At 39.5% G+C, this 71,359-nt stretch overlaps 3 protein-coding genes across 10 annotated transcripts in view; 2 read left to right on the forward strand and 1 right to left on the reverse strand.

Moving 5' to 3' along the window:
• Positions 1 to 4,341, forward strand: part of LOC133864910 (DNA-repair protein XRCC1) — a 10,352-nt gene extending 6,011 nt beyond the window's left edge. The window contains exons 5-8 of the mRNA XM_062301351.1: positions 1,185 to 1,270; positions 1,454 to 1,564; positions 2,075 to 2,161; positions 3,708 to 4,341. Coding sequence (XP_062157335.1) covers positions 1,185 to 1,270; positions 1,454 to 1,564; positions 2,075 to 2,161; positions 3,708 to 4,046 — 623 coding nt within the window. The 3' untranslated portion in view covers positions 4,047 to 4,341. The remainder of the gene's footprint in view (positions 1 to 1,184; positions 1,271 to 1,453; positions 1,565 to 2,074; positions 2,162 to 3,707) is intronic.
• Positions 4,342 to 10,277: 5,936 nt separating this feature from the next.
• On the forward strand, positions 10,278 to 57,632 carry LOC133864792 (N-terminal acetyltransferase A complex auxiliary subunit NAA15). The gene is made up of 26 exons (XM_062301205.1): positions 10,278 to 10,492; positions 11,605 to 11,683; positions 12,691 to 12,773; positions 12,881 to 13,030; positions 13,675 to 13,790; positions 16,384 to 16,489; positions 25,914 to 25,985; positions 26,092 to 26,207; positions 33,264 to 33,396; positions 50,958 to 51,035; positions 51,119 to 51,172; positions 51,297 to 51,367; positions 51,783 to 51,837; positions 51,922 to 52,017; positions 52,931 to 53,059; positions 53,187 to 53,269; positions 53,365 to 53,595; positions 54,060 to 54,192; positions 54,273 to 54,380; positions 54,554 to 54,685; positions 55,040 to 55,096; positions 55,275 to 55,372; positions 55,503 to 55,561; positions 55,653 to 55,764; positions 55,881 to 55,981; positions 56,920 to 57,632. The coding sequence occupies exons 1-26, from the start codon at positions 10,442 to 10,444 to the stop codon at positions 57,117 to 57,119; spliced, it is 2,703 nt and encodes a 900-aa protein (XP_062157189.1). The 5' UTR covers positions 10,278 to 10,441; the 3' UTR covers positions 57,120 to 57,632.
• A 5,993-nt stretch (positions 57,633 to 63,625) lies between these two features.
• On the reverse strand, positions 63,626 to 69,695 carry LOC133863730 (E3 ubiquitin-protein ligase At1g63170). 8 transcript variants are annotated; one of them, XM_062299801.1, is made up of 7 exons: positions 69,550 to 69,694; positions 68,745 to 68,847; positions 68,061 to 68,619; positions 67,744 to 67,910; positions 65,164 to 65,289; positions 64,783 to 65,074; positions 63,626 to 64,219 (listed from the first exon to the last, which is right to left on the reverse strand). In XM_062299801.1, exons 3-7 carry the CDS (start codon positions 68,412 to 68,414, stop codon positions 64,031 to 64,033), a joined length of 1,128 nt encoding a protein of 375 aa, XP_062155785.1. In that variant the 5' UTR covers positions 68,415 to 68,619; positions 68,745 to 68,847; positions 69,550 to 69,694; the 3' UTR covers positions 63,626 to 64,030. The 8 variants fall into 8 exon arrangements, 7 of the variants coding, with proteins under 7 accessions (XP_062155785.1, XP_062155782.1, XP_062155779.1 ...); XM_062299798.1 differs by having other exon boundaries at positions 67,744 to 68,603; XM_062299795.1 differs by having other exon boundaries at positions 67,744 to 68,619.
• Between the last annotated feature and the right edge of the window lie 1,664 nt (positions 69,696 to 71,359).

The following is a 71,359-nucleotide window of genomic DNA, read 5'->3' on the forward strand; positions in this document are numbered from 1 at the left end:
GCGAGTGTGGCATAACTGTCGGAGATGGTGGAGGCTTTGATTCGCAATCTTAGAGGGCTGGCAACTCTGTTTACATTGCACAAAGACGCTCAAACCACCATGCGCGTTATCTAGCATTGGTAGAATATGGCAGTGGTGGGCGGTGTGGTTCCATCATCATACTGGAGGGTCGAGAATGATGGAAAAGTTGGGCCTTTGAGATGCAAAAGGTTGCAGCTTTGTTTGGGGTGTCTTGCGGTGGTGGGCGAAGAGGTCATTCTAGTGCCTCTCTCCAACCTACGACGGTTGTACTGGAACAACTCACTCGAGGAAAGCTGTTTGTGGGCATGTGCCAACTAACTTGGTGACGTGACCGCCGATGTCCATGAAGCATGCACCGGGTGATGTGGTGAGTAAGACCTCGTACAAGGCAGCTCTAGTGGGGCTGATGAAGAGCTTTTCATCCTTCTGCAAGAGTCCGGTGGCCTACCCTCTAAGAGAGGGTTGTTTGATGTTAAATTTTTCTACAATGTCCTTTGTTTCCCATGATAACACTCCTTTCTCTTAGAGGAGTATTTGGCAAAATAAGACTCCTTTGAGAGTATTGTTCTTTTCTTGGTCGGCTGCATTGGGAAAAATCCTAACCACGAATAATCTTAAAAAGTGGCATCTCATTGTGGTTGATTGGTGTTGTATGGGTAAGAAGAGTGAGGAGTCAATGGACCACATTTTACTCCATTGTGAGATGGCTAGTGCCCTTTGGAATACCTCATTATGCCTTGCAGGGTTGGTTTGGGTTATGCCTAGTTGAGTAATAGACCTTTTCGCTTGTTGGAAAAGGCAATGTGATAGGCTTCGGAATGCTACTATGTGGAAGATGGTCCCTTCGTGCCTTATGTGGTGTTTTTGGAGGAAAAGAAATGATCGATGTTTTTAAGACCGTGAACGGACAATAGGAGAACTAAAAGATATTGTTATGCACCCTAGGTTTATTTAACATAGATGGATCATTTAAATTGAGACCCTTGAAATTGAACAGATGCTTTTAAGCAAATCTTATGCTTTATTTGCCAAGCAACAATAAATGTAAGCATAGCTCCATAGCATTTGATTTCTTGGAGGTCTTTTTGGTTTCCAGTTTTTTATTTTTTGCCTTTTTGGGCTGCATAATAAGTTTGTGTTCTGAATTTATAGAGCTTTTGCAGATAAAAAAGCATCCCCGCTTGGAAAATCTGAGAAGCTGGTCGAAAGAGGATTGCATTCAAAGCTGATTGCCCCTGCATCCTCAGAGGTTAATTCTTATTCAATGTTCACTTGCGTAAATTGTTGTTTCCTTTTCCTTTTCATCGTAGTGGCATTCTATAGATGCTACCATTCAAGTGTTCAAATACTAGTATTGGATAAAACAATGCTTTATATTGATTCTATTGCTTATCATTTTATATTCACCAACGTGTTGCTGTATATTAAGCAGCACCAAGCTTCTAATACTGCCAAAGAGTGTTTTTCTCCTTCTAAAGTCAAAAGGTGGGCTGTTGATGATTTGAGTAGAACCATCACATGGCTAGAGAGTCAAGATGAAAAGGTATGCGGCATTTTGTTGCTGTTGTCATTGTCTTTGACATTAAATCCATTCACGTGTATTTGCATATTGGTATAATTTGGACGCTCCTTTGAAGTAAATGATTAAGTTTGATTTGGTAATTTTCATTCTTGGTTTAATAATCTGAACCCTAATTTATGTTTGCAAATGTTGGCTTACTTTCCAGTTTGTGTTGAGTTTCTTACTTATTTCTTCAACTTCCATTTTTTACACATGTTATAGTTGTAGTTTATATTTCATTATTATAGTAAAGCATATCATAAAATGCTGTAGATCTTAAAAATAAAATAAAAAAAAAAAAAACTCTTTTCCATGATGCAAAATAAGTATTTGACTTTGTTGTAATTAGCAGTACTATTTGAATTGGAAAATCATTTCTATGCTCATCGGTAGGCTGGAAGGTGTGCCATCCCATATCTTGCTAATTGTGTACTTAACTTGCAATATGTTTTCTGTAAATTGTAAATTGATCCGAGTTTTCCCTTTTAACAGCCAGAGCCAAGCGAGATAAGGAAAATAGCTGCTGAAGGGATCTTAACTTGTATACAAGATGCCATAGATTCTCTTGAACAAAATCAGGTATTTGTTCTCATAGAAATGCATTTTGGTCTTAACAATGTGTTGGCAGTTCTGTTTGATTTGTTTTAGACATCTTCCTGGGGAAAATTCTTGGCACACAACCAAGTAGCAGTTAACCGCAGTAAACCTAGTTTATTGATTAGTATTGCTGATTTTGCTTTCTCCAACATATGGTCTCTTAGTTTACCGCTCTTCTAATCTTGACAATTATTGTTATTGTAAGTGCTCACGACATGGCAAGTGAACAGAGGTATTGCAATTGCTACGCGTGGTTGAATTTTTTATGTTAACGGATTTATATATATTGATGGCATTTATCCATCAAAGAAATAGTATAAACAGAATAAACAAATTCATTACTAAACTAAAAGATAAGGCAGTTAAATGTATGAAGTGAACAACCCATTTTAGCCTGTTATGAGCATTATTTGCAACTTACACAAAAAAACGAAACCTTTTTTTTTTATTTTTCTGACCTCTCATTCAATCTCCTTACCTAAGTCATCAGCATCTTCATTCCGTTATACATGTGCAAGTACTGTCTCCCTTCAGATGGTAGACACCATAGTAGCCAAAGCCATTCTCTTACAATTGCCGCTAGAAATCTTTCCTTTGTCCTTGAGAACCCTGGTCTGCTATCTCAATGCCCCACCATCCTTCTCATGAAACATTTCCGCAAAGAACAATTCTATTTAGTAGACTTTTGTATAATTGTCATACAACTGAATAATGTGACAGTAAAAGTCAACCTTTGAATCAGTATTCTTTTTTTTTTTTTTTAAGTCACATCATCCAGTTGTATGGCAGTTATACAAGAGTCTATTATATAGCATTACTCTTCTGCAAAATTACCCCAAATCCCATTTGTAAACCGGAAGTCAGAAGAATAAACTCCTTGGCTTTTTAGCAGAAGCGTTGCATAAACTTAACATATCTCACTCGTAATCTTATATGAGAAATGCTATACACTCTCCACTCTCACACGCCCAAGTGCACGTTCCCTGACGTGACATCTCATCACCATTGGATCCAAAATTCATAGTGATCCATTCAAAATCTAATGGTGATGAGAAATGATACGTCAGAGAGTGTGCACTTTAGAGTTTAAGAGTAAGAGTGTGAGTAGCATTTTGTATGTCGAGCAGCTTTTCTATCACATCATTGGCTTCATTTAAGCTGTCACATATATATGGGATGGTTTGCCTAGAATCCTTTTTTAAATATTTTCAGAGGTTACTTTTGAGTTTAATACAAGATAATCAGTAGTCATCCAGTACCATGAGAAGTGAAAGATTCCAGAATCACTGCTGATTGCTGATGATGTGCAACTCAGATGCGTAGCTCGCAGTCCTCTTAGAACACAAGGATCCCCTAAAGAAAGAGAAAATTACAAGAATCTCCCATTGTAATAAATATGTGCATTGCCATAGTTTAAGCCACACTGGAAGTTCTTGGACAATAACTTCTTACTGTAATTGTTAGTTAAAAGATAGGCTAATTGCATTAACATTATTATTGAAATTTTACTTTGTTGTCTGATTTCCAGGATATCCAGCACATAACTGAGCAGTGGAACTTTGTCCCTCACGTGGTTGAGGAGCTGGCAAAGCTTGAGGGCGCTGGAAATGATTTAGTCTCAATCTCAAAGGGGGATCTTTGCAGACAGGCCAAGGCCTGTAAAGGAGTATATGAGAAGGAACTTAGCAATTTGGATGATAATTCTTCGACCAAGAAGAAAAAGCCCAAGACTGATGAAAAGAATGGCAGACCCAAAGCCAACACCAAGAGTGCAGCAGAATATGACAGTGATGAAACACTTGAGATGACAGAAGAGGAAATAGAGCTTGCCTACAAAACTGTGGGGTCCAACATCTGTCAACGATGACTTAATTCCCTTTTTTGTAATGCCCTTTTTTGTTTTTTGTTTTTTTTCTTGTTTTCTGGTTTTTTTTTTTCATAGATCGAATAAACAGTCTAGATTGAGTCATGTGGGAAAAAAACACAAAATTATTAAGGAATGGTTGGACTACCTTAAGGTGGTGGCTAACCACCGTTCTACAATTTGAGGGGCATTTAGCCACTCCATGGGAATGGTTGGGGTGGTTCGATATATATATTTTTAAGGCCTATGTGGCTCAATTCAGACTGTTCATTTTGAATAAACGGCATAGATCTGGATCTTTGGAATTGTAGGTAGCCTCAATCCCCAAAACTAGTCTGTCAAAGTAGGCAAATTGTTGGAGGGAGAGAGGGAAGGATTGTTGAGAAGAGAGTATAAAATTTTGCTTTTGTTTCCCTTTTAAACCATAGTGGGAGAGGTTTTTAAGAGAAAAAGTATGAAATTTCATGTTGAGGATTCATTGGCCCTTAAAGGGCTCGAAATAGATTGATGAAATTTGAATTTTTGAATTTAATTTTGGAAGTTGAGGTTTATTATGTAATTACCTTTAAATTTATTCACATTTCGTAATTGGTAAACCGATGACATTTTTAAGAGTAATTTTAGACGTCATATTTATGTCTTTTTCTTGTGTCTTTTTAATAGTAATGTGACTTTTTAGAATCAGAATTTGATTAAAATTCAATAATGATTAATCACAATTCTAATAGTGATTTTAAAAGTCATATCATTATTAAAGAGGTACAAGAGAAATATGAGTATGACGTTTAAAATTACTCAATTTTTAAGGGCACAACATATGTAAAGTACTATACATCATTAAAATTTGCCTATGTTATGTCAGCATGACTTAGTAGATATTTGTTCCTTTCAATAAAATATAAACAAATTTATAAACAAAAAAAAAAAAAAAAAGAAGAAGAAGAAGAAAGAAATAGAAAAAAGCCAGACCCTTTTTTCTTTTTTTATCTTTATACTTGATAATATTTTATTTTTTATTAAATATGATGTGTCGCTTTTTGATTGTGTGTGATATACCATTAAAAATTTAAGAGAAAGAAGATGAAAATGATTTATTTGATAACAATTAAACCCTTGGAGAACTATTTGATAAAAATCATACTTCAGGACTTTTAGAGCATTTTTCTCAATTCTTTTTTAGGATATTGTTATCTTTATAAGATGTGTTGGTTACACGTACATATAATAGGGTCATTGAAAAATAGTTTATATATATATATTGTGAAAATTGAAGAAAGGTATTGACACACACCAATAGAAGGGTATTGACACACACCTTAAAGAAAATAAATAGTAGAATAAAAAATCTATTAGAATATGTATAAAAAATAAATAATTAAAGTAAAAAATTATACTTTTTTAGTAGCTATTTTAGCTACCCGGCGGAAAATGCTCTCAAAGCAAACATTTAATATGTTGTATTAATGTAATATTTTAGCTACCCGGGACACGGTTTTGAAGATTTAGGAAGAGCAATATGTTGTCTTAATGTAATATTTAATAGCGTGTATAATTTTTACTTCATAATTTTATGGAAGAATATCAACCTAGTCAATATACTTTGGGTTTTCATTAAGGATACAAATTTCCTACAAACCGGTTTGTAGGAAATTTTATACAACCCATATATAAGATTAACATGTGTCCCTTAGCATGTAAGAAGCAAATGTTATTTTTTAATAGCATATACTTCTCCATGCTTTTTTAATATCATTTACAAAAAAATACGTGTTTCTCACATGTTTAAAGGATACATGTCACTCTTATATGTGGGTTGTATGAAATTTCCTATAAACCGGTTTGTAGAAAATTTCTGTCATTTTATTAATTAGCTCACTGGATTCCTAATTTTATCAAATAATTCTTATACTCTAGGACAGTATTAAATAGATCATTCTCATATTCTATTAATTTTTTTAATATATTGTATGTGAAATTCCATGCCAAAACAATAAAACAATAACAGAGAAAAGGCAAAAAAATAAAGAAAAATTGACCACTCTTTTTCTTTGCCTTTTTTGAGCAGTTTTTTTTTGTTGTTGTTGTTGGTATAATTAGAACCAAAGAAATATATGTGACACCATCTTGAAGTATGAGGGGCTATTTAATCAAATTAAAAAATAAAGTAATTTAATTGATATTTGTAACGCCGCCGACGGTTAATTAACTAATAATTAACTTTGGGTGTCACCTGTTGCATCCCCAAATTAATTAACTGGTAATTACTTGAAGTGCCAACTCTATTACCATAATATTAGAATAAATGCAGCAGAAATGTAATATTGATCTGAAAACGTTATTTATTTTGGTATCTTCTTTTTTTCCTTTTTCTCAACATCAATACAAATCAGAGCCTCCAAAAATACAATACATCTAAAATACAATACTCTATCACATCACAATAGTTTATAAGAATACACAATAAGGTTGTCTCTAGAAGACTTCCCACATCAACTTCAAATCCCAACAAATACCTCAAATCTTCACCCTTGGGAAGTATCACCTACTAGTCTGTAAAACAATACTATTTTAAAGGAGAAAAAATAATCACGTAAGTCCATAACTTAATAAGTAAATCGTTAATGAAACTTAGGTCATGCAATGAACCTGGTTTAAGTTCTAAATAAACGTGTGTATAAATGTTTTGAGAGACTGTAACATGTTTAGGACGAATGATGCCCAATAGCAAATATCAAAGTAATTATGTTAATTTGGAAAACCGTACATTTAGCACATAGTTCAAGGCATATACTTAAAAAATCATCTAGCAGTCTTAATACATAAAGTCATGCTGATGAAGCATATAATATAAGAGTAATAATTATATCATAGTTCATAAACACATCCTCCACATAACCTATTTGTACTCATAACCTTCTTACGGTAAGATTTTGGCGTCTCGTGAGACATATGGTGCAATACCAACAATATAACAACATTACCAAACTCCACTTGTTCAAGCTCCCATTATTACCAAACTCCACTTGTTTCTAGTTGTCCTAAGGTCTTAAAGGCAATAATTTTACATATCTATAAAACATTTGAGCCTTAAAGATCCCATCTTTAACACAAATCCCTTAAAATGTGTCACATTTTTCATCCACGTAGACTCCTAAGCCACATCAACCCATGAAAATAGAGTTGTCTATACGTGGTGAAGCATTGGTTTAGACCTAATATTTGATTATCAAGCAATGAAATTTCATATATCACATAAAGTCTCATTCTTTTTCCAAAAACAACTCATTATTTCTAACTAAATCTACACATTAACAAGCTAAACATCGTATAAACGAAATGTAAACTTAATAAACAGGAAATGAAGGCTAGGGTTTTGAATTTACCTCTAGATGATTTTGATTTATCATCCTTAGCCTCAGGAAACCATAAAATGTCTCATTTCCCTAATTCACTTTCTCTCTCTTGATTGTTGAATGGTTGAGCAAATGAGCCTCTGTAGGGTTTTTACTTTTGGGCTTTTTATAAGGAAAATCCCATATTTTTCCGTGTTTTGGACACATTGAATTCACATGTTGGTTTGACACCGACCAATCATTGATCAAAACTGATTGATCAGTGATTGATTGCGCCTTCAGAATTTTGATATTATTCATTATTCAATTGATGAAATTTTTATTAATAAGATATTTGATTATTCTAGGGTTTTCCATTGTTTGTTTTACTCATTTTATAACACTATTTTCTTTAATAAAAATAAATTACAAATTTTATTCTCATAATTTTACAACTTTCCCTTTGATTGTTAAGGCTGCGTGTGCTTAATAAAAACTATTTTGTTGGGATATTACAGTAATATGATATTTTTCCTAATTTAGAAGACCATAATTTAGAGGTGACTTATTTCTTAATATTTTTTTCCTTGAGATCTAGATGATGGTAACTCATTGAAAGTAATTTCTCACTCTTTTTTTTTTTTTTTGACAAAATAGTTTCTCATGCATTGCTCAAAGAGAATAGCCATATTCGGCTGTTACAATATGTTGGATATAAGAGGGAGTCTCCTCCATCCAAACACGATTAACTGATAACTTAAGAGAAGACTTAGCCAACAAATGTGCAGCTTGGTTAGCCTCTCTACCTGTGTAACGCATCACAGCTTAAGGAAAAGCCTGCAGACGATTTCGAATCACTTCGAAGATATGACCATAGCTGCTGAAGCAAGGGGAAGTCTCATTAATAGCCAAAACTACGGTCTTGGAATCACCTTCCATCACAAAACGAGTAAAACCCAAATCCTAGCATAGCATGACTGCTCTCCACGCTGCTAATGCCTTTGTTGTAGTGGGATCAGTGATGTGTGGTATAACCGTCGCCAAAGCTACATAGTGACCATCTACATCCCAAACCACCACACCCACCCCCATCTGATTCGATACCTTAGCAAGAGCTGCATCCCAATTCACCTTAAGCAAACCCAAGGGTGATTTCTGCTGGGTAAGGTTGGACTTCTCCCTTGTGACTTTCATAGGGGTGTTCAGACTATGAGCTGGTTATACTCCTCTAACAATTGGGTAGCCTTGGAAACTAGTAATACATCATCAAACACCAAGGAGTTCCTATGGAGCCAAATGAGCCTGGTTATACTCCTCGCTCTATTGAAATCATATTTAAAAGCACATCAATTAACATAATGGAACAATAATGTAACATACTAAAACAATCACAAAATTAACAACCCAAATGTTTATTGTTTTAAGAACTAATATACATACTAGTAATATGTGAGTTTTATTTTTACCATATTAATGCTCCGTTTGTTTCGGTGTAAAATAATTTATGGAAAATGATTTCGGTATTTCCGGTGTTTGGTAGGGGCGAAAATAATGGTCAACTGGAAAATAATTTCCGTTTGACAAAAAATGTTTAATAAATTTTGGAAAATGATTTACGTTTTTTAAAAGCGTAAATCATTTTCCGTAGATGGTAGATGTAGTCGACTATTTTTTAAACAACACAGTCGACCTTTACATTCAAGCAGTTGAATATTGTCGGACTTCGACAAGTCAGATTCCGACTCCAGTCGGTGCCGGAATCCAACAAATTAGGCCGGAATTCGGCGAAATCCGGCAGACATCGCCGGATTTCGGAGATACCGTGCCAGATTCTTGCCAGACTGGCGGGAATCTGGTTGGAGCGGCCAGGTCTCTGGCAATCTGGCTGGATCCGGCTAGATAACCGGATCATCGTCCATTTGGTCGGGATCCTGGACGAATCCGGCCGGACCACCCGCATCTGGCCGAATCCGGTTGTTCTGGCCGAATCTCCGGCTAGTCCGGCCGGGATCCTCCTAGAACGGCGGGATCCCGGCCAGCTAGCCTGAAACTGGCCGTTTTCCAGCAAAGATTGCCGGAATCCGGCAAAAATGGCCAGATCCCGGCAACTTTGCCAGAATTTGTATCTGCCAAATATTAAAAAAATATTTTTATATTATTTTATATTAACATTTTTTATTTTGTGAATAAAATTTATTTTTTTAATTAATATGATTAAATTAAAATATAAAAAATATTTGTAATTTTCCGTACGCGCCAAACACCGAAAAATGATTTCGACGGAAAATATTTTTTTGAAAAATGACTTTCCTGAAACTAGTTTATGACGGAAACCATTTTACACTGAAACAAACGGAACATAAGTAAGATGTAAAACGTATTAACTTAAATTGTTAGCTCTATACATCACATCAATTACTCTTTTACCTATGTGATACTCAAGTGAAATTCCTAAAAATGGTGCTATATGGTTTCAGTTCATTTCTCTTTAAGAACAAAAAATACAATTTCAAATAACAATAATTAAAAAAAAGATAAAAAAAAAGTTTATAATAGTCTATGTGTTCTACTATGATATATAGGTGAAAATTGTTTTTTATATTTGTAAAGTCTATTTATTTATTTTGTTTTATAAAGAGAAAACAAAAAATAAAATAAAAGTTTTAACTAAATTATAAACAAAAACTCCAACTTTTCTTTCTATACAATTATTTGATACATGCCCAGGCCAAAAAAAAAAAAAAAAAAAAAAAATTCAAACTCCCACTTGGGATTTGTTTGGTTGATGGTATAAGCAATGTTTGGTAGGAGGAAAAAAACAACATTACGTCATCGACCACGGCAAAAGAAAAAAGAAAAAAAGAAAAAAGAAAAAACATAAAAGAAAAGAACACCAAGTTCCAACCTCAGAAGTTTTTCATATTGTGCGCAGTAGGGTTGAACTTGCAGCAGATAAACGCCACCTCTCTCTCTATCTCTCCCTCATCGCAGCCCTTAATATAAAGACAGGCCCCAAATCCTCGAGGCCCTCTCTTTCTCTCTTGCTACACTCTCTGTGTGGAAACAATGGGTGCCTCGCTACCTCCCAAGGAGGCCAACCTCTTCAAGCTCATTGTTGTAAGTTCCGATTCTCAACGCCGTCTATCTCTTCCTATCTTTTGCTAAATCTTCTTCGCTGTTAATCATCACAACACGATTGAAGTTCATTCACTTTCTCTTGCTTTTTTTTTTTTTACCTGAAACCCTAGATTCTGTTATAGACCGCGTAGCCTTGTTTCTAGCTTTCTGGTTTATAATGCTCTGAATTTGAAGGGAAAAAAAAAAGATAACAATTTTGGGACTCAGTTTTTTTTTTTTTTTTTTGGAGAAAATGAATGATTGAGTTAACTGGGTCTTGCATAGATGGTTGGATTGAGTACAATTCGTGCTTTTATGTAGTAAGTTAGTAGTGGAAAGACAGAGTAGGAAGATTTGGACTTTGCTGTTTCATTGCTTTGCTTTTTCTGGGGATTGAGTGATTAAGTCAACTCAGTCTTGTGCAATTGTGGGAATTGCTTTAAGGCTGGGTTTTGCCGTGGGATTAGACAGTTTGAAAAGAATAACAAGGTACACGAGCTTGGGTTTCGCTATTTTTTTTTTCCTTAAATATTTTGTTTTAGATTTTCTAAGAAATTGAAGGAAATGGTAAAGATGGATTTTTTTTTTTTTTTTTGAATTTTTGCAATTGCGTGCATTGCTACTTGATTCTTACTGGCTCAGTTATGCAAAGCTGAGTTTCTGACTAATATAAAATATATTGAAAATGCCATTGAACATGAGGTAGGGAATCTGGATAATTTTTGTTTTGCTAATGCTCTCATAAGGAATGAGATAAAGAAAATCAAGCAATTTGAAGGGAATGGGATAAAGAAAGAAAGTGAAAGTAGCTTCTTCTCTTTAACAATTTAAAGGACTTTAAAGTTGGATGGAAGGTTAATGCTAATCGGCTGTTAAAGCTACACAACTATGGTACTGCATTCTCTGTTCTAATGTGATATATGCTAGGCTTGGTAATGACCTTGTTCGAGACAATGTGGTAAGATATGGATATGTATGTCCATGCGTATGTCTTTGCTTACGCAACAGTCCTCTTCCAGACTATAGTTACTATATTAGCTAGCAAATCCATCTAGAGAATTAAAACACTGGCGCTTTTAAAATTGTTAACCGAACTTCACTTTGCTATGCAGAAATCGTATGAAACTAAACAGTACAAGAAGGGGCTGAAGGCAGCAGATGCCATATTGAAGAAGTTTCCAGACCATGGAGGTAATTTTTATTGCATACAATGTCTGCTTAGATTTGTTTAATTTCTGAGATAATGATAATGATGTACTCTTGGTTTCAGTTTCTTTATTCTTTTGACATATTGATTGTACATGGCCTTTCTGTCTGCATTCACACATTTTATCTGCAATATTTTATGTGTGAAAAGTTCACCGAATGGAACAATCAGATCCTGTGTTGCTGTTTGGGAATCATATTTCCTTAACCGCAACTTTGTTGGTAAATAAATTGCATGAGGGTGCTAAGTAAAAAAAAGGCACCAAAAAGCGAATATTGTAACTAAAGAGCCTGCAAAAGTTATACGGTTTATTTAGTGGTCATTTAATAAATTTCACGAGTGGGAAGTCGGGCATAAAGCCCATTTGGCAAGTTGTAAGTGAGAAAGAACACAACTTTTTTTATTTTTTTTTTAAAACTTTTATTTTAGAGTTTGATGATCTACATGGGGGAGCATGAAAGTACCTGAACTGCTGTAAGGGGAAGTGTTTTAGCAACAGAGTCCTTTACTTATCTAACTGCAAGAAGCTAATTTCTTGGGCTACTAATAGTCCCATAAATTTGTTCTATGCTTGTTTCTAAATCGAAAGAAAAAGTATGAATTCAATTTGGCAAGAAAAGAAGCTCAAGATAAGAGATGAAGAAGACCATTCCTTGGGTAAATGGGTATCATTGCTCTTCTTTATGGATGATGATAACAAGTAGCATAAATCTATGTCATTTTAGTGCTAAATGTTTTTGCAAAATGATTTAGTTGCTGATTTGCAGACATTGTTTCCAAATGTTTATTTGCTATGTCTTTCATTATTATTATTATTTTTTTCCTTTTTTATCCCTTACGTTTTCCTTAGTTTTCAGTGGAATATGACAAGTAAATAAGAATTCTTGAGTTGATATCCCTCTCCTCCCTCATGTTTTTCATTTATTAAACTTATTTGATTTGTAATTTTATGTGCAAGTATTTATGGATTTCTGTTCTTCCTGCTTACCAGAAACTTTAGCAATGAAGGGTCTAACATTAAATTGCATGGACCGTAAATCCGAAGCATATGAGCTTGTTAGGCAAGGATTAAAGGTTGTGATGTTAGCTCCAACTTTTTATTTTTTTGCAATAAATCACCATTCATTTTCTGATTTCATTGCATAGTATAATGTCAGACTTAAATTCTTATCTCGATGCAGAATGACCTCAAAAGTCATGTTTGTTGGCATGTTTATGGTCTCCTTTATCGCTCAGACAGAGAATATAGGGAGGCAATCAAATGCTACCGAAATGCGCTGAGGATAGATCCAGACAACATTGAGATACTACGGGATCTTTCACTCTTACAGGTATGTGCTAAATGCTGATCTCTTCTTTGATGATTACTTACTGCCAAGAGACTAAGAAAACCTCTCTATACTGGTTTTTACTATCATTTTTGTACCAATGATTGGCATGGTTATTAGTGTTTGAAACTGGTGTAAGGCTTGCTTTCTCCAGACTATATTAAACAGTCATGTGCAGCTTATCCTCTTGATTAGTGTCTGGTTTGGAAGAGAATTCGATATTAGTAATGTGTTTCTTTCGACTCTTGTTGACAATGTTGATATTTGTGTTATGCTTATTTCATATTGTTATTCCCTACTTTTTTCGTTGTTGGGATGTATCAGCAAAGCACTAGGAGATGTTCTGTCAGCATGTCTGTACAGCTCATGGTCATTTCATATTCAACATTATCGTCATTTATTGCAACACTCCTATTTACCTGATAGCACCCCTATTCTATACAAATTGATGTATATGGAGGGAGGGAAATGGCCTTTGGATGTATGTGTGAGTTAGATGGTTTGTTATGTTCGTTCTTGTCACTGCTTGGCCTTTAGATTTTGTGTCACGTTTTTGTCATTCTTCTCTAGTATATTGTTGTGATTTTTATAGATTTTTCATTTGGCTTTGTTTCAGCTAATGTTTACATTTCCCTTTCATGTACCAGGCACAAATGCGTGATTTGACAGGTTTTGTTGAGACAAGACAACAACTTCTGTCTCTGAAACCAAATCATCGCATGAATTGGATTGGCTTTGCCGTTGCCCATCACTTAAACTCAAAGTACGGTTGGATCCTTGGATAGAATTTTTTAAAAATTAGTGGACAATATTCTATTTTGTATGCCTATTTTAGTATTTGGTTATGAGCACTTACTTTTTACCTTTATTTTTATCTGTTGTTCCACAATAAAGGCTGGTTACCATTGCTTCATGGCAACTACTTAATATTAGTTTATTTTATAATCATGGAATTATTAAATTGTAATCAGCTCCCCTTCTTCACTATGGGTAAAGGCTATGTCATGGTATATATCATCATCTATATACAGTTTAGTCCATATTTTTTCAAGTTGATTAATATCTTGAATTGGGATTTTGTAGGAAATAGTGACCAGATATTTATCTTCAGCTACTTAATCACGTTTTACCTTGTATAAAATACTTTATCCGCTTGGTGTATGATAACGATGTGATATATATCATTAATGAATCTTGTTTGATGAGAGTGACACATTGAACTTATCTTTCTCTTATTTGAGGCTGTTTCGGGTTTAAAGGTCAACTTGGCCAAATCCAGTCTTATTCCAGTGGGGAATGTCGTTCAAGTGGGAAGGTTAGCCGACATTTTAGGGTGTGCCAGTGAAGTATCTGAGTCTTCCTTTGGGGGCTTCCTACAAGTCCACTCGTATTTGGGATGGAGTTATCGAGAAGGTTGAAAATCGGTTGGCTAGTTGGAAAAGGTTATATCTCTCCAAGGGAGGGAGGGTGACCCTTATCAAGAGTACTCTCTCCAACTTACCTACTTACTACATGTCTCTGTTCCCTATTCCGGTGTGTGTTGCTTCGCGCATTGAGAAGCTACAATGAGATTTTCTTTGGGGTGGAATGGGAGAAGAATTTAAATACCATTTGGTGAGTTGGGCGAAGGTTTGTACCCCAATTTCAAAAGGGGGGCTTGGCATTAGGAATTTGGTGTTGTTCAACTGCGCATTGTTAGGAAAATGGTTATGGCGCTTTGGCATGGAAAGAGATGCTTGGTGGAGAGTTGCGGTGGACTCCAAGTATGGTAGTTTGTGGGGTGGGTGGTGCTCCTGTGAGATTGCAGGGGCATTTGGAGTAGGTTTGTGGAAGTTCATAAGGAAAGGATGGGAGACTTTTTTCAAATTTCTTAGATATGAGGTGGGGGATGGGAGTAGGACTAGATTTTGGCATGACTTGTGGTGTGGAGATACGGTTTTGAAAGAAGTGTTTCCTGATCTCTTTGGCATTGCTCGGGTGAAGGATGCGTCAGTGGCTGACAATATGGAGATTTTGGGCGGGTCCATTTAGTGGATCGTGAGCTTTGTTAGAGATGTGCATGATTGGGAAGTAGATGTTTTTACCTCTTTCTTCCAGGTTTTGAACTCTACCAGGGTGAATAGAGATCGGGCAGATTGCCTTAGCTGGGTCTCTTCCAAGAAAGGTGTGTTCGGGGTTAAGTCTTATTTTGTTTCCTTGACGTGTTCTGGAGGAACTCGGTTCCCTTGGAAGAGTGTGTGGCGGTCTCAGGCACCCCCGATGGCAGCTTTCTTCACTTGGTCTGCAGCTCTAGGTAGAATCCTTACTTTGGACAATCTTAGGAAGAGGCACACAATCATTGTAGATAGATGCTGCCTATGCAAGCGAGATGGGGAATCAGTGGACCATATTCTTCTGCATTGTAATGTGGCCTCTGCTCTGTAGAACAACATTTTCTCTCGCTTTGGTATTTCTTGGGTCATGCCTAGGAGTGTGCTAGACCTAGTTGCTTGTTGGTGGAAGTCTGGGAGATCAAGGAGCGCTACATCATGGAAGAAGGTGCCTATATGCTTATTTTGGTGTATTTGGAGAGAAAGAAACCTTAGGTGTTTTGAGAACCTAGAGAGCTCCCTAGAGGAGGTGTTAGAGTTGTTTCTCCATACGCTGTATCTCTGGTCGATGACTTTTTTGTACCTTTTATCCATCAGCTTTGCTGATTTTCTTGCTTCTTTTTCCTTTTCTAGTTAGGTGTTTCCTGTTGTAAACTTCCAGTGTACGTAGGGGCGCCTTACGCTTTCAATAAAACTAAATGTACTTATCAAAAAAAAGAATACAGTTAAAGGGATTTACAAATTTAACTCTGAAAAGAAGACTGCGCAAATTTGCCATATTCAGTTGCCTGGATGTTCTTGCTGAACGTGGCATATCTCTTCTTTTGATGGGACGCTCGTATATCTGGCACAAGAATCTGAAGGAGAATTCTATTTGAAGGGATGCTATTCTCTCTTTCTTCTACATTCTTTGATTATATTGAGGATTTCTTGTAAGCTTTCTTTTGATAGGTAAATGCAACTTAGACGTCATAGGGGGGGGGGGGGGATTGAACTGGGGACTTTTTTTTTTTCTTAATGGGGATGGTTTCTCATGATAGTTGTGATAATTGCATACCCAGTTGGCTTGTTTTAGTGTTGGTAGCTAATTTGTCTTTACTTTTTAAGCCTTTGATTGAACAAGTTGGATCAAGTTATTTCTCCATAGTAACCATTAGATTCTCACATTGACATCAACCAAAAGGTTTTATTCGAATTTGATGAAGTGATATTTTGAGTCCTTGATTGATTTCTTACTCTAAACAATTTCTTTTGTTTATGTATCAGCGCATCAAAAGCGGTTGAAATTCTTGAAGCATATGAAGGGACGCTAGAAGATGATTATCCTCCAGACAATGAACGTTGTGAGCATGGGGAGATGCTCTTGTACAAGGTATGGTCATTGATGACATACATATGCAGCTCTCATCTATTCGGATACCATTTTCATTTGTTTGATGCTTGACGTAGACTTGTATATATTGGTAATTTATTGTTATTTATGCACACATGTAAGAGAAAACATGGTTGATCTCACATTTAGGGATATATCTGAATTCACGTACTTGAAAAGTTTTTGTTGATAGGTAAATCAACAAATGTATAAAAAATGTAACGCGCCCCTAAGTACATATGAAGTGTACAAAAGAAACACCAAGAAGGAAAAAACAAAAACAACAAAGAAAGCCCAACCAAGGACACCCGCAAAAACCCAAAATAAAGGACTACAGAAAGACCCTTAAGTCCCACCAAAACTACAACAAGACACCCACAAGAGCCATGGGCTTCATCAGAACATTTTTTTTTTTGATAAGTAATTGCAATTATATAAAAAGCGCAGAGGGGCGCAACCCTTATACACGGGAAGTATACAAGAGAACCCCTCATCAGAACATTGAAAGAACTCTCTTGCCTTTACCCCGATTAGAAAGTTAAGAGCTTAGCGCAACTAATTAATACTTGGAAATATTGTTTTTTTGTTAAGTAATTAAATTATCATTAAAAGCGAAAGGTGCTACCCGAGTACACAAGAAGTATATAAGAGAAACACATTGCTAGAAAAAGAATTAATACTTACTAATCTGGAGTAGCATTAAGACTCATCAGAATCCAAGTATGGGATTGATATGATGTCTTTTATAGAGCTCAATACAATCTATGTTTGAACTAGATGTGCATCGTACATGGAGCACTTGTTATCTCACAATGGAGGAAAAGGTGGCCCGCTGACTCCCCATTGTTCTTACACACACAACACCAATCAACTACAATGGCATGGTACTTTCTTAAATTATAAATGTTATCTTCTCCTACCTAAGGCAGTCGTCCAAGCAAAGAACACCATTCTCAAGAGACTTAAGGGAAATGAGTGCTATCATGGAGAACAAGTTCATTGCAGTATGATCTAACATCGAGCAACTCTCTCTTGAAAGATACCCAACAAAGTTTGTCTTCACAACCTTGTCTCAATTTGAAGGAGCACAAAAATTTAAAGAAGACGTAAATACATCCACCTTCCAGTCATGAGCCGCTTTGACAGAGTTAACATTCCACTTATGAGAGTCACTAGAAAAGTCCAAATGATCTGTCACAGAAGCATACTTACAACTGGCCAGATTGAAGAATTTGGGAAAAGCTGCCTTTGAGGGCTTGATCCCCACATTGCACGTCATGCCAGAATCTAATTTTGGAGCCATCAATGACTTCTAATTTAGTATGACTAGAAACTATAACCTCTGTCCCTCATTGGGAAGTTGGGGAGTAGCCCACATAGAGTGAGCGATTTGTAAAAATAGTCATGAGTACTATAAAGTGGAAGAGTGTATTGGTAGTTACACTGTTGCTTGTTCTTTGCGTAACACTGGAGATAATGTTGTTTGGGCTTTTGGGGGTGTATATGGTCCGAACGATGACAGGGAGAGAAGGGATCTGTGGGCTGAGTTAGCGGGATTGATGAGTTGGTGGGAGATGCCTTGGTGTATTGGGGGAGACTTTAATGTGGTACGTTTTCCTAGTGAGAGATCTAGTGGTGCTGGCTCTTCTGCAGCTATGGAAGAATTTTTTGACTTCATTTTCATGCATAATTTGGTGGACCTTCCCCTTGAAGATGGCCACTTTACTTGGTCTAATGGTCAGGAAGATCAAATTTGGTCAAGGATAGATAGGTTCTTAATTTCTCCGGAGTGGGAGGATCGTTTTCCTGAAGTATCTCAGAGGAGGTTGACAAGACTGTTCTCCGATCATTTTCCTTTAATGTTGGATTGTGAGAAGAATAGAGGAGGAAACAGGTCTTTTAAGTTTGAAAACACGTGGCTGAAACATGAGGGTTTTGTTGAGATGGTGAAAAAGTGGTGGATGTCTTATGACTTTTCTGGTTTGCCAAGCTTCGTTTTGGCCAAAAAACTGAAGGCCTTGAAGGCTGATTTGAAGAAATGGAATGAAGAAGTGTTTGGTGATTTAGGGAAAAAGAAGAAAGAATTATTGGAGGGTATTTGAGAGCTGGAGGTAATCGAAGAAAACCGTTGCCTAGAGGAGGAGGAAAAAGTTCGAAGGGCAGATATGGCGAGAGAGATGGAGAAGACCCTCCTTTTTGAGGAAACAAGCTGGAGGCAAAAGTCTAGAGCTTTGTGGTTAAAGGAGGGGGATAAGAACACAAAATTCTTTCATAGGGTTGCCAACTCACACCGTAAATTCAACCAAGTGGACTCTTTGATGATTAACGGTTTTATTTCCAGAAATCATGCGGAGATTAAGGAGCACTTAGTCCATTTCTATAGTAATTTGTACTTGGAGAATTACCGGTGGCGGCCAAGGGTGGAGGGCCTATCTTTTTCATCCATTGATGCGGAGGAGAGCAGTGGGTTAGAAAGAGCCTTTGAGGGGAAGGAGGTGTGGGATGTAATCAGGGATTTGAATGGAGACAAGGCGCCGGGTCCTGACGGATTCACTGCGGCTTTCTTCCATAAGTGCTGGGTTTTTTTAAAAACTGATATTATGGATGTTTTTGCAGAGTTTCACGAGAGAGGCAAGTTTGAAAAGAGCTTGAATGCTACCTTTGTCTCTTTGATTCCTAAGAAGAATGGAGCCATGGATGTCAGAGATTTTCGCCCTATTTGTTTGGTAGGGGGGATTTATAAGATTATATCAAAGGTTCTTGCCAACAGATTTAAATCCGTTGTGGGCAAGATTATCTCCAACACTCAGAATGCTTTTATTGGAGGTCGACAAATATTAGATTCTGTGCTCATTGCAAGTGAATGTGTGGATAGTCAAATTCGATCGGGGGAACCCGGACTCTTGTGTAAGCTAGATCTGGAGAAGGCGTATGATCATGTGAACTGAGATTTCTTGCTCTATTTGCTACAAAGATGTGGTTTGGGGGAAAAATGGAGGAATTGGATTCGTTTCTGTATTTCCACGGTGAGATTCTCTATTCTTGTAAATGGGACCCCTTCGGGTTTCTTTAGTAGCTCTCGTGGTTTGCGACAAGGAGACCCTCTTTCTCTATTGTTGTTTGTGGTGGTTATGGAGGCTCTGAGTAGAATGTTGAATGCCGCTTTGGTTCAGGGTAATTGGACAGGGTTTTCAGTGGGTTCCAGAGATACAGAGGCCTTTGTAGTGAATCATCTGATGTTCGCTGATGATACATTGATTTTTTGTGGTGCTCAAGAAGAACAGATTCGTCACCTGAGATGTATCTTATTATGCTTTGAGGCGGCTTCTGGATTGAAAATTAATTTGGAAAAATCAGAAATTGTTCCAATTGGTGGAGTAGAGGAGGTCGATAGGTTGGCCAATCTTCTTGGTTGTAGGGTTGCCTCTTTGCCTATGACTTACTTGGGTTTGCCGTTGGGTTCTTCTTATAAGTCCAAATCTATTTGGAATGGTGTTATTGAAAAAATGGAAAGGAGGTTGGCGGGGTGGAAGCGGATGTACTTGTCGAAGGGTGCCCGGTTGACTCTTATTAACAGTACGCTCTCCAACATGCCCACTTATTACTTATCTTTGTTTCCTATTCCAGTGAGTGTAGCTAATCGCCTTGATAAAATTCAAAAGGATTTTCTTTGGGGAGGCATTGGTGAGGAGAAAAAATTCCATCTAGTGAGTTGGAACAAGATTTGTACACCTTTGTATGCAGGTGGGTTGGGAGTACACAACCTCATCCAGTTCAATAGAGCGCTCTTGGGTAAATGGTTATGGAGTATGGTAGGGAGAGGGAGGCTCTATGGCGTTTGGTGATTGATACCAAATTTCAGAGTCTAAAGGGCGGGTGGTGCTCGACAGAGGTTTCGGGTTCTTTTGGAGTGGGGGTATGGAAACATATAAGGAGAGGGTGGGAGAAATTTCGCAATTTTGTTCGTTTTGAAGTGGGGAGTGGATCTAATATTAGTTTTTGGCAAGATTGGTGGTGTGGGGAAAGTTCCTTGAAGCAATGTTTTCCAGCTCTTTTTTGTTTAGCAAGGAACAAAGATGCATTGATGGCGGATAACTTGGTGGTCCATAATGGTGTAACTCAGTGGAATGTTCTTTTCACACGACAAATCCAGGATTGGGAAATGGATATGGTCCTTTCTTTCTTCGACCGATTATATTCCATTTCGATTCGTCATGGAGAGGGTGACAAATTAGTGTGGAATCCCTCTAAAAAAGGTTTATTTGAGGTGAGATCATTCTACGAAGAACTCTTTAGGAAAGATGGTCCATTTCTTTCATTCTTTCCTTGGAAGAATATTTGGCGAGTTAAGGCTCCAACAAGGGTGGCTTTCTTCGTATGGTCAGCAGCTTTGGGCAAAATCTTGACGCATGATAATTTGCGTAAGAGGAATGTAATAGTAATGGAGTGGTGTTGTCTATGTAAGAAGAGTGGGGAGACTATTGATCACTTGTTGCTTCATTGTGAGGTCGCCCAGGCTCTTTGGAGCTACGTTCTTATTTTATTTGGGGTGGAGTGGGTTATGACTCGAACGGTGTTGGAGCTAATGAATAGTTGGGGGCGGCGATTTGGAATGGTCAACTCAAAGAGGCTTGGCGGTTAGCTCCTCTATACTTGTTGTGGTGTATTTGGAGGGAGCGGAATGCTCGTCTGTTTGAAGATGTAGAGACGACTATGGTGGAGCTACGGAAGGGGTGGCTAACTACTTTATATTCTTGGATAGCGCCACATCATAGTTTGAGTGTCTTTACTTTTGTAGAGTTTCTAAATGTATTTCCTGTCCGACCCTTTTAGGGGCTCTCTTGTATACTTCCCGTGTATAAGGGTAGGGTTGCGCCCCTTTGTGCTTTTTAATATAATTGCCATTACTTATTAAAAAAAAAAAAAAAAAAATTAAATTTTCAGTCTTTTAGTTTCTCTTTCTTATAAAAAAAATAGTTATGAGTACTAAGTCCCACATTGCTTATTAACTAAGTGAAACTGGATTTTATAAGGAATTTTAGGGAAGTTCCAAATTGACTAGTCATTTTGAAGTGATATCGTAGATGTAGCTTGCGCTTTTATTTGGGTCGGTACAAAAATTCTCCCTTGCCCCTCTTGATATTCTTCCATAGCCCCACCCATACGACACATGTACCTGATTTGGACACCACCCACCCCACTTTAAGAGCATCCCACAGGCTTGGAAGAACGCCATAGTAAAACCGTCAAGGCCTGAGGCCTTATCACTATTTAGGGCTTTCACCACCTCAAAGACCTCATCTTCCTTGAAAGTTTTTCCAACCAAATGGCCTCATCTTCCCCAATGGAATTAAAAGTAAGGCCATCCAACCTAGGTCGCCAACTGAACTGCTCGATAAACATGCTATCGTAGAACTGCACAATGTGTCCTCTAATATCAAATTGATATGATGAGACTGTACCATTAACCACCAATTGCTCAATGGAGTTATTTCTCCTATTCGAATTGGCTACTCAATGGAAGAACTTTGTGCACTTGTTACCCTCTCTTAACCACAACACCCTCAATTTTTGCCTCCAACTCACCTCCTCTAAAAGAGCTGTCCTCTCCAAATCATTAATCACCGTAGCCTGCCTTAATTTTTCCTCCTCCCTTAAGTCTCACTTTCAAACCCTCAAGAATCTATAAATCCTTAAAAAGAAGGTTTTTTCGCCCCTCTCTACATTGCCAAAAACTTCCTCGTCCCAGAGTCTTTAATCAACATTCAAAGTCGTAAGTTTGCAAGCCAAATGTAACTCAGAGAACCCTAAAAGTAATAAGAATTCCTCTATTGTTTCACCCTATCTACAAAAACCTTTGACTTTAACATGTTCTCGAACTTAAAATACCTTTTACCTCCATGAAGGCCTCTGCAATCGAGAAGGATAGAGAAATGATTCGAGCACACTCTAGGCAACCTCTTCTAGGTCAAGTTAGGAAACTGGGGTTCTCATTCAGGGGAAACAAAAAATCTATCAATTCTAGACTAGGAGGGAGGGTCTCAATTGTTTGTCCAAGGAAATAACCTTCTAGAAGAGGAATAACCATAATCCCCTACTTGTAGGGAGATTGCAAGTGCTTTTTGGAATACTATCTTCAACAATGTACAACTGGCTTGGGTTATGCCTAATCGGGTGGTGGACCTCTTCGCTTGCTGGAGAGTGCAAGGTGGTAGGATTCAATTTGATGTAGTATGGGAGATGATACCGTCGTGCCTTAAGTGGTGTCTTTGGAGGGAAAGAAACGATTGGAGCTTTGAGGATTGTAAGAGGACATTGGTGGAATTAATGGCTTTATTCTTTAAGACATTTTACCATTGGGTTGTTGCCTTTGATTTTAATATTTGTAGCTTATATTCTGTGTATTTGGGTTGCACCTTTATGTGCGTGCATGTTTTATTTTTTTATCTCTTGAATTTCATTACTCTCCTATCAAATGAGCAAATACCTTTGGAGGCCCTCCTTGAATCTAAACAACACCAATCTACATGATTGCATCCCCATAAGCTATGCACATTTTTTTTTTTTTTAATGAATATAAGCTGCGCATAATACTTTTTTTGATGAATAATACTTTTATTGAAAGCAAAGGGTAAAGCCCTCGTACCCGAAACGTATACAAGAGAGACTATCACCCTATAGGATTCTACAATCTAAAAAATAACCAGATCTATAAGATTTGATGAGGAGAAGTTAGGAGCATAGACTACAACCCATGAATTCCAAGTCTAGTTTTAAAACAACGCCTGGAATTCCTAATTTCAACCTACTGTTCAGGCACTCATTAGCTATAACAACTAAGTCTAAAATTTTCCCACCCCCTCCCCCCCAACACCCCATAAATGCATTGACAACACCTTTTTCATTCTAGTAGCAAGTACTTTTTCCATGTACCTTTGGACTACGACTTATGTGAACCCTTTGTCATTTAGTATTGTTGACTTTATTGCTCGCTTTTCTCGTTCTAATTAGGTGTTTCCTTTGTATACTCCCAGTGTACTAAGGGGCGCCTTATGCTTTTAATGAGATTGGTTTCTTATAAAAAAAAAAGCGACTACTTTTTCCATGATTTTATAGACACTCCCCACCAGTCCGATAGGTCTGAAATCCCAAACTTTCAGCTATTCTGTCTTCTTAGGAATTACAGCAATAAAGGTGGCATTGAGGTTCTTCTCGAACATCTCATACTCATGAAAGTTATGAAAGATGTGCATAAGATCATCTTTCACTATAGCCCAACAAGAACCAAAAAAAAAAAAGCAATAGTGAAGCCATCATGTACCGATGCTTTGTCACCATCCATGCTAAGCAATGCCTGAAGAACTTCCTCTTGACACAGTCTCTCGGACCAATTCGCATATGCAGAATCTTAAACTCCAACCCATCTAATTTTGGGGAGCCAAGGAATTGTTTCGGCAAAAGGATTCTTGTAATATTGAGGGATTGTATCTTTGATTGCCGATTTATCGAAAGTGACACTACCATCAATGCAAAGACGGGAGATATAGTTTTTTCTCTTCTTAGAATTTGCAAGGTGATAGAAAAATTTGGTGTTGTGATCTCCTTCTTTCAACCAGGTTGCCCTAGACTTCTACCTCCAGCTGACTTCTTGCATAAGGGCAACATTCTCCAAATCTGCCTTCGCCTAAGCCCTCATGACTCTCTCCTCTTCCACTACAGATCTCTTCTTTTTCAAAAAATCAAGAACTTGGCTATCCTCCAATAAGAACTTATTCCTCTCCTTTACATTATCGAAGGCCTCCTTATTCCAACGTTTCAAGTCAAATTTCAGCTGTTTGAGTTTCTTAGCTAAAACTAAACAAGGAGTGTTGAAGAATTGATATGAATCCCACAACTGTTTCACCATATCTACAAAACCTTCTGCTTTCAACCACATGTTCCCAAATTTAAACGAGTGTGATCCTCTGGACATACCTTTGTTGTTAAGCAATATAGGAAAATGATCTGATAAGGGACGAGGAAGACGAAGTTGGATCAAGTTTGGGAAATGCTCTTCCCAATGCGGAGAAATAATCTCTCTATCAATTGTGGACATAGAGGGAGCGTCTTGGTAATTAGACCATGTGAAGGAACCTCCACCCAATAGAATATCCATCAACCCCCGCTTTGAAATGAAATTTAAGAATTCCCACATTGCAGAGGTTAAACGAGACGCGCCAACTCTTTCTTTTGGGAAATAGGTAATATTGAAATCTCCTCTGATTCACCAAGGAACTTCCCACCAATTGAAAACCCCTGACAGTTCCTCCCACATAAAATGCCTATTAGAATTAGCATTGGGGCCATAGAAAGCCCAAACAAACTAGTCCAAAACAAATTTGAATTTGTAGGAGACAAAGAAAGTGCCCAGCGCCGCCTCAATGCACTCCACTGCACGATTATCCCATATTAATAGAATACCACTTGAGGCTTCGAAGGCTGGTAGAATCGTCCATCTCGTAAAAGATCCACCCCACAAACTCTGGACAATACCGACAGGAATATGCTCCTTTTTAGTTTCTTGTAAACACACAATACTACAAGACATAAACTCTAGGTTACTTATCAAAAAAAAAAAAAAAAAAACTCTAGTTTAGTCTCTTGAAGACAAATAACATATGCCTTCCAACCTCTTAAGTAATTTTTTAACTCTTAAGGCACTTCTCCCCCTAATTTAACCCTCTTACATTCCGGGATAACAATTTAGGCTTTATGGAACAATCGAGATACCCCTCCTTAACCTTGCTTCTGCTAGAACTACCACCTGTAGAATCATAATTGATGGAACACGACAGTCTTTTTAATTCTCTTATACCTTTGTTGACTGATTTGAGCTGGAACCCGCTCCTCCCGGTTATGACTCGCTTCAATGGCTGTTAAAAACGCCATGAGTTCCCCTTCAAACCCCTCTCAAGATAACCCAACATAGTGACGGGCCCTTAACCTTTTGTAGGACCCAAGACCATTGTCATGGGGGAATTGGAGAAAGCTACTTTATTGGAGGAGATAAGTTGGAGGCAGAAGTCTAGGGCTCTTTGGTTAAAAAATAGGTTAATAAATGCACAAAGTTTTTCCATTGGGTGACCAACTCGAATAGGGGAAACAATTCCATTGAGTCGTTGTCAATCAATGGCTCAGTATCTTCTAATCAACCGACAATCAGAGATCACATTGTGCAATTCTATTTGATGGTTTGCAATTGCTTGTGTTAGAGACATATCAAGCAAGCTACAAATTTTCATTTACTCCTTTTGCATGAACTCTTCGGTTGTTCCTTTTGCTTTTTGGTATGACCATGCACATTGTAGATATGGATATTTCTGATTTTACATAGCAAATGCTAGATTATATTTTTGATGGTATACTTGTATAAATTTTCGTTCAGATTTCTTTGTTAGAGGAATGTGGCTTCCTTGAGAGAGCTGTTGAGGAGTTGCGCAAGAAAGAGTTAAAAATTGTAAGTGTCCTTTTATTTGTTGCTGGGATGATTTTATGGTATAAACTTTAACTATTGAATGTAAGGAGCATCAGATTCCAAGCACTAATTGCTCATGGTTTTCTAGGTTGACAAATTGGATTATAAAGAGCAAGAGGTTTCTCTTCTGTTGAAGCTTGGTTGCCTAGAAGAAGGTGAAAAATTGTACCGAGCATTACTTTCCATGAATCCTGACAATTACAGGTACTTTATAGACAGTCTCAATGTTGAAATTGTAAAGAGCATCCATCCAAAATGCACTAATTCTAAAAAAGAGTATTATATGATCAAATTCTTTGTTTCTAATGTTGGGATTAGTTGATGAAAAGTGGCTTAATATATTGTTATTATTTTTGTTGTTACTATTTTTGAATTGATGTTTGATGGCCTACATATTTATTTTTGATTCACGTACATTTGACAACAGTAAATATTGAATGATCTATATTGTTTTCTATCTTGTCACTGTATTTTTTTTTGGGTTCTCAAAGTTTGCTAAAGTAATACTTTTCCCATATGACTTGCGCTCATTTTGCAGTTTCTTCTTTTAGAGATTGAAAATGTGAAGTTGGTTTTAGGTCTATGCCTTTTGAGTACCTTAACATATTGTGATCAGTTATTGACCTTATGCATGATGCTAGACAGTGTAGATTAATACCATTTTGATCCTGGGATGATGCTTGGTGTGGGGATCAGCCATTGAAGGAAGCTCTTCCGGAGTTATTTAGTATTGCTTGTTGTAAGGAACATGGAGTATATAGAAGAAAACACTTAGGTAGAAGGAGAGATTTTGAGTGAGATTTTTTCAATCTGTGAGCAAACATCTGGTTCTAGGTTCCTTGAGTGAGATTTTGAGTAATCTTTGTCTCCTATCCTAGGTTTGCCTTTCACTAAAAAATCTTGGAGCATGATTTCAATCTGTGAGCAAACATCTGGTTATAGGTGTCTTCTTGTGTTGCGTGATTGATAACTCCTAAAAAGGAAATTGAGGTATTAATCTATGGAGCGTTGGTGTTGCGTGGAGGCCAAGCCTTTTGTTTTCACGGTAGTAGAAGGAGCTTCGATGGTGAGATTGGTAGAAAGGAGGAAGTCTTTCTCCGGGCTGGTTATTCTCAGTTCTCAAAGCTTAGGGTGGTTGGCGTCGACAATGGAGAACTTGCAGTGGTGTCCGGGGGAGAAGGACTTTATTAGGTCCTTCAGAGAGGGGTCTAAGGTACTCATAGTCAGACGAAGTGGTAACGCAGCAGGAAGGTTTCTTGAAGTGGCAGTCTATGGTGTGGGTGGTCGGAGAGGAATTATCTTCATTCCAGAAGGTCGTGATGGGAGGGGCTGGAGGAGTTTTGTCCTTGAATTGGATAAGATCAGTGCATTCCTAAAAGCACCGTTTAGGCTTGGAGTGGCTCGTCATGCTATAGTTCTAGAGAAGACAAGGAGAAATGGTGATGGCGCCATTGGAGGATATGACCCGGTTGATACTAATAGAGCTCTCAGCAAAGATGGTGCTCCCACCTTCGCAGATGTTCTGCGTTCAGGTCCTGGTTGCATGGAGGTGGAGAGGACGCTGTCTCTACCAGCGATTCCTTTGGCTAAGGATCGTGGTGATTGCCCGGAGGAGCAGAAGCTACTGGTTGTGATATCGAGTGGTTCAGCAAACGCGAATGTTCAAGTGAATCCTCTGGGTATGGACCATTGTTACCGGTGTGGTTCTGAACTTGCGAAGGCCAAGATGGTTCCTGCTGTTCGTGACAAGACAGGTTGTGTCCATGGTGATACTTTGGCAGGAAATCAGCTGTCAGGAGAGTTGAACACGTTTTCCTCTCTTTTGAATTGGAAAAGACAGCTGGAGAAGTTGAAGGCTAAGGTGGACCAAGCTTTCAGCAGGGTTTGTGAAGGGCTTCTTGAGTTTGGGCTTGGCTTAAAGCCCAAGGTTAATGGGCGGAAGAGAAAGAATAAACTCAAGAAGAAGAGGAGGCTCTGTTGGGTTTGGAAAGATCCGAAGCCCAACGCTTTAGTCCTGAATGATCGTGTTGTGTCCTGTGGAGGGTCTGTCGCCGGTGAAGGGCATAGCGGGTTCAGATAAGTCTCCGGCAACTCCAGAGAACTCCGGTGGGTTGGGTTTTTTGTCGTTTGGCACCCTTGCTCCGGGGAACCAGCTTGTTGGGTGTTCCTCTAGTCCTGAGTGGGGTTCTGCTTTAGTCCTGAATGATCGTGTTGTGTGTCCTGTGGAGGGTTTGTCACTGGTGAAGGGCATAGAGGGTTTAGATAAGTCTCCAGCAACTCCAGAGAACTCCGGCGGGTTGGGTTTTCTGTCGTATGGCACCCTTGCTCCCGGGAACAAGCTTGTCGGGTGTTCCTCTAGTTTTGAGCGGGGTTCTCGGCCAGAATATGACGAAGATTCTTTGAAGGGAGAAACGGGTACGTTTGAGAAGATGGGTCTGTCTCCTAAGCTGCCAGAGGTTGCCGGAGGTCCACCTTTCGCCCTGGAAGTCCTTGTACCAGTAAGTGCTTCTCCTCCTTCGGTCATGAGTCCTGGGCCAGTTTTACCCATCCCTGTTTTAGAGGTTTTTCCCAAAGACCCGGTTGTTTTTGCCAAAGCTCCTAGGGAATCAGTTGATGTGTTGACTGTGTGGGCAGATTCGGGTCCTCCGGACTCTTTGGTTCCTTCGGGTCTTCCCTCATCTGTTCCTATGTTGACCCACAGTTCTGGTTCGGGAGTCAGGAATGGGCTGGAACTTGCTTTATTCCCAGAGGAAGAGCCTGAACCTTTGTCTTTTATTGACAAGGTCAGGGGATTTTTTGGTAAGAAGTCCCCAGAGGGCTTTTTGAAAGCGATTCTTGCATATAGCCACTGGGTGGGGATTACTTGCGATGGCTATGAAGGTCAGCTTTCAGTTGTGTTTGAGGCTATAATCGATAGTAATGTTAAGAAGGCAGCGGGTCCTAGCTCTAGCTTGAGCTTGAAAGGTACAAGGGAATTAAACAGATTAGCTTGTTCTGTTTATTATGACGCACATAGTGGTAGCACCTCTCGTGGTAGGTGCAAAGGCAGGGATTTTGGTGGTTTTTTATGAAGCCCAAAATCCTCTCTTGGAATGTTAGAGGGTTAAATGAGGGTGATAAGCGGTTGAAAGTCAGAAACTTATTAAGGCAATGGAAGGTTGATATTATTTGCTTGCAAGAAACTAAACTATATTTTGTTTCCAATAGTTTAGTGAGAAGTCTGTGGGGTTGTCACTTTGTTGATTGGTGCTATTTAGCTTCTCGCGGAGCCTTTGGTGGTATTTTGATTATGTGGGATAGAAGGATTGTAGAGAAGATTGATGTGTATGTGGGCGAGTTCGTTGTTGCCTGTTCTTTCAGAAGCGTTGCTAATAACTTCTCTTGGGCTTTTGCTGGGGTCTACGGTCCTAACTTGGACTCTCTTAGAAGTTCTCTCTGGGATGAGTTGGCTGGCCTTTCTTCTTGGTGGGAGCTGCCTTGGTGCATCGGGGGTGACTTCAATGTCACACGCTTTCCTACTGAAAGATCTAGAGACGTTCGTCTTAATGCGGCTATGATGGAGTTTTCGGATTTTATTTTTGAGCAGGATCTTATGGATCTCCCTCTTAAAGGAGGGCCATTTACGTGGTCTAGTAATCAGGAGATTCCCTCTTGGTCTCGCCTCGATAGATTTCTTGTTTCTCCAGATTGGGAAGTCAAGTTTCCAGGTTCTCTTCAAAAAAGGCTTCCAAGACTGTGTTCTGATCATTTTCCTATTCTTCTTGATTGTGGTGGTGTTCATTGGGGTCCCAGACCGTTCAAGTTCGAGAATATGTGGTTAAAGGCTGAAGGGTTTGTGGATAGGGTGCGTCTTTGGTGGGAGTCTTATAGCTTCCAAGGCTCGCCCGGCTTCATCTTCTATCAAAAGCTTAAGGCTTTGAAGATTGATCTCAAAAGATGGAACGATCAGGAGTTTGGTAATGTGGAGTTTCGCAAGAAAATGCATATGGAAGATTTGTGTGCTCTTGATAGATTGGAGGAACAACATGGTTTAACTCCCGAAGAAAAGGCGAGGAAATGTGGGGTCATCAGAGATCTGGAGAATTCTATTTTACAGGAGGAGATTAGCTGGAGACAGAAGTCTAGGGCTCTTTGGCTTAAAGAGGGTGATAAATGCGCTAAATTCTTTCATCGAGTAGCCAATTCGAATAGGAGATCCAATTCCATTGAGTCTCTCTTTGTCAATGGCTCTCTCTCTTCTGATCAGCAGGTTATTAGGGATCATGTTGCTCAATTTTATAAATCTCTTTTTGCAGAACCTTTCAGTTGGAGGCCTAGGATGGATAACCTTGTTTTTGACAATTTGGATGCGGGTGAAGCCTCTTCCTTAGAACTTCCTTTTGAGGAAAGGGAGGTCTTAGAGGTGGTTAAAGGTTTGAATCGTGATGAGGATCCAGGCCCTGATGGGTTCACTCTTGCGTTCTTCCAAGATTGTTGGGATGTGATCAAGACTGATCTCATGGGGGTTTTCCAGGACTTTCACACTCATAGCAAGTTTGTCAAAAGCATTAATGCCACTTTTTTAGCCTTAATTCCGAAGAAGTTTGGGGCTGTGGATCTTAAAGATTTTTATGCCTATTAGTCTTGTAAGTGGTGTTTACAAGATCATTGCTAAAGTTCTTGCTAATAGGCTCAGAAGGGTTGTGGAGAAGATTATTTTGAATCCCCAAAATGCTTTTGTGAAAGGAAGGCAAATTCTTGATTTTGTTCTTATAGCTAATGAGTGTCTGGATAGTCGCATCAAATCAGGTGAACCAGGGTTACTTTGTAAACTGGATATTGAGAAGGCTTATGATCATGTTAATTGGGATTTCTTATTGTATATATTGAGAAGATGTGGCTTTGGGGAGAGATGGTGTTCTTGGATAGCGCATTGTATTTCTTCGGTGCGTTTCTCGGTTTTGGTGAATGGCACCCCTTCTGGTTTTTTAGTAGCTCTCGTGGTCTTAGACAGGGTGATCCTCTGTAGCCTCTTTTGTTTGTCATTGTGATGGAGGCCTTCAGCAAGTTGTTCTCTATTACTGTTCAAAGGTGCTTTCTCTCTGGCTTCTCTGTGGGCTCTAGTAGCAATGGAGTGATTAATATTTCTCATCTGTTATTCGCAGGTGATACTTTAGTTTTTTGCAGGGCTAGTCCTGATCATCTTCTCTATCTTCGTATGCTATTACTGTCCTTTGAAGCCGTTTCAGGTTTGAAGATTAATTTGGATAAGTCAGTTTTGGTTCTTGTGGGTCTTGTGGATAATATGGATGATCTTGCAGGCATTTTGGGCTGTGGAGTTTCTTCTCTTCCTTTAAAGTACCTTGGTCTTCCGTTGGGGGCCCCTTTTAAGACTAAGTCTAGTTCAGATGAGGTAGTTGGTAAGGTTGAGAGGCGGCTGGCTAGCTGGAAGCGGTTGTATTTGTCAAAGGGTGGCAGAGTAACCCTTATAAAAAGCACTCTCTAATCTCCCTACGTACTTTCTTTCTCTTTTCCCAATTCATTCCAGTGTTGCTAGTCGTATAGAGAAGCTGCATCGAGATTTCTTGTGGGGTGGCATAGGCGAAGAATTTAAATTTCATCTGGTTAATTGGGCCAAGGTTTGTTCTCCTATTTCAAGTGGTGGTCTGGGCATCAGAAATTTGAGGATTTTCAATAAGGCTCTGTTAGGGAAGTGGCTGTGGCGCTATGCCCATGAGAGAGAGGCTTGGTGGAAATCTGTTGTGGATGTAAAGTACGGATCTACTTGGGATGGTTGGTGTTCTATAGACCCCCCTGGGTCACACGGAGTGGGGTTATGGAAGAATATTAGGAAGGGGTGGAGTTTGCTTTGCAGCCATACCAGACTTATGCTGGGAAATGGATCTAGGATCCATTTTGGGATGATGTGTGGTGTGGCGAGGTGCCTCTTAAGGAAGCTTTCCCAGTTTTGTATGACATTGCATGTGACAAGAATGCACATGTTGCAGACCATTTGGTTGTGGTGAGCGGGTCCTATCAGTGGGATGTTAGCTACTTCCGAGCGGCCCACGACTGGGAGGTGGATGTTTTGGCTTCTTTTTTCTCTTTGCTGTACTCAACCAGAGTGAATTGTGAGGGGGAAGATCAGCTCTGGTGGTCTCCTTCTCACAAAGGAAAATTTGATGTTAGATCTTTCTATAAGGCTCTTGCTTGCAAAGAGGCTATTCATTTTCCCTGGAAAAGTATTTGGCGGACCAAGGTTCCGTTGAAAGTGGCTTTCTTTGCTTGGACGGCAGCGCAAGGGAAGATCCTCACCTGGGACAACCTCAAAAAGAAGCGTGTCATTGTGATTGATAGATGTTGCATGTGCAAAATGAATGGGGAGTCGGTGGATCACCTTTTTCTCCATTGCGAGGTTGCACGTGCTCTATGGAACGCCATCTTTAGTCGCTTCAGTCTGTTTTGGGTTATGCCTCTTTGGATGGTAGATTTATTCGCTTGCTGGTGGACGGGTGGTCATTCTCGGAGTGCAGCCGTGTGGAAGATGGTCCCTTGTTGCCTTTTGTGGTGCTTGTGGAGGGAACACAATGATAGGCAGTTTGAGGACAAAGAAAGAACCACTGAGGAACTCATTTCCTTTTTCTTTTATTCTTTGTACTCTTGGTCGGCTGCGTTCCTCGCACCTTTATCGTTTAGTTTTAATGATTTCCTTGTATTATTTTCTTCTTCCTCTTAGATGCCTTTCTTGTATACTTCCTGTGTACTTGATTGCGCTTTGCGCTTTTTAATGATATTTCTCTTACTTATTAAAAAAAATTTTTGATCCTGGTTTAGAAAACATTTTCCATTTACCATTTTGATCCACGGCCAGGTCCTCTGTCAAAATCATAGGTCATTTTGGGTTGTTTTATGAAGCTTTCTTTCACCATTTTCTCGATCTTTGCTACCTTTTGCTTTTCACAAATGCACTATGCCCTTTCAGCTTAGAAGAGGAGTAACTCTAGCTTTTTAGCTGGAGAAATTGTCTTATGAGGTCTCCCTTTTTTTATCTTTTCTATTTTATATTTAACTGATACATACTTGCACAAGTATATGCGTATATATCATGCGCATGCGCACACACACATACCTGTGTGTGTATGTATGTATGTATGTTTATTACTTAATAGTATGTATTTGTGCACACACAAACACTTAAACAATGTATCTCTTTGCGATTTCTTGTGTTATCCTTCTGATTTTTAGAAGTGGACTGATTTTATTATTGTTTCTTCACGTTAGATATTATGAAGGCCTGCAAAAATGTGTTGGGCTATATTCAGAAAATGCCCAATTTCCTCCAGATGAAATTGATCGGTTGGATGCCTTGTACAAATCGCTTGGGCAGGAATACAAGTGGTCATCTGCTGTTAAGGTGACACATTTCCTTGATTTACGTTTATTCATCTTCCCTTTCTTGCAATGGAAATGCTATGTTCCGCTCAGCTTATTACAGACTCTTCTGGTGATGCGTTTAAAATGTGCCCTCAAAAAATTTTAGACTATCATTGAACTGCTATCCTATTAAAATGCGTGTGGTTTCTCAGTAGAGATGTTCCTTTGTCGTAATTTTCCTATTCTTTTGGGATTTTCTTCTCTTCTCTTGCATATGATAGAAAGATGCAATCAAACTTAACAGTAATCTTTCTTGTTGTTAACCATAATCGTCGTGTAGCATCCTCTAAGTCTAGGAAAAGATGATGACTAGGAACTCAGATACTGTTTGCCACCAAAAAGATGATGACTCAGAAAATTCTTCCAATCCTTGTGGATACTTTTCCTCAACCTGATTTAAAGGAAGACCAGAGACAGATGAAGTGCTGCAATTGCCTGTTCCAACTACTAACCACCAAAGTGCTGCAATCAGCTTGTCCAACTTTATGTTTGTTATTGATCATACTTAGGCAAAGACTATGGCTCTGTTTGTTAATGCGTTTTGGGTTTGAAAAAGCTTTTTTTTTTTGGTTGGAAAAAGTGTTATGATGCGACATAAAAGTGAAAACTGTTTTTGCGTTTTTAGGAGTGTTTTGTATTTGGATTGTTTGTTAATGTTTTTGTTTTAAGAAGAGAAAACAAAAGGCAAAAAGCAAAAATTTTTAACAAACGAGACATAAGACTGCAAGGCATTTTAGGCATCTAATTGAGGATGGGATAATATTAGTTTGATGTTGATCTCTTGTACTGAGGATAGAAGAGGAACAAGGATACCTGAAGGTTTTAAACTCACAATAAAGCTAGGGTCCTTCCTTGCCTTGGTCCAAGCTTTGCCCAAAGACACCAATGTGTTGAGTCGTTTTTACTCCCGGATAAGGCTTTATAGAAGTGGTTATTGACATTTTCAATAGCCTTTAGCGCTTTGGAGAAGAATCTTGGGTCCCCTCTATTCTCCTCTTAAGAGAACAATCGTACTACATTTGACCCTTCATCCACTTTTCAGCTCAACTATGTGGAACATATCAATAGCTCTTGTTCTTTTACGAGGTCTTATCAAGATGGGTAGGCCCAAGTCTTTCCCCTTCCTTCGACCAAGCAGTAGTTCCTTTGCATCCCTATTGTTCTCTCCCATAAAGTGATTAATGTTCAAAATGGGCATGCAATCCCTATGGAAAAGCTTGTTTCCTTCATGATGCAAACTCAAATCTCTGTAACTCGGTACTGGGGATACACTATTAAAATGTAGGCGTAAATTTCCCCAAAATTAAGGACAAGAATGTGCGAAGGAAACTTCTAGTTGGAAATGTTGAACGCATCTGTAGTGTATGTTTCAATAACAAAAAGGGTCATGGAAATTAGGCGGGGTCATTTAAAATATTGCTATCGTTTTTGTGGATTATTTTTTTTTGATAAGTAATAAACTGGTCTTATTAAAAACGTAAGGTGCCCCAATTACACCGAAAGTATACAAGAGAAAACACCTAACTAGAAATAAAAAAAGGAACAAGAAAATCGCCAAAACTAAACGGTAAAGGGGACACAAAAGCCACCGTCCAAAGATACAAAGTATGAAAAAAGAAGAAGCTAAAATATCCTACAAGGACCGCTCCAAATCCTCGAAACACCTATTATTTCTTTCCTTCCAAACACACCAAAGAATGCATGTCGGCACCATCTTCCAAATCGCGGCACCCTTAGCCTTCCAGACGTCCACCAACAGGCAAACAATTCAAGGACTCTCCTAGGCATAACCCAAGACAAACCAAAATGAGTAAAGATAGCACTCCACATAGCGTGAGTCACATCGCAGTGAATAAGAAGATGATTCACCGACTCCTAGTTCTGCTTGCACATGCAACACCTATTTACCAAAATAACATGCTTTTTCTTGAGGTTATCCATAGTAAGGATCTTATCGAGAGCCGCCGACCACGCAAAAAAAGCCGCCTGCGAAGGAGTTTGTGTCCGCTGCACACTCTTCCAAGGAAAGAGACACCCCACAAAGCAAGCCAAAGAGCTAAAGAAAGACTCGATCGTGAACAAGCCTTTCTTGGAGGAGACCCACCACAACCTATCATCACTACCTCTTCTGACAATGATTGAGTGCGATACCTGGAAAAAAGAAGCCAAAACATCCACTTCACAGTCATGCGCTTCTCTAGAAAAGCTCACGCTCCACTGATTAGAATCACTCGAGAGCTCCAAATTATCCCAATAGAAGCATCCTTCGCACGAGCAATCCCAAATAAAACAGGAAAATCTTCCTTGAGAACTATATCTTCACACCACAAATCATGCCAAAATTTGGTCATAGCCTCATCCCCCACCTCAAACCTAGAAAGGCCTAAGAATTTCTCCCACCCTTTCTTGATGCTCTTTCACAACCCCACCCCAAAGGCACTTGTAGGCTCTAAAGAGCACCAACATTCCCATAAACTGCCAAACTTGGAGTCCACCACAATTCTCCACCAAGTTTCCCTCTCAATCCCATAACGCCACAACCATATTGCTCCCTAGATTAGTTATAATTAGATTTAATTGCCTTGTGCAAATTAGTGCCATCTGATTAGTGAAGCTTTATGTTTGCTTTGATTTGATCCTTTTTTTTTTTTTTTGATAAGTAAGAAGAACTTTATTAAAGAAAGCGTAAGGCGCCCCTAGTACACAAGAAGTATACACAGGAACAATCAACGCTAACCCAAAAAAACCCGCAACACCAAGGCCCCAGAACACAAAAGAACCAAAACAAGTTACAAAAGAACCCAACTAAGAACAAGACTACCCACTACCCTTCTAGGCACAACAAACCTACAACATGTGTGCCTTGCCTTTCCTACGCCTAGAGGGATAGTTCGCATCACCATAGTTGATGAAACTATGCAAATTTAGAAGCTCCCTTTTCCCTTTAGACTTCTGGCGCGCAAAAAACTGGAACTCCTCTTCCATGGCATCTCGAATAGCCAATGCCTCCTCCCCAAAATCCCCATCCATCGTCCAATCTAATGGCAAACCATCCCAATAATCATCTTCATTCTCCTCCCACACCACAATCTCCCCGTTATGATCAAAACCAACTGGCCAATTCCGAGATTGGGATAAACCATTAAAGCAACCACTTGAAGGGGAAGAGAGGCCTACCACCCCTCCATTGTTGACCTCTTGAAGCGCCATGGGAAGGACTGATATTGGGGGAAGGTTGAGAAACCCCTTCCTAAAAAGGCCCTGATTCACTGACGTCACTGACTTCTTCATTGCAGGAGGCTTTGCCACCTTCTCAGCCGGCGGCTCTGCACCTGAAACCCTCTTAACAACGTCGCCAATTGACATCTTCACGGCTTCCAGTGAGTCAGAAAGTAGCCCATCATTCCACTTCACGGAATGCCCTTCTCTCAGATTTTTCGCCCTCCTGTAGTAACACTGAAAAGGCTTAGAAACCACCACAGGGAGGGGAGAACGCAGCTTCTCTCCTAAAATAGCTGCTCCAGCGAGAGACGGAGGGGCAGAAAGGGGTTTAGGAGTCTAAAGCTTCCCCAATGGAGTGAACTTAAAAGAAAAAGGAGCAAGATTCGCCGGAAAAGCCAGATCCGGTGCCGGAGAAGGGGGGAAACCGAATAGATTAGAGGCTGGAGTCCGACTAGAAACCGTTGGAAACACCTGGGAACTGCTCGACTCACCCCCGGAAGAAGACTCCGTCCCTGTAACTGTCCCTGTATCTGCCGCCGACGAGGGCTCCGACCTAGAGGAATCCCCAACAAAAGCCGATGAAGCTGGACTCGCGCCCTCTTTGGCTCCCAACGCTGTAGCCTCCAAACCCCCATGAGGAAGCCGATTCAGAACCAACCTAGAGGACACCTTCGTTGTCGTCACCGGCGACGAAGGCGGCAGGCAGGAAACTTTAGGTTTCCGCTTGAGTCGGGCCACGCGAAGACCTAAGTGTTTTCGAAATAGCCCCGACCCGGCAAACCGGATCAGAACTCTCCTCACAGCCCGGCCCAATGCCAAATAAAAACCGGGACCCAACTTACGCCACGTCCGCAATCTCGAATTTTCAAAATTCAAACGAGAGTGCTTACCCTGCGGATGTACAAACTGGTCTTTGTCCAACAGATCCAGCGGGTGAGACTCCAAGGAAAAGCAATCCACCGCCGATCTCGTACCAGCCTCTGCATGCCACACCGCCGGTAGAAGATCAAGCTTGCAAGGTGTCGCCAACGAAGCCCTTAACCAAGAACGACCATCACCCACTATGGGTATCGTCTTCGCAGCAGTGGTCGAATCCGACCTCAAAACCTCCGCAAAAGAAGGCCTCGTCCACTTTGGAGCCAATCCCAGAGTCGGCAGAACATCCTTCACAGCCTTCTTCTCCGATGTAGATGAGGAACCGAGCCCGCCACCAACCGAGGCTGAGAAAAAGTCTACAACGTCTCTCAGCTCGTCGGAGAATTTAAGCCATCCCCACCCTCCACGGCCCTCGGGGATAACAATGGACCCTTTCCGACCGCCCAACCCGAACGTTGTCGCCTTTAAATAGCGCCCAGCTTTATTCCCACCTCTCCGAGCAATTAGGACCTTCGAACCTTCTCTGAACGACTTAACAAAATCTTGCTCTGCCGGGAGACCCAACACCACTTCCAACGTCGACGCAAGCCACTCGGAGCTCTGAGCATTCAAAATGACCACACCCAGGAAATTTTTCCTCTTCTCCTCCACCCTCACCGTCGACGCCCCACCCAAAACTGAAAAGTTAAAAGACTTCGACTCCACTAAGAAGTTCTTATCCATCTACGACACACCCGAGACTATGACGACCAACCCAAAAAAGCTACATCGCCGAACAAAGAACCACCCAACGAAACAAATGACCCAAACACAAAGCTAGAGGACCAAGCCGGCTAAGAGAGATAGAGAGTCTGAGAGGACGGAACAGAAATCAAACCCCTAGCTGGACGCGCTCTCACGCACCGTCACTAGGGGAGAGAGAGAGAGAGAGAGAGAGAGAGAGAGAGAGAGAGAGAGAGAGAATCCCTGTCCTTGACCATTAACGCAATTCATTAAAAAGCGCCTTTCTTTCTTTCTTTCCTTTTTTTTTTTTGTTTATTTCCCTGAAAAGAAAAGGGAGTATAAATTAGGCCAACCTCTATCCTGGTTTTGGAAATGCCGGGGACTTGACAGTTTGCCTCCAGAGGTTTATGATCTATATAGTGGATACACTCTTACAACATCAGCTAATAGTTGCTAACTAGGTTGGTTAGATGACAAGGAAAGTTATATAAAAAAAGGGAAAAGTACACGTACCCCCCTCAAACTAACACTAAATTTGTAATGTCCCTCCGAATTAAAGATTGCATCAATGTCCCCTCCAAATTACCAAAAATTTGCAATGTACCCATTTTGTCAAGAAAAAAGACAAATATATCCCTATAAATTTTTAAAAAAGAAAAAAAATTTAAACTACTACCCCATTGTCAATCCCCCCCCCCCCCCTCCCCCCCTCTTTTCAATGACAATAATAAACAAAATTGCTAAAAATTATTAAAAAGACTAAGAACTAAAAAATAAAGTACGTTGCAAGGGGTGACTGAATGTTCCCCACCCCCATGGGCATTTTGGGGACTACACCCTCGTTTAAAAAAAAGAAAAAAAAGAAATTGAGGTGGTCAAAGGGGGTGGCTAAACCACCCACATGGCCTTGGGGGTGGCTAAACCACCCACATGGCCTTGGGGGTGGTTTGGGCACGCCCCCCCCCAATTTGCCCAAAGGGGGCTTGATAGTCCCCTGCAATCTACCATTTTTTTTTTCAAATTTATGAGTGTATTTTTGTCTTATTGAGAATTTTTTAAGGTCATTTTTGTCTTTGTGCTGACCTTGAGGGGGACATTGACAATTTTTGATAGTTTGGAGTGGGCCATTGACTCAATTAATAGTTTAGGGGGACATTGACAATGTGGTGGTAGTTTGAGGAAGGTTTGTGTACTTTTTCCAATTTAAAACTAAAAACTATTTTTTTTTCTTCAAAAAGGTGGAAGAGGGAGTGGCTTTCAGCCAACCTATTGGCCTTGGTCTCCCTCTCTGGTTGGCCATACTGCTCCCTGGCCATTTAGTGGTGGCTTCGCGACCTCATTTTCCAACCTTTACATATATAGCGATCTGGAAAGAATTATTCTCCAAGAAGAAATCAGCTGGAGACAAAAATCCAGAGTCCTTTGGCTTAAAGCAGGTGACAATTGCACTAAGTTCTTTCATCAGATTGCTAACTCGAACAGAAGATCCAACTCCATAGAATCCTTGTCTGTTAATGGCTTAGTCACCTCTGATCAACCGGCCATCAGAGATCACATTGTTCATTTCTATGAGTCTCTTTTTTCTGAGCAATACAACTAGAGGCCCAAATTGGATGGCATTGCTTTCAACTCCTTATCCTTGGAGGAAGCCGCTCAGTTGGAGCTTCCTTTTGAGGAAAGGGAGGTCCTAGAGGTGGTAAAATCTATGAACCGAGACAAGGCTTCTGGCCCTAATGGCTTTCCCTTGGCTTTTTTCCAAGACTGCTAGGACGTGATCAAATCAGATATCATGGGGGCCTTCACAGATTTTCATGCTCATAACAAATTTGTGAAAAGCCTCAATGCCTCTTTCATTGCTTTAATCCCCAGATCCCATTTGGCAACCGATCTCGCAAACTTTTGGCCTATCAGCCTGGTGAGTGGCTTTTATAAGATCATTGCTAAAGTTCTCGCTAATAGAATGAGCCGTGTTTTGGAGAAGATTATTTCAAAACCTCAGAATGCTTTTGTCAAAGGTAGACATATTTTGGACTCGGTCCTCATAACCAGTGAATGCTTGGATAGCTGTATCAAGACAGGTATCCTAGGGGTTCTTTGCAAACCAGATATTACGAAGGCTTTTGACCATGTCAACTGGAAGTTCTTACTGTACATGCTAAAAAGATGCGGTTTCGGGGATAAATGGGTCTCTTGGATTTCTCATTGCATCTCTTCGGCGCGCCACTTTGTTTTGGTTAATGGTTCGCCAGCTGGCTTCTTCAATAGTTCTAGAGGGCTGAGACAGGGTGATCCTCTCTCGCCCCTCCTGTTCATTGTTGTCATTGAGGCTTTGAGCAAAATGCTCTCTGGTGCTGTTGATAGTGGTCGACTCTCAAGCTTCCCGATGGGTTCTTGGCCTCCCGTGATCAACATCTCTCATTTGTTGTTTGCAGATGACATTTTGGTCTTCAGTGAGGCTAATCCTGATCATCTTCGTTACTTGCGTGTATTACTAGTTTGCTTTGAAGCTGTCTCTGGTTTAAAAGTCGATTTGGCTAAATCTATCTTGGTTCCTGTTGGCAATGTGGACAACGTTGCCGAGTTGGCTTCTATCTTGGGTTGCGGGACTTCTCTGCCATTGAAGTATCTTGGCATGCCCCTTGGGGCGCGCCACAAGGCTAAGTTCATCTGGGATGATATTGTGGTTAAGATGCTAGGGTTACCCTCATCAAGAGTACACTCTCCAACCTCCCTACGTATTTCTTGTCTATTTTTCCCATTCCTATTCATGTGGCTAACCGTATTAAGAAGCTTCAAAGAGACTTTCTTTGGGGTGGGATAGGCGAAGAATTCAAATATCACTTGGTTAGATGGGATAACGTTTGCTCCCTGATCTCTGAGGGATGTTTGGGTTTCAGAAACTTGAGGTTTTTCAATCGTGCTCTTCTAGGCAAATGGCTATGGCGTTATGGGTCTGAGCAAGATGCATGGTGGAGAGTCGTGGTGTATTCTAAATATAGCAGCCTAAAGGGTGGTTGGTGCTCTCTCGAGCCGTTGGAAGCCTTTGGGGTGGGGGTTCGGAAAAACATCAGGAATATAGAAACACAGATTATTTGGCTTTGAATGCTTGCTCATCTAGTGAGCGTCTATTCAATATATATAGAGATTACATAGAATACAAGTTAACTTCTAACTTCTAGCTTCTAGCTTCCTGATCTAATACTATCTCTTAGAGATAAGTCTTATCTAATACAAACTGTAATCAGTAATCTAAAACTAACTTAAATACAAGTTAAACTCTTTCACTCAATACAAGAAGGACTCTTATCTCTAGGAACCGGTTGTCACTAGGAGTTGTGAACTACCGGAAGTCTTATCAATACACTCACTAGAACTCTTATGTGTTAGAGAAGAGTTTGGAGTGTGTTGTGCGTTAATATCCTCCCTCAAGTTCAACGGGAGTGCACGGATGTTGAGCTTGTATGATAGATGATGGAATCTCCTTGAAACCAGGGGCTTAGTGAGAACATCTGCAAGTTGATCTTCACTTGGAACAAATAGAATCTCTAGGTCTTTGGACGCAACCAGCTCTCGAACAAAATGAAAGTCAATGGCTACATGTTTGGTGCGAGCATGAAAAATAGGATTAATTGACAAATAAGTTGCACCAATGTTGTCACACCATATCTTCGGTGGAGTAATAAGTGTAAGACCAAGTTCTTTGAGTAGAGATCGGATCCAGATCACCTCAGCAGCCGTGTTAGCAACAGATTTGTATTCAGATTCTGTAGAAGACCGAGAAACAGTAGGCTGCTTACGAGAACTCCAAGAAATCAAGTTTGAGCCAAGAAAAACACAATAAGCACTAGTTGAACGTCGATCATCCGAGCATCCTGCCCAGTCAGCATCCGAGTATGCTTGAAGAGAAGTTGTTGAGGTCTTTTGTAACAGCAAACCATGAGTGATGGTACATTTGAGGTATCTAAGGATTTGCTTGACAGCTTGCCAATGAAGTTTGGTTGGACGATGCTTAAATTGGCACACACGATTAACCGCAAACGCCAAATCCGGGCGTGTAAGAGACAAGTACTGAAGTGAACCCACCGTGCTTCTATATTAGGAGGGTTCTTCCATAGGATCACCTGTAAATGCGGATAAGGCTGCAGAAGACGACATGGGAGATGATACTGGTTTTGCTTCCGTCATATTTGTTTTGGAGAGTAAATCCTGAATGTAGCGCTGTTGGGAAAGTAAGAGACCATCTTTCACGGGTATAACTTCAATTCCAAGGAATTAGTGTAACTTTCCAAGGTCTTTAACAGCAAAATCAGTGCTTAATAGCTGTAAGAGTTCATCAATGGCAGTGGGAACAGATGAAACAATAATAATATCATCAACGTAAATAAGTAAATACATAGTGACTGCTGCGGTATGATAGATAAACAGAGAAGAATCTGCTTTTGAGCCAATAAAACCAAGGTCAACCAATTTCCCACTAAGGCGAGCAAACCATGCTCGTGGTGCTTGCTTCAAGCCGTAGAGAGCCTTTTTCAGTTTGCAGATGTGATGCGGATACGAAGGATGAATAAACCCCGGAGGTTGCTCCATATAGACATCCTCGGATAAAAGATCATGCAGAAATGCATTTTGGATGTCAATTTGTTTCATAGACCATCCAGCAGAATAGGCATGTGATAACACAGTCCGTATGGTAGTTGGTTTGACAACAGGGCTGAATGTCTCACCAAAATCAATGCCCGCATGTTGGTGAAAACCCTTTGCAACCAATCGGGCCTTATGACGTTCTATAGACCCATCTGCCTTCCTTTTAAGCTTAAAAATCCATTTGCAGCCAACTACATTCTTCGCAACCGATGAAGGAACAAGTGTCCAAGTGTTGTTTTTGAGCAAGGCATTAAATTCAGTTTGCATGGCGGTGCGCCATTCACTAACCTTGATAGCATTGGTGAAACATGTAGGTTCTGTAAGAGTAGCTTCAGAAAGTAATGCCCGAGGTAGAGGGTAGCGCACTGTCCCATCAGTGAGTTGTCTGATGGTCCTAACATTATTTTGAGATCGGGTCCGCATAGGATGTACACGGGCGGTTGCTGCATAGATGACACATCCGGTTCTGCAAGAGATGAATCAGAAGAAATAGAAGAGCTAGAAATACTGACACTAGTAGGGGAAGAAGGTGTATTGAGAATAGGGTTGGTGGGTGGAGTTGAGAGTGCTAGGGTGTTGGGAATAGATGGGGTTAATGAAACAGAAACAGAATTGGAAGAGGAAGGAACTGGAGCTGGAGTAGTGGTGGAGAAGGGAAAGACATCTTCATGGAAGATGACATCCCGAGAGATAAATATGCGGCCAGTTTCAGGGTGGTAGCATTTATAGCCCTTATGACTTGTGCTATATCCTAAGAAGACACAGGGTTTGGATCTAAGTGAGAATTTGTGAGAATTATATGCTCGAAGATTAGGAAAACACTGACAACCAAACACCTTAAGAAACTTATAATCCGGAGTTTGGGAGAAAAGTTTCTCAAAAGGAGAGATTTTTGAGTAGGGGAGTCGGCAGTCGGTTTATGAGGTAGCATAAAGTTAAGCACGCATCATCCCAGAATTTCTTTGGAAGTGAGCTTGTTGCTAGGAGAGCCAAGGTTGTATCGATGAGGTGTCGATGTTTCCTTTCCACACACCCTTCTTGTTGATGAGTGTGAGGGCAAGAAACACGATGTCGAATGCCAATGGACTGAAAATATTGGTGGAGGTTGCGATATTCGCCCCCCCAATCAGTTTGGACAGATTTGATTTTAGCATTAAGAAGACGTTCGACCATAGATTGAAATTTGATAAATACTGGCATAACATCAGATTTGGCCTGAATAGGGTAGACCCAAGTAAACCGACTGAAAGCATCCACAAAAGAGACATAAAATCGATTTCCATTAATTGAAATAGATGGGGAAGGACCCCAGACATCTAAATAAATTAAGTCTAAAGGATTACAAATAGACGTTTGAGAAACTGAAAAGGGCAATTGGCGACCCTTTGCTTGTGGACAGACCGGGCAGGGCACTGTTGCCTTATTGGATAAAACAGGAAGCTAAAATTTGGATAGAACAAAGTTGACCGTTCGAAGAGCGGGATGTCCCAAACGGTGGTGCCAACTACGTGGAGAAGTCCTCTCACCAACGAGTGCTTGTGATTGAGATGAATGCACTGGCGACGGAAAGAGGTGATAAAGGCCATCCTTAAGTGGGCCGTGATGAACTGGGAGCTTGGTCTTGCAATCCTTAATAGTAAAAAAAGAAGAGTGAAACTCAAAGAAAACATCATTGTCAAGGGCAAATTGACGAACAGAGAGGAGATTCTTGCATATATGAGGAACATGAACAAGTTGTTTGAGGAGAAATTGTCGACGAGATAAAGAAAGAGATGCAGAACCAGAGTGAGAGATAGACATACCTGTACCATTACCTATTCGGATTTGATCTTGACCAGAGTACTCCTCAGAGGATATGTTTAGATTCTGCAAGTTGCTGGTAAGGTGGTGTGTTGCACCAATATCCGGGTACCAATTGGAGGAAGAGTAGGGGAAGAGTAATAGGCTTGGGCAGGCTGGTACTGGGCTGAGGGAGGTCCAGCAAGTGCAGGGTCAGGACGTTGATAGCATCTAGGGGCAGTGTGCCCGATTTTGCCACAGAGCTGGTAGATGGGCCTTGAAGATTGGCCTGAGTCAGGGTAAGAGGAGGTTCCTCTGCCGCGGCCAGGAGAGAAAAATCCTCGACCACGGGAATTGTTGGTGCGACCACGACCGCGATAGCCCCAATCGCGCGAAGGTGCACCTCGTGATGAAAAGTTTGCAGTGGGCACGACAGTCTCAGAAGGAGTGAGATGGTGTTCGATTCGCATCTCATGCGCCAGAAGATGGCCGTAGATTTCATCGAGAGTCAGAGGATCCAGCCGTGTAGTGATGGAGGTAACAAACGGATCGTAATCTGTCCCGAGACCGGCTAGGAAATAGGATGTTCGTTCAAAGTCGTTGAGGTGTTGGCCGGCAGCAGCATGGTTGTCACATAGAGCCTTGAACGTTTGGAAATATTCCGTGATTGATGTGCTACCCTTCTTGGAGGTAGCAAGTTGATAATGAATCTGCATTACCCGGGACCGGGCTTGAGAGGCAAACATGGACACTAAGGTAGTCCAAAGTTGGTGCGCGGTAGCACAACCAACAGCATGAACAACAAGTGGTTCAGTAAGCGTGGAGATGAGCACGCTGAGTAGCATCTGATCACGTTGGCACCAAGCTAAAAATTCTGGATTTGCTATGGTGGCAGGAGCATTTGGAGTAGTGCTCGGATTTGGAATTGTCTGGGCTGGAGGTGTGGAAGTACCATCCAGGAAGCCATAAGAGTCTTGGGCTTTAACAAAAGCCATGATCTGAGTTCTCCAGCTAGGAAAATTGGCATTGGAGAGTTTGATTTGCAGGGTATGATTCATGTTTGGGACGGTAAACAGGGCGTTGGATGAATCAGACTTGGAAGAAGAAGCCGTGGAAGCAGACATGATATTGAACGGGAAAAAAAAAAAATTGGAGGCGTGAGTCTATAGTGGCTCTGATACCATATAGAAACACAGATTATTTGGCTTTGAATGCTTGCTCATCTAGTGAGCGTCTATTCAATATATATAGAGATTACATAGAATACAAGATAACTTCTAACTTCTAGCTTCTAGCTTCCTGATCTAATACTATCTCTTAGAGATAAGTCTTATCTAATACAAACTGTAATCAGTAATCTAAAACTAACTTAAATACAAGTAAAACTCTTTCACTCAATACAAGAAGGACTCTTATCTCTAGGAACCGGTTGTCACTAGGAGTTGTGAACTACCGGAAGTCTTATCAATACACTCGCTAGAACTCTTATGTGTTAGAGAAGAGTTAGGAGTGTGTTGTGCGTTAATAAGGAAAGGCTGGGATTCGTTCTCTCGTTTCACTAGATCTGTCGTAGGGGATGGTTCCAAGATCAGTTTTTGGCATGATTTGTGGTGTGGCGACACAGCCCTCAAAGTAGCATTTCCAGCTTTATTTGGCATTGCTCGCCATAAAGATGTCGTTGTTGCGGATAATCTGGAGTGGTTGGGTGACTCATTCCAGTGGAATGTGAGCTTCATCAGCGAGGCTCACGATTGGGAGGTGGATGTCTTTGCTTCTTTCTTCTATTTGCTACACAGTTAAAGTAAACAGAGACAATAAAGACAGTTTGTGGTGGGTCCCCTCCAAAAAAGGAGTTTTCAAAGTTAAGTCCTTCTATTATTCCTTAACTAGCACTGGTGGCAGACGCTTTCCCTGAAAAAGTGTTTGGCGTACTCAAGCTCCTCCTAGGGCTGCTTTTTCCGTGTGGACTGCGGCTCTCAATAAGATCCTCACCCAGGATAACCTTAGGAAACGGCATGTTATCGTGATAAACCGTTGTTGCATGTGTAAGAAGATCGAGGAAGCTGCGGATTATCTCCTTCTCCACTGTGACGTGGCTTCTGTTGTGTGGAATTCTCTCTTCAATTGTTTCAGTGTGTCTTGGGTTATGCCAAGACGGGTTATTGACTTGCTTGCATGTTGGTGGTCATCTGGTAGATCAAGGAGTGCTGTTGTTTGGAAAATGACACCTATTTGTATCTTCTGGTGCCTTTGGTGGGAAAGAAACAAGAGGAGCTTTGAAGACTTGGAAAGAACCTTGGAAGAGACTCTCTCTTTGTTCTATCATTCTTTGTATTGTTGGACTTCGGCTTTTGTCCATCATTTGTTTATCTCTTTTTTTGACTTTCTCACTTGATTTTCTATTTCTAGTTAGGTGTTTTCCTTGTATACTTCCAATGTATATATATATATATATATTTTTTTTTTTATAAGTAAGCAATTTTATTAAAAAAAGCGAAAAGCGTCCCAGTACACAGGGAGTATACAAGGAGCACTTACAAACCCAAAACCCAAGAACAAGCCCAAAAACAGCAGAACACCCTAACAACACCCACAAAACCCTAAACGCCCAAAAAAAAAAAGAAACACCCACTACAATAAAACCCAGAGACACCCAAAGACCAAGCCTATTGAAGCCAACCGAAACCACAAGAGACACCCCAAAACCCAAGCCGACCGAAGCCGAACTACAAAGCGAAACCAAAAAGCAACGGAAAAACAACCCCCAACCTGCCAAGGCCTACTTCATGTGGGCCTTGCCTTTCCTACGCCTAACAGGAATAATATCGTCGCTATAATTGATAGAGCTATGCAGATTCAGGAGCTCTCTCTTTCCTTTGGACTTTTGGCGCGCAATCATCTTATCCCGCTGAAATTCTTCTTCCATGGCATCTCGAATTGCCATAGCCTCCTCCCCAAAGTCCCCAGCCAACGCAAAATCCTCATCCAACGCCCAATCTAATGGTAATCTATCCTAAAAATCATCTTTCTCCTCACAAACTACAATCTCCCCGTTATGATCAAAACCGATAGGCCAATTCTTGGATTGGGAGAATCCATTTCCCTCAACAGAAAAAGGCATGATGCAACCACTCGGAGGGGAGGAAGGACCTACCACCCCGACAACGGTGACCTCCTGAGGCGAAGCGGAAGGGCCAGAAACAATCGGGCGAGGGTTGAGAAACCCCTTCCTAAGCATGCCCTGCTTCATTGGAGACTTTACGACCTTTATCGCAGGAGGCTCAACCGTCAACACCTTATTGACAACAAGGCTAGCAGACAACTTCGATGCTTCCAGAGAGTCCGATAATAACCCATCATTCCAATTCACTGAATGACCTACAAACTCCCTAGCCCTCCTGATATAATGCTGAAAAGGTTTGATAAGCAGTAAGGGGGGGGGGGGGGGGGGAAGAACGAATCTTCACCCCCAACTTAGTAGCCTCGGAGAGAGAAGCAGCAGCAGCAGCAGAGACGGAAGGCCCTGAACCACACGAGCAACTGGAAGAAACCGAACTCACTAACATCCCAGCCGTAGCTGGATGAGCAGCCGACGAAAAGGGAAGAGCTCCGCCAAACTCTGCAAGGTTTGAGCCCTTCAAAGAACCTAGGGACTGAAAAACCTCCTCCGTCGGAACAGAAGAGGATCCTTGCACAAGAGACACCGGAGCAGTAAGCACAGGAATCGTCGGGGAAAGAGAGGTCCACCCAGAAGACGTCGGAAAAGAGACCGGAGCAGAGAGCGACTGGACGGGACTTGTAGGAACTGCCGCCGACGGCCACTCAACAGAAGGCGCCGGAGACAGCCTCCAGGATGAGAGATCGTTGAATGACTGGACCTGGAACCGCCGCCAAAGGCCGCTCAAAGGAGATGGCCGCCGAAGTCGACGCCTCCGGGGGGGAAGAAAGCTGAACCAAACCTAGACGACCCGATTCCGCAGCCCTCTCAAAAGGCTTAGGCACCTTAGCCCCAGCCCGAAATCGGGACCCTTTGAAAACAGACTTGCACCTCTTAAGCATCCGGCCCGCAACAAAACCCAACCTTCTTTTAGGCCGGACAGAGGACTTCAAGCCCAGTCTATGCGAAGACCCACAAGCCCAAAACAAAGCCTTGGAAAGGCGCCCAAGGATCTCGAAAATCTGCCCGAACACTCCAGACACGCAATCCCTTTGCAGTGAAGAGTCACCCTCAACATCGGCTGCCCCAGACACGCAAGCCGAACAACAGACGCAAACTCTGGAACTGAGGCGCTCATCAACACGGCGGTCCTTACCCAAGGGACCAGTCGCTTGCTTCTCCATGGTGGAGCAACCCACTGGTGGGGGCTTCTTCTCCAAATCGCACCAACCCGAATTCCGCACCGAAGACCTGCAACCCAAGACAGAGGCGGTAACGCCCGAGCGCACCACCTCCGTGAACGACGGAGAACCAGTTCCCTTTCCCTTCTTAATACCCGTCGGAGACCCATCAGTGGCTCCTAGAAAATCCAGAGCTTCGCTCAACTCCCCCCCTTCGGAGTCCCCGCCGAAGAAGACATCCCACCACTTGGCGCCAAGCCTTTAAACCGAGAAAAGAAAGCAGCTTCCTCAACTCACCCACCACCCGTGACCAACCCCACCCACCACGGCCTTCAGGGAGCCAAATAGCCCCTTTCCGACCACCCTCAGCGTAGGCTACCACCTCTAGGAAGCGGCTGGCCTTGTTCCCATTTTCTCGAACCATCAGAGCTTTTGTATCCTCCCGAAAGTACTTGACGAAATCCAAACCTGGATCCTTCAAAGCCCTTCTCGACCATGGCCATCAACCACGCTGAGCCCTGGACACCCAAAACAATGAACCCCCCAAACGCCTTGTCATATTGGGTACATTGCAAATCTTTGGTAGTTTGGGGGGAGACATTGATGCAATCTTTAATTCGGAGGAACATTGTAAATTGAGTGTTAGTTTGAAAGGGAGGGGGGGGGGGGGGGGTGTACTTTTTCTAAAAAAAAGTCATGGAACGGTGCCATTTCTGAAGTCAACATAAGTTCTTGAAGAGTTTCGTTTTGTGTTTTATGATTCTGCTATTATGTTTTTGGTAAAAGTTCATATACCACGCCTCAAACTAACACTCAATTGACAATGTCCTCCAAAATTTTATATTGGGACAATGTCTTCCGCTTTTTTCATTAAGACTAAAGGGGGGAATCACCCCCTTCATCCATATCTTGGGATGACCGAACCACCACATGGCCACTTCGGCTACTCCCTGGGTTTTTCAGGGTTTTTTTATTTTTGTTATTCTTTCTTTTTTATTTTTTATTTTTTATTTTTTTGGTCACAAGTATTTTTGTCATTGGGGGGAGGGAGGATATTTACAATTTTTTGATAGTTTGGAGGGAACATTTCCCTAATCTAAAGTTTTGGGGGGGACATTGTCAATTGAGTGGTAACTTGAGGGTTTATGTTGACTTTTCCTTTAAACTTATTTGGATAGATTGAAATAAGCCAAAATTATCAAAATGCTACCTTGTTGTTAGTATCATTTAAAAGAAAAATGCCATATACTATAATTGTATCCAACAAGGCTGACATAAAATTCTCAACTAATCCTTGTTAAATAAATAAAAGATTCAATGGTTGACTTGGAGTGCCACGTCAATATTGTCGGACAATTGTAGGATAAAAATATAGTATCTAGCATTTCTCTATTTAAAAGGTTTGATCTGATTAATATTATGGTTTGTAAAGTTGACATTTCTGACAATTTCTTATTAATTGATTTTTCTTTAACTTGTCTGATGAGTGACCCTAGTCCAAGCCTGTGTCTGGCTTCTATGCAACAATTTTCGAATCTCTCAATTAGTTTCTATTCATGATGTTGATTGTGTTATCTTCTATCGCTGTCATCTGATTTTGTATACTCAGTTTTAGAAGTATTGTGTGTGTGTGTTTTTTTCCAGTACTTTGGTATTTATGTTCAAAGTGATGGCAGTACATGTCCTTGTTTTACTTATAAAATGGACAGTTTTAACTTTTGGTGGTTTAATTTCTAACTTTCTGTCTCAACACAAATACACACATGGACCTATTCGTGTCTCTATACCTATGTTTGCCAATACCTCTCACATCACAATGCTTTCTTGCTTCTGTTTTTTTATTTATGTTTTTGTTGTTATCATCGTCACCTCTGATGATGATCTGCTAACGTTCTTCGAATTGCAAAATGGATGTTTTAGATATTGCATTGACCCCCACTTTTTCCCCTCTGGCTTCAGAGAATACCACTTGATTTTCTGCAAGGCAACAGGTTTATGGAAGCAGCAGAAAATTATATTAGACCTCTCCTAACTAAGGTATTTATGGTTCTTAGTTATGCTGCTCTTATTGGTCTGCCTTGTTTGGATTCATAGTTATGAATGTTCCTTGGTGTGTTTAGGGAGTTCCATCATTGTTCTCTGATCTGTCTCCTTTGTACGATCACCCTGGCAAGGTTGGTATGATCACTCTTACTTATCATCTGATATAATACTGATATTTCTTTGTACGTTGTAGACATTTGTGATACTCTGGTAGGAAATTTGTTTCATTCAGTTTTTCTGGTCATTCTTATGCAGGCAGATATTCTGGAGCAACTTATGCTCAATTTGGAGCATTCAATAAAGACAACCGGCCAATACCCTGGGAGGTAATATATGCTTTTAACTCATGTTATAATAAAAGATCAACTAATTTCTCTTTGACACAGATCAACACAATAAATAATATTCTGATTTTCAGTAAGTATTTTTTGTACAGCCTATTAAGGATACGGCATTTTAGAGTATCTTGCACTTTGGGCACCCCCTACCTCTGTTCTTGGAAAAATAAAAGCAACCAATTATTTTCTTACATAGAGTAAGGGCATATGGCGTGGGCCATCCATGTGGGGGAGAGGTGAAGCAATCGAGAATGTCAAACTAGAAATTCTGAAAGTTGTTTTGGCATCGAGTATAAATGATATGATGTTTAGTCTGCATTTTTGTTCCAGCATCATCTTGGCATTAATGTTGCATTATTTCTTTTCACTGATGACTTTCTACTTGTTTCTTTTTTACTCACAGGGCAGAAAAAGAGCCCCCTTCAACACTTTTGTGGGCGTTGTTTCTGTTGGCTCAGGTTGTTTGTTGTTACTTGGATGTTTGGTTTCTGTCTTTTCCTATTTTTTTGGTAATTTTTCTTATAGATCTTTTGTTCGTACAGCACTATGACAGACGAGGTCAATATGACATTGCTCTTTCTAAGATTGATGAGGCTATAGAACACACTCCAACTGTGATTGATCTGTACTCTATCAAGGTTTGTTAATGTATACACTCTCCATCTTCGAACTTTGCTCTTAAAATAATTCTGAGATTACCTCTCAGGATTTTATGTTATCAGTTTCAGCCTGCTGTGCCTCATCTATTTTTCTTATTGATGTTTGACCATTGTGTTTTCTTGTTTAAATTTAGCAGTTTCTATTGACTATTGAGGTCTGCTGCCTTTGTAAAGTCGGAATAATTAGAATCAACTTTTTCCCCCTGAAAATGTGAATGACTCGGCAAGTAATATATATATATGTGTGTGTGTGTAAAATGTGAATGACTCGGCAAGTAATATATATGTGTGTGTGTGTGTGTGTGAATACTGCAGTTCCTTACGCTTATATATAAAGTTTTCATACTTATCAAAAAAAAAAAAATGTGAATACTGCAGTTGAAGAACGTCTCATTAGGTTTATGAGTTGTACCTGTAGATTCCTCTTCGGGGGCAATTTTATTGTCGTTGCAGCTGTTTTTGGCGTAAAGAGGAAAAAACATCGATTTTAAACATTATTGAGGAATTTTGTTTTCTTTTAATGCTCTAAACATTTTAGAAATTTGATTAATTGTCAGTGTATTTGAAGAGAGCGTATAATGCCTGCAGCTTCGAAGAGCGTAAGAGATTGGCGTTAGAGTTAAAAGCTATAATGTCAAATCGTTTTACGTTTGGGTTTTTGGTGGTGGCTTACAACAATTCTCGTTTTTCTAGTGTCTCAGAATTTATGGATTCATGTTCTTCTTCTTCCTATTTGGGGGTCTCTCTTGTATACTTTCTGTGTACTTGATTGTGCTCATTTGCGCGCTTTCTAATAAGATGAATCACTTATCAGAAAGTAATTTGAGTAATTTTTTGAAAGCTCTTAAGTTTGATGCTTTTGTAAAATAATAGTTCTACATGTCTTGACCAGAGCCGAATATTGAAGCATGCGGGTGACCTGGCAGCTGCTGCTACATTGGCAGATGAGGCTAGGTGTATGGATCTTGCTGATCGTTACATAAATAGTGACTGCGTTAAGCGAATGCTGCAGGCTGATCAGGTTTTGAAGCTGTCTTTTCTTCATCTTTTGGTTGGATATGTTTTTTTCACATGTCAATTTGCAGTGCTCTGTCCTGCATATACTTGCACTATACTGGTTGTACTTTACTTAAACTGCTGCTTTGAAGGTGGCTTTGGCGGAAAAAACTGCTGTATTGTTCACGAAAGATGGAGATCAGCACAACAACCTTCATGACATGCAGTGCATGTGGTCCGTCTCTTTTTACTGCACACTGTTCATAGCATAAGATAGATATCTTGATTGCAGCTGTTTAATGTGTTACATAATGTTTTCATCTTTGGAAGGTATGAACTTGCTTCTGGTGAAAGTTACTTCCGCCAAGGTGATCTTGGGCGTACCCTGAAGAAATTTTTAGCTGTAGAGAAGCACTATGCTGATATTACTGAAGACCAATTTGACTTCCATTCTTATTGCTTAAGGAAAATGACTCTGCGTGCCTATGTGGAAATGCTCAGATTTCAAGATCGTTTGCATTCTCATGCATATTTTCACAAAGCAGCAGCTGGGGCTATCAGGTGACCTTCAGATTTTTTATGATTCACGATGAGATGCTAGTTAGTGACATACTATGCTTTTCTGTTACTTTGCATCGTACTGTTGTTGCCTTTTATTGTATATTTAAATTCTGACAACTTTTCTAAGTTTTGTAATGTATTATTTGGTTTTATTGAGTTTTGTTTTCTTCCATTTCTTTTAGTGTACTTTCTTAAGATGTAAAATGACTATCATCTATCATCTTATGGAGATTGCTCGATCGATTCCCTTATTAAAAAAAAAAGAAGAAGAAGCCTTTATTACGGTTTTTATTTTTTATTTATTTATTTATTTTTTATAAAAAAGAAAGAAAGAAGAGGATACTTCACTAAACATATGCGTTTGTTTAAAATGTGATATGTTTTTTATTGGAATGTTTTACATCCTTTGCTTGCGGTTTAGTGTCCCTTATTCATATTTGTTGTTATTGGATATTGAGGTGCAGGTGCTATATAAAACTGTATGATTCTCCTCCAAAGTCAACAGCCGAAGAAGATGATGATATGTCCAAGATGCTTCCTTCTCAGAAAAAGAAAATGAGGCAAAAACTGAGAAAGGCAGAAGCACGAGCTAAGAAAGTATTATAGTTTGTTTATGTGGCTTCTGTGGCTTCTTCCTGCTTAAATGGTTTTCATCCAAATGTTTTGCATTCTTTTAGGAGGCAGAAGAAAAACACGAAGAATCAAGTGCTGCTGGTGCCTCTAAGTCTGGAAAACGACATGTCAAACCTGTAGATCCAGATCCACATGGGGAGAAGTTGTTGCAGGTTTCTTCCAATCCTACTAGTGTCTTTTCTAGTTCTATTTTTATTTCTACTTTTTTAGACTCTTACTGCTAAGAAACATCTTGAAATTGCTCAACGTGTTTTTTTTTTTTTTTTTAACTCCTTAAATCCTTAATAAATATCAATTTGCCTCATGTGAGTATTGCTTTATTTAGGTTGAAGATCCATTACTGGAAGCTACAAAGTACTTAAAGTTGCTTCAGAAGAACTCGCCTGACTCCTTGGAGACACAGCTGCTCTCTTTTGAATTAAATATGAGGAAGCAGAAGATTTTGCTTGCTTTTCAGGTATTGTTATGTTCAAATGTGTAACTTAGAAACCCCCTCTTTTACGTGTCATCTTTTTTATTGGCTGGACAATGTTAATGGAAGAGTTATTGACTTAGATCAACATCCAAGATTATGTGCCAGTTACAAGATGTAATTGGAAACTCTGTTATTGTTCTGTCTTGAGGGAAGGCAAGTTCTGTCACGACTGAGGTTTCCTTTTTGTTAAATTAAGTTTTGAGGTTTGACCTGATGGGCTGAATAGTTTTAGTTGCATACCTTGTAGCTCAATCATACTTTTGCTTGCACCTTCAATTTAATTTATGATGATAAATAAATTTGTTGGTTTTCTTTTTGTTATCCTTTGCCTTGTAGGCTGTTAAGCAGCTGCTGAGGTTGGATGCTGAACACCCAGATTCGCATCGCTGTTTGGTATGGCATCCCTGTTGTAATATAAATCAACCACCTTGCTTAAATAATTCTTTTGTTTAGTTCTACTGTGGGTGTGGGTTATGGTGTATGCGTGGGTGTGGGGTGTGTATTTAAGCGCTACAGAGTATGAAAGCCCTCCCATTCTTTAGGCAGTTAGTAGCAATTTCCTATGTTGCAGATTAAATTCTTCCATAAAGTGAGGTCGATGGCCGCTCCCGTCACTGATACTGAAAAACTCATATGGAGTGTCTTAGAAGCAGAGCGTCCAACAATCAGGTTCTCTTGTAAATGGTTTTTGTTTTAAAACAAAATTCATTTTCAAAATTTCATTGCTGCTCTACAATATCTTGCTTATCCATTCAAAATTGCATACTGAATCTTTCTATTTATTCTTTTTCTTTTGTAGTCAATTGCATGAGAAATCTTTGATAGAGGGAAACAAGATTTTCCTTGAAAAACATAAAGGTCATCATAAACCTTATCTAAGTACTGTGTGCACCATATGTTTTGGGGCATTTTCTTAAATTATTTATTTTTTTTCTTTAAATCCTTGCAGATTCTTTGATGCATAGAGCTGCTGTTGCAGAAATGCTTTTTGTTTTGGAACCTGACAGAAAGTTGGAGGCTATTAAATTAATCGAAGAGTCAACCAACAACATGGTGCCCAAGTAAGGCCTCCTAGTAATAGAAATTCTATGTCGCTTTTATTTTACTTTCTAGATTGACTTCTTCGCTTCTGTATTTAAAAGTGATTAAACATTGAACCTCTACATGTTTTAAATAGGAAGGGGGCACTTGGACCAGTGAGGGAATGGAAACTCAAAGACAGTATTGCAGTCCACAAACTCCTAGGAGCAGTACTTAATGACGATGCAGCTCAATCAAGTAATTACTTGCCTCTTCTTGTAGAGTGAATATGACAATATTTATTAGAGCAGATATGAAATATTGGATATTTGGGAGCCCCAAAAATTATGTATACTTGGTTAGAATTTCCTACATTTTACATAGTATTTAAGCATTCTTTGGCAGTTTTGTTTTGCAAATATTAGAGTTTCAATATCCGCCATTTTTTCTAGGCCCAAAATAGAAGAGAAATAAAAACTCGAAACCTTTAGCATTTTCATGATCTCAAAAGGTTCTTAATATGGATGGTTGGTTCTTTTACACTTGTTATTGTTATTGGTATTGGATTGAGAAGTGTTTGGTGTCATTCTATTGTGCATATTTCTTTTTGCAAATCAACTATTGAATCTGTGAGACCCTCATGTAGATCCCACAGATTCAATGGTAAATTTGTACATCTCTTGTGCGGTGATGGACGAGATGTGCAAGACAATGAAATCAAACATTTCTATATTAGATTTACTTGTCTTATGTGAATTGGTTGTTTGTTATGTATGCTATTTTGGTGTTGTATTATTCCTAGAATATGCTTTTTTCTATGTGGGTTATAGTCCCTTATCAAACTCTTGCATTTCATCATATACTTGGCGCAGATCAAAATAATAAATTGGTTTTTATATAGACACTCTGGAATGGTTATTCTCTATTTTATTTAATACTCCATGCTTGTTTAGTGTCCGTTCAAGCTTGAAGGTCTTTATCAAATTTTATATGTTGTTTGGGTAAAGGAATAAAGGGACTGTTTATCTATTTAGTCCGGCAAACAGGGAACTGATTTTTAAACTATTCCACAGTTGATGTGGTACAAGCTGTGTTCAACCAAAAAGGGGATAAAATTTCTGTTATGTTCCTTTTTTGTTTCAGACTAATGTTGGTGATTATATCCGTAGCACTATAATTGATTTCTTTTGTTGTAGGATGGAAGGTGCGTTGTGCTGAGTACTTCCCGTACTCTACGTACTTTGAGGGGAGCCGCAGCTCTGCCATGCCGAACTCAGCATACAACAAGACAAGTAGGAACTCAGAAAATGGGAGTGCAAACCATTCAGGTGGTGAAACTGCAGATTCCCTTGCATCAAATGGAAAACTAGAGGCATTTGCGGACCTCACTGTCTGACCATGGTGTCGAGCGTGCGATTCTGCCTATGTATTTGCGAGTCACCACGGTTGAATACTAACTCAGAGGACCAAGCTGTGGCTGAGAAATGTGGTGGGAGGAGAGTAGGTTGCAGCTCATGGATGAAGAACTTGGGAGATTTTGAGCAAGTTATGGTGATCGCAGTATAGGAATTTCTTCTTTCACCAGTTATACCTCGCCCAATTCTGAGATGTATTCTATTTGCAAATGTGTATAATTTTCACTTTCATTGTGGTTTTAGGGTTGAGTTTTTTATTTGCTCAGATCATAGACAAAGGTGCTCCGTGGGTTTGAGATTACTATTTATCTTCAACAGAATTTTTTGGTTTTCTGGAGTACCTGGTCCTACGTCCAGCCAGCAGTTCCCCGGGGCTTCTTGTACTTGCCTGTTTGATTGGCTTATTTATTATGTATAAACATTAAATTATGTGAAAATTTTGCTGTGGAATTCATACACTATATCTACAACAATCGGCAAATTTTGATCTTGTATTCATTCTGCTCATTAACACATACCCTATGGAGATCAAGAAACTTAATTTAGCCATTATTACGCTGTCACAAATTCTCAATTCCTAGACTCAAGCTTTCCCAATCCCTCGAAAATGTGATAAGACTGCACTCTCACGTGGGCGTTTACAAGCAGAGCGGGGTGGTTATTAATTGCTACCAACTGTTTGGAGGTGGTTTTAGTTAGGGGTATACAAGCGTGACAATTATTAACAGCTAATAATTGTTAATTGTTAATGGCCAACAACAACTGTTAACTGGATAATCGGGACCCTGGTTGCGGTTAATGATTATAGGGATTTGGTTTAGGAAACCGGTTTCTATATATATATATATATATATATATATATATTGTAAATGAGCCTCAAACTCTTCCTTTAAATTCAAGGAATGAATCATCTTATGTTTTTTAATATGAAGGTTTGATATTTTTTTGAATTGTCATCATATTTTAATTACAATACAATTGTCATTATATTTTATAATATTTGTTTGTTTGATTTTCTTTGTTCATTGAGATGAATGAATGGTGAATGATAAATGAAATTATGCACGTCTAATAGTATTTACTATTTAACATTGAATATTGGATGGTTAGATATTTGATTGTTTGAAAGAAAATCAACAATGTATGAAAAATAGTTACCCGGTTAAAAAAACGGTTAGGGGTAAATAACCGGCCTTCAATAATCATAGGGTTGGGTTATTTAAAAAAGATAATCGACTAAAGCTGTTGTGGTTGTGGTTATTCACTCATTTTAGCTTACCCAAAGAAACCAAACCCTTACTGAATATTTTCCATCGTGAGTGTATATATATATATATATATATATATATATATATATATAGAAGTTTAGGATAGCTATAACTCTATCTTTAGATTTGAATACAGACTTATCTAACTACAACCGCATGCTAGACCTTATCATTCTATCACAACATGCGTTTACAAGGTGTTGCAATTATAATATAACTCTAGGATCTAATCTTTATCACTAGAGTTCCTGGTGTGAAGCTTAGCTATAGACTCTCTAGACTCACGTGTAGAATGAGTCTTTAGGGGATAAGTTAGATTCGTTAATACCCTCTCGCAAGATCAACGGGGGAGAACAAACGTTGAGCTTGAAACATAGCCATTGAAACTAAGTAGACACAAAAGGTTTGGTCAGCACATTAGCTAGTTGGTCCGAGCTTGGAATGAAGAGTATTTCCAAAGATTTGTCTGCAACTCGATCCCTAACAAAGTGGAAGTCGATTTCCACATGCTTTGTTCGGGCATGAAAAACTGGATTGACAAACATGTACATAGCACCAATGTTGTTACACCATAGTTTTGGTGTAGAAGTGAGAGAGATACCAAGTTCAAAAAGAAGAGCTTTAATTCAAAGAAGTTCAACAGTGGTGTTGGCAACCGATTTGTATTCGGCCTCTATAGAAGAGCGCGAGACGGTGGGTTGCTTTCAAGAGCTCCATGAGATCAAGTTCGAGCCAAAAAATACACAATAGACTCCTGTGGGGTGTCGATCATTGGGGCAGCCTGCCCAATCAGCATCTGAGTATGCTTGTAGGCTGTTACAGCTTGTTCAATGTAGAAGTAGATCGTGAGAAACTGTATGCTTGAGGTATCTTAGTATTCGTTTGACTGCTTGCCAGTGTAGTTTAGTTGGTCTGTGCATGAACTGACAGACACCAGTAACTGCAAACCCCAAATCAGGCCGTGTGAGTGAGAGGCATTGTAGAGAGCCAACCGTGCTTCGATATAGGGAAGGATCTTCCATGGGATCACTTGCAAAAGTTGACAGAACCGAGGAAGAGGACATAGGAGAAGTGATCAGTTTGGCCTCCAACATGTTAGTTTTCTTTAATAAAATCTAGAATATACCTTCGTTGGGAGAGAAAGAAACCGGACTTGACTTTTACAACTTCAACCCCAAGAAAGTAGTGAAGATCCCCCAAGTTCCTTAACATCAAAGTTGACACTAAGGAGTTGAAGAAGTTCTTGAATTGCAGCAGGTGCAGATCTCGTTATGATAATATCATCTACATAGATGAGAAGGTATATGGTGACAGAGTTGTTGCTGTAAAGGAATAATGAAGAATTTGCCTTTGATGCCGTGGAGCCAATGTGAATTAGTTTTTCACTTAGCCTAGAAAACCAGGCGCGAGGAGCCTATTTTAAACCATTTAGAGACTTGCGGAGCTTGCATACATGTTGTGGGTAGCTTGGATTGATGAAACCAGGTGGTTGCACCATGTGGACATCTTCGGATAGGAAGCCATGAAGGAACGCATTCTATATATTGATTTGTTTGAGAGACCAACCTGTAGAGTAGGCAATAGATAATACAATTATGATGGTTGTAGGTTTAACAACCGGACTATAGGTCTCACCATAGTCAAGTCCAACTTGTTGGTGAAAGCCTTTGGCAACCAGCCTTTCCTTGTGATGTTCAACTGAGCCATCAGCCTTCTTTTGAGCTTGAAAACCCATTTGCAGCCCACTATGTTTGTTGTTGCCTGTGGAGGAACAAGTTTTGTTTTGAAGTAGGGCATTGAATTCCAATTCCATTGCAGCATACCGTTCTGGAATTAGGATTGCATTGGAGAAGCATTTAGGCTCCACTAGAGCTGAATGAGTCTCGGCCAGCAGTGCCCGAGGTATAGGGTACTTGATTGTGCAATCCGTGAGCTGTCTTTGCTGTTCAATATTGTTGAGGGACCTTGTGTGCATAGGATGAATGTGGGTAGGCGGTGGTGCAGTGTTGGAATCTGAAATAGACACATTTGGTTCTGTAGAAGAAGTATGTGACACAGGAGGAGATGCTGGAATAGTATGTGATGATGCAGATGGCAGTGCGGATTGAGTATGAGGAGTTGCTGAAAGGAAAGGAGGAAGAACATGGGCGGGAGAAGCATCAAGAGGCTTGGGTGCTGGTGTTGCAGTAGCAAAAGGAAACCGATTTTCATGGAAGACCACATCTCTTGAGATGTACATGCAGCCAGACTCAATGTGATAGCACTTGTAGCCTTTATGATTAGGACTATAACCGAGAAAAATGCATTCTATTGGAATGGAGAAAAAACTTGTGAGAATTATAGGGACATAGATTAGGGAAGCATGCACACCCAAAAATCTTGAGGAATGTGTAATCAGGTGTGCGGTTAAAAAGTGTTTGAAATGGAGATTTATTTTTCAGTAATGGAATGGGTAGCCTATTGAGGAGATAATAAGAGGTGAGACATGCCTCATCCCAAAAGGTTTTGGGAAGATTGCTTTCAGCTAGGAGGGCTAAAGTAGTATCAATGAGGTGACGATGTTTTTTTTCAGCACATCCTTGTTGTTGATGTGTGTGAGGACATGAGAGACAATGGATTATGCCAATAGATTGGAAATAAGTGTTGAGGCTGTGATATTTGCCACCCCAATCAGTTTGAACACTTTTTATTTTTGAGTTTAGCAAGCATTCAATCATAGCTTGAAACTTTAAGAAGATTGGTTTAACATCAGATTTTGATTGGATTGGAAACACCCATGTAAAGTGACTAAAGGCATCAATGAAAAAAACATAATAATGATTACCATTGATTGAAAGAGTTGGGGAAGGACCCCATACATCGGAATAAACCAAATCTAAAGGATTACATATGCGAGAAGTTGAAACTGGAAATGGCAATTGATGTCCTTTGGCCTGTGGACATGCAGTGCAAGGAGATGCGGCCTTATTGGAGATGACTGGAAACTGAAACATAGATAGGACTCTTTGGACTGTATGGAGAGTGGGATGACCTAAGCGCTTGTGCCAGTGATCGGTGGATGTTCTTTCACCTACAAGGGCTTGATTATTGATGGAAGAGGTGGAGGAAGGATGGAGCTGGTAAAGTCCATCCTTAAAAGGGTTGTGATGAAGAGTGATCCCGGATTGACAGTTCTTAATCAAAAAAATAAGTAGAGTAAAATTCAAAGAAGACATTATTCTCACAAGCAAATTTTTGAACCGAGAGTAAGTTTTTGCAAATGAGAGGAACATGAAGGAGTTGAGTAAGAATATATTGACGACGAGTATGCATTAGAAGTGCAAAACCAATGTGAGTGATAGGCAAACTTATTCCATCGCCTACACAGATCTGGTCCTGTCTTTGATAATTTTCAGTTGATAGGTTGAGGTGTTGGTGCTCATTAGTGACATGGTGAGTGGCCTCGATATTGAGGTACCAATTGTCCTCAACTGGCAAGACAGGAGAGGAGTACTATCCCTGGGGACTTTGCTGATAGGCTTGCTGGTGTTGCTGCTGGGGGTTGGAGGAGTGGATAGATTCCAACCTTTGGTAGCATCGAGCAGTGGTGGGGCCAATTCTACCGCAAAATTAACATAAAGGTTGGGTATAAGGGGAAGCATCATTGTGAAGTAGGATCCATGTCCGCGGTTGCTAGAAGATGCACCTCGCCCATAAAAATAGGAGTGGCCACCAGATGAAAAGCCTTGGCCACAGTATCCTCTTCCTCTCTACATGGTAGCCCTAGTAGTGTAGTTGGTAGAGGGCTTGGCGAGATCAAGTGTTGGAAGTTGCTGCTCAATGCGCATCTCATGAGCCAGAAGATGTCCATACAGCTCATCAAAGGATAGATGGTCCACCCAGGTTGTTATAGACATAACAAAAGGATCAAATTTGGTGCCAAGGCCTTTGAGAAGAAAGGAAACACTCTCAAAATCATTGAGAGGCTGTCCAGTAGCAGCCAAGGTGTCGCTCAAAATCATTGGAAGTAAATCTGCATGACACGAGCCCAGGCTAGAGATGCGAACAGAGATCAAGGTGTTCCAAAAGGTGCTAGCTGTAGCACAACCGATTGCATGAACTGTGGATCATTTGATCCCTTTGACACCACGCAAAAAAGTCAGGATTGACCATGGTGGTCGGGGCTTCAGCAGCAGTACTGGTACTTGGAATAGTCTGGGCAGGAGGCTGAGAAGAACCATCCAGAAACCCATAAGCATCCTGTCCTTTGATGTAGGCAAGAATTTGAGTCCTCTAGGCCATGAAATTCCCTTTGGACAGCTTGATATGTAGGGAAGGATTCATGTTGGGGACAGTGAAAACAATTGAGTTAGGGAGGGTTGGTTGGGGGGGGGGGGGGGGGTGGATAGAAACGGATGCAATGGAAGTAGTAGGAGAGATCGGGTCAGTGGCTATGGCAGTAGCGGGTAAGGAAGATTGAGAGTCAGGCATATGGATCCAGACATTGGTCTATATGTTGCTCTGATACCATATTAAATTAGTCACAAAAACCAAACCTTTGCTCAATATTTTTCACCGTGCTCATCAAGGTGATTGTATATTGATATATATAGATGTACAAAAGTTTAGGATAGCTACAACTTTATCTCTAGATTTGAATACAAACTTATCTAACTACAACTGCATGCAGGACCTTATCATTCAATCACAACATGTTTACAAGGTGTTCCAATTCTAATATAACTCTACGATCTAATCTTCATCACTAGAGTTTCGGGTGTGAAGCTTAGCTATAGACTCCCTAGACTCACGTGTAAAATGTGAGTATTTAGGGGATAAGTTAGATGTGTTAATACCTTCATTGATTCCGCTTGTACACGCCTATCCCTACAGTCTCACGTATTGAAGTGTAGTTTTGCATAATTTAATTAATCCCTCAAAATACTATCATCTTTTGACTCCATAATCACTCTTGATAAATCATTTCATAATTATCTAATGGTGCAAGATCGTTTGCTAGTGTACTTTTATTTACTTATGATATATACATATAGAAGCAAGCTTAGAAATGAAATGGTTAGTTTTAGCATTTCAGTTAGAACGTCAGCCATGAGAGAACCCAAAAATATTGTGATGATTTAGTAAAGTGTATTTTCCCCTATCATTTGTGCATTTAATTACCTTACGAAAGCATGTGGAGGAGCCAAGCCCCTCAAAGGTAAGATCCATAAGGATTGTGCTCAGGAAAAAACACACCCCATTGTGATTTAGTTATAATGTACACATGTAAGTATACTTATAAAACACATTCTTCAACCAAGAATTGAAAAAACTTTTGTCAATTTTTTTACAAAACTCCGTTTCTCATAGATATGGCTGGAAGATAAACTTGAACAGTAGTGTGTATGCCTTATCTGATGCTAGGGCCAAACCACCTCTCTAGACCAAAGGTCTCAGACAGCTATAAATCACAAATGTATTATTCTGCACAAAACAATGGAATTTGTTGTTGTGCATGGAATTTGGCATGCCATGAGACCCCGCTTCAAGCTTGCACCAACAATTGGGGTTTGACACTTGAGGGCTTAAAAACCAGAGCCCCTATGTCAGTTGCCTTCTGCTGCCGATTTCCTGTCCTCTTCACTCTAGTGCTGGCTGGAGTCTCTCGCTGACAATGAGGTGGCACTGCACTCGCCAATCACACTTTTACAAAGTGGACATAAAGCATTGATCTTTAACCATTTGTCAACACACTCCATGTGAAAGACATGAAAGCAGGGCAGCTCCCTCAGCTCTTCATCGTCTGCATATTTTGCCAAGCATATACAACAAACCTGCGAGAGATAGAGAAAAAGACACGAATTAATTAGAAAAAACAAAGCACAATGGATACATTAGGATAAATTATTGGTTATAGGCAGGCTAAATTTTGAAGTCCCATAACCACCTGACAAACATAGCAATTACGCAACCCATCATGTACCTTTCTAGCGGCCCCTTGCTCTAGATAAACCTTGTGAACTATAAAATAAACATCGACTTATGGCCCTTAGAAAAAAAAATAAAAAATCGACTTATGGCATTGTTCCATTTGAATAGGAACTCAGAGATACGTTAGAGAAATGACAAGGAAATTCAGGAACTAATATGTCTAAGCAAGTAACTGATGAGCTCAGAAAAAAGGGTAGGCAACTAATATTAATTCACAAACTTATGCTAATGACAGGCAAACTGATATTCAGATTCAGTAGCTGTGCAAAAATGAGCTCAAACTCAATCTTCATGAGTTTTGCCCAACCTGATTGTGGAAGCTGCTTTTAATCCAAATTCAGTTAGTCGGTAGCTGAATTTCAAGAACACGAGTTCAGATGCCTCAATAACCTAATATCAAACTCACCGCATCTTCTCCTGATATGGCACGTTCCTTTTCTGTTCCTGCAGCCAATACCCCACCTTCATTCACACCTGAGTTGATTTCCTGATCCTCAACATTCCCATTTTTCTTCAACTTGAACTTGTATGTCGGCAGAGCATTTATAGATTCTGGGGTAGCTCCTCTAGTCTGAGAAAGATCCTCACGAGAGCCCAAAATAGAGATTATGCAAGGCAAGCAGCAACATATCGTTGCACATAGTATGAAAGGCATGGCATATCCAATACAGCTGAAGGAAAGAAATACTATACATAACCTGCAGGCATGCGAACAAACAGTTAGATATAGCTCAACTAAGGAAAGAGCCCAGAAAAAATAAATAACTAGCATGTCCTTAACCAGTACCTATACAACTTGGGTGCATCAGAGGGCGAAGAGTGACCTCCAAATATCCAGACATTGCCTACAACAAACCAGACCGCAAAGAAGCAATCCAAGGCCATCTTGAAATGGTCCACTAATCCATTGAGTCTGCGAATCAGCAACCAAATCCTTCAGTTAGCCCCACCATCTATTGACCATCTAAAAAGTTGAACTTTTTGGGGGATGGGGGGAGGGAAAGACACAGCTCCAACTCTTTTATAAATAGAAGTAACAAACGGGGAGCCATTAAGTTTGGATTAGTGTCTACTGGGTAGTACACATCATAATAAACTCCATTAATTTCGAACTTTGCTCTTCAAACTAGTTGGCTTATAAATTAATATTGACACTGTCTCAACACATTAGAAGAGTGCTACTGATTTTAATTTTTGCATCCGCATCAACATCCATACTGACAAAAGTCAACTTTGCCAGTATAATCCAAGAAGAATGAAGGGTTAAAAAAAGGGGGCGAAATTTCGACAAGATTGAATAAATTATAAATGTTGTCTGGTTTGTTAAATCATAATAGAGCCAATGATCATTCACAAAAATCACAAATCTACTTTGGCCATCACAATACAGCAGAAAATAGCTTCTTCGAAGTGATATTGCATGAATAACATAAGTTTTTTACTTTTATCCTTTTGTATTATATATTTCTGAAAAAACTTCACTTATAACCCCTGATCTTTCATCACTTTTGCAATTAAGTACTCAAACTTTAAAAAATGTCAATTTAGGGTATCCATCTTTCAATTTTTTTTTTTTTTTTAATTTGAACCATCCGTTAGAATTTTCCGTTAAATCCTATCAAAATTTTCAATATATATTTTCTTTATAAAATTTTGAAAGACTAAGTATTTTTGCAAATTCTGTTAAATCCTAACAAACACCTAAATCCTTGCAATTTTTTCTTTTTTCTTTTTCTTTTTCCTAAAAAAGGGAGGGGTATTTTGGACATTTTAACAAGATTTAACGGAAAATTCTAACTAAAGGTTGAAATTGAAAAAAAATTGAAAGATGGATTTTCTAAATTGACAATTTTTAAAGTTTGAGTGCTTAATTGCAAAAGTGATGAAAGATCAGGGGTTATAAGTAAAGTTTGTCCTATATATATCTAAAAAGCATGAGGGCAAATAAGGCTGCCTTTCAGAAGCACTTAAATTTGTATCTGCCTTTCAGAAGCACTTAAATTTGTGTATTCTCCTCTTCTAAAAGATTACAAGCCCAAAGCAAGAACTTACCCTTATTTGTTATATTTAAGAAACTAGTACTACGGAAAAAGAGAAGAATTATGATCATTTTTGAATGCCACAAAATAACGCATTTTGGAAAAATTTATTTTCATTACACTCAGAATGTAAAACAAAATCCAACACTTCTTTTAAAACTCATTCCAAGTAAATCCAATCGATTGTCAATAAAAAACATAAACAAATTCATGTCATACATGAATACTCATTTAAAATGCTACCAAAACATAAAATGGACCGAATATACTCCAATAGGTCACTAGAAACTTGTTGAAACTGGATCCAGCTTTCTTTTATCTATTAGTATTGCTCCAAATTGTAACTTATATTTCTTCATAAACGTACTAACCAATTCAAAAGAAATTCTAATTATGCTAGTCTATCAACCATTCTGTAGTATTTACTATAGGATGTGGATTTTGATCTAATGCAAGCATACTGCAAATATTGTGATCACCACCACTGCTACCTCCATCTAATTTTCACTTTGGCACCACCACCAACCACCAATTTCATGCAAACAGAGATGCTACCTCACCACCAGTACATCACTGCAGTTACCACCTCTAACAGCAAAATGTCACAGTTGCTGCCACTGCAACCACCATACTACCGCTGCTAACATTAGTGTTGTATACCCATGCTTGATGTTTGCTCATTTTCTAGTACTGATCTTAGACAAACAATAGGAAGAAAAAAAAAATTAATCCAATTGCCTCGTTAATAACAGGTAGAAAACTTTGGCAAACTCAGCATAAAAGCAATTTTGTTTAATATACTCTTCAGCCACCAAAATAAGTCCTAAGTATCAATATAACACGCCAGCTTAAAAGAAAGAGAGCACTGTGCATATCTTTTGATATTAATCAAGTCACACTCATCTAAAAAAAAAAAATTAAACGTCAAAATCAATCAATGACTCAATATGTTAAGCCTCATTAATTGTCCAAAAGTTTCATGTTCATCGAACTAAACCATTGTAGCCACTGCCAAAACAATATTGACAAGGAACAACTATTCAAGGAAAAGGAGTATGAGAACCACGTTTTTTGAGGATATAAGATCAAACTTAAGAGAACCATAAATTTTCAGACAAATAACTCAAACGTAACTATACTCTTGATTTGCTAAGTATGCACCAGGGCAGCAGCATCAGTATGACTATAACAAAACCTAAGTGTTGCCAATATTTCATAATGCAAACTAAACAACATGTGATAAATAGGAACCATGCGCATCTATTTGAAAAACAAAATGCATAACGAGAGACTTAAAAACTAAATGAACAAAATAAAGGCGATGATACCGTGCACTTAAGGTTCCAAGTTGATTGTTCCTTGAGAAATTTTCTGAGGTCTGAATATTTTCCTCGTCTAAAGATTGAGTGGCAGAGATAGCAGTATAAGATGTAGGTTCAGGAGTATTGCTTTGTGAAGAGCCTTGACGTGATTGAGGAGAATCTTGCTCGGTACCCTGGTTGCGGTTACGATAACGCCAGTAAAGAATAGGAAGTGTTGCAACACAGCCAGATGCATAACCCACGACCCATTCAAACAATGGGGTTTTAGGCTTTTCATTTCTTGACAATGACAAAACAACAACAGATGCTATAATTTGACTCACAGTGACAACTAGCTCAACAGAGATCCAAAGCCCAGAATTCAATGGGCTCCTACGGCGACGACCATAGCCATCACCTCTTCTCCTGAATGATGAAGTTCTAGAGTTTAATCTATTTGATGAAGACAAAGAAGTTTGATAAGTTGGGGGTCTTGTGCCGCTTGATGGCCTATCTTCATGTTGAGTTGAATCCATCCTAGGTGGCTGATCATCATGAGAAGAGCTTGATGAGGCATCACCATTTCTAGATATGTCAATTATGTGCTCATGATCATTATGGCTTCCCATGTGCTCCATTAGCAAAGGGTATTGGTCAGTTTGAGCGCTGCTATTTGTTTCCAGAGAGGGATCATCCATCTAAGTCAGCCTACCAGCTTAGAAGGCAAGAAAGCATAGATTCGCAATAACGAGCATTCTGACTTTTGGGACCTTTTTTTTCCACCCGAATTCTCTTAGTTAAGAAATATATAACTTGTCTAATATGCTGAATGGCTTGCAACAAGATCCCCGCAACACTTGGCACCACAAAATCATTCAACTTTCATCCTAATTCAAATGCAAGCTGCCACAATCAGAACTAGAATAAATATCTTTACTTAAAATGTTACAGAGCCCAATTTCAACACCAGATACATTATTTCAAGAAATAATATCCCATAATTAATAAGATGTGCAATAACAGCTTACCAAAAAGCTGATCAACGGCATACTCAGACAAAAGAGAGGTTACATGAGTCATGTGACGTTGTTGAGATTTATAATTACTTTCTGAATACCTTTGTGAACATCACTATGAGAAAAAGAAAAGTATTAACTCTTAAACAATCAATGATACGAAGATATATGGCCAATGATAGCAAGGTTTTATGAATAGTTAAAAGCAGGCAGGTGAAAAAAAGAAAAGAAAATTTGACTGGGAAAAAAACATTACACCTAGTTCTTAGTTTTCATTTTTATTTTTCAATAATAAGTAAAAATCAAAACCAAATCCATGACAAAGGCAAAACTACTGTCGTAAAATGAAACTAATGTTGCAGAACTTGAAAAAGGGTAATTATGAACCGTACAAATGCATCACATTTTAACCTACAGACCAGCACACAACAGCCCCAGAGCATAGAGACCCACTAACTGAAAATTCAAGATAAAGCCAAATTTACAGCATCTAAGACAAATATCAAGCTCAGAAACAAAACCCACAAATCAAAATTTCCATTTATATATAATACGTAACAGATTGAACTAAATTATCATCCCAAACACTGACTATCCCACACCAACCAAATCCACACAAAAAAAGAAAAAGAAAAAAAAAGAAAGTTAAAACCCTCTAATAATTGTCTACAGTAAAAATGAAATGATCATAAATTACAAAAATATAAAACCCTAAACCATCGACGATAGCAATACAAAATCGGTACCAGATTCAAATAAGTAGCGGAATTCAGAGGGACAGATAAAAGAGACTATCAGGTAAGGCTTCAAAGCTCACTTTCTTTTCTGTTAGAAACTTTGATTTCGCCGATAAAATATAGCGTCATCGTTGTGCTCCATTGCTTCCGCAAAACTCTTTTCTGGGGTAGAGAGAGACGTTGAAATCACATATGAGCTGTGCCAGTGACTAAGGGGTAAATTGGACCGTTCCTTCTAGAGGCTGATATCAAAATGGTGGGGTCTCTCTGGCAGTGTTTCATTCGACGGTTAGGATTCTCTCAGTTAGGAAGAACATTGCCGAGACGCATTTGGACCGTCAGATTTTTCAAAAAGATCCAACTTTTGTACTTTTCTGTTTGATCCAACGACTATGATTCGGTAATATTTTCTTTTCATTTTTTAAAATTTATTTCTTTCCGCTATAGAGTAGAACTTTAGAACTTAATGAAGAAAGTATAACATTTGATAATTCCACAAAAATATTTCAGGAGAAATTCTCTCAACCATATTTCTGTTTTGAACTTTTGGAGGTATAGATTTTTGCATTCGAGAGTTGTTTTAGTGCATCAAAACTAATTAAATTTGCCTTTTATTTTGAAAAAAAAAAAAACATTTTGGTGCATAATCAAAGGTTAGTTTCTTCTTATTTTGATTTTGCTTCCGAAAGCAAATAGGTATTTTTTTTTTTTTTTTCATTTTCATTTTTATTTTTGTTTTGTTTCAAAAAATTAAAATATTTGGGCATGTGGTGAATCCATGGTCTTAAGGAAGGAGGGAATGAATTTGACAAAAATATATTTTCATGTTATAATTAAGTTTCACTTAAATTATGTATACAATCTTAGCATAACAATTCCTTTTTACAAATTTGTGAGGTCACCTTCGTTTCAATGGGACACATTGCAGTCGATCATGTCTCCCACCAAGTCAGATAACAACCTCCCTCATTAGAATCTATCCAAAAATCGACCCTATATTCCCTCAACAAGAAGGCCAATTGAAAGCCCTTGGAGCCCTAAGCAAGATAGAGCGGGAACACCAACCTATATATAGAGGGAGAGACCTCTCCATTAACCAGGCAATAACTTTAAGAAAACTCTCTCACTCTTCCATGCTATCACACTTGCTGACCCTTGGGCACTAGCCGCACTACCACATCCACATATATTATACTTTTATCCCATTTTAATTAGCTTTACTCTCTCTTATTGAGGGGTTTGACTGATTTCGGCATTGGAATGTCTCCGGTCCTTCGAGAGCCCAGTACAGCCACAAAATCACAAATTTAATTTAAGCAAGGTGCTTTTAATGTGGATCAACTCTTGATTGAGGATGTTGAAGAACCTACAAAGTTTGGCATAATATATATTATTTTTTTGAGGTTCATGAAAGCATTACCAATAGGTGGTAGATCAGCATCATGAAAACAATTGTTTGCTTTTGCTACCAGCATATGGTGGGTGGATTGGGAAGTTAGTATGTTCACCTTTTTTCTTTTTCTTTTTTTAATTTTTTTTTTCTAATAAATTAGTATGTTCACTTAATTATGAGTTTAATAACATTCGAATTGGTGATCACAAACGCTGATTAAGAATCACCACAACTCCAAGAAAAGCTTGAATAACATCTGACATTGAGCGAATAAATATATTATATTAGGGCAAAGTGGCATTAGATTTCGTTTAGGAACAAAATGTCATAAAAATTAATATATTATATTAAACGAGTTGTGTAATCATTCAATATTGAATAACTATGCAAGAGATGATTGTTTAATTTGGTGTCAAACTGTCCTTTGGACACTTGCAACTAGACAAGTTTAACCAATTTAATTATAGCATCAGAAAACGTCAAGGCTTCCACAACCT

The sequence above is a fragment of the Alnus glutinosa genome, chromosome 3, assembly GCF_958979055.1.
Source record: "Alnus glutinosa chromosome 3, dhAlnGlut1.1, whole genome shotgun sequence".
Lineage (NCBI taxonomy): Eukaryota > Viridiplantae > Streptophyta > Magnoliopsida > Fagales > Betulaceae > Alnus > Alnus glutinosa.

What these genes read in the sequence shown, in the direction of transcription:
- LOC133864792 (XM_062301205.1), top strand. Translation starts at nt 10,442, where the DNA reads ATGGGTGCCTCGCTACCTCCCAAGGAGGCCAACCTCTTCAAGCTCATT. An exon ending in CAGAAGCACGAGCTAAGAAA is followed by an intron (nt 54,193 to 54,272) that starts GTATTATAGTTT and finishes GCATTCTTTTAG; the next exon opens with GAGGCAGAAGAAAAACACGA. An exon ending in ATGGGGAGAAGTTGTTGCAG is followed by an intron (nt 54,381 to 54,553) that starts GTTTCTTCCAAT and finishes TGCTTTATTTAG; the next exon opens with GTTGAAGATCCATTACTGGA.
- LOC133863730 (XM_062299798.1), bottom strand. Translation starts at nt 68,414, where the DNA reads ATGGATGATCCCTCTCTGGAAACAAATAGCAGCGCTCAAACTGACCAA. An exon ending in GATGCACCCAAGTTGTATAG is followed by an intron (nt 65,075 to 65,163) that starts GTACTGGTTAAG and finishes GCATGCCTGCAG; the next exon opens with GTTATGTATAGTATTTCTTT. An exon ending in CCATATCAGGAGAAGATGCG is followed by an intron (nt 64,220 to 64,782) that starts GTGAGTTTGATA and finishes TATCTCTCGCAG; the next exon opens with GTTTGTTGTATATGCTTGGC.